Genomic DNA, 60,948 nt, shown 5'->3' on the forward strand with positions numbered 1-60,948 from the left:
ACCCCACCCTTACAACCCGCCTCTCTGTCTGGAGAGGGACTCTTAGGAGGTCAGTGGGCAGGTTTGGGGTTTCTAACCCTTACTAAGCCCTGCTCACCTCAAGCGCCCCGGCCTCGGCATTCAGGGAAAGCAACTGTTCCCACGTAGTTTGCAGACATTGTCTCACTGCCTCTAGAGGTGCCTCTCTGTAAGATAGGTGGGTCTGTTGGTAAGTAAGGAAGCTGAGTCCAGAGAGGACTCTAGGAGCTTGGGCCAGGTGGCCTGGTAGTTGGCAACACAGTCTGGGAAGAGACCCGTGTCTGCTGCAGTCAACTCAGCCTTTGAGTGGACCATTCTCTAAGGAGGCAGTTCTCAGCCAGTGTGTCCTTGGGGACAGGTCTCCTGAGACCTTGCAGATGTGTTCCTCTTGAATCTTCAGATTCCTTGTGTCTCTTTCTTCGCCAAATCACCTGGTAGTCTGTTCTGTTGACAGTGCCATGCCCGACACAGACAGTTAATCCTAAGTGCCCAGGGAAGGTCATCGATCAGTTCTGCAGCCTGGAGAGTCTCAGCCTTTTTGTAATTCCATCACTACCATTACCATCATCACCACCGTCACCTTCACCATCATCATCGTCAACACTATCATCATCACCATCACAACCATCACCTTCACCGTCATCACCACCATTACCATCATCACAACCATCACCTTCACCATCATCAACACTATCATCACCTTCACCATCAACACTATCATCATCATCACCTTCACCATCATCACCTTCACTGTCATCACCACCATTACCATCGTCACCACCATCACCTTCACCATCATCGCCATTACCATCATCTTTATCATCACCGTCCTCACCTTACCTATCATCATAATTGCCATTACTACCTTCACCATCATCACCATCATCTTCACCGTACCGCCATCCTCAGCCCCCACCTCCTGTAACCGTCAAGGGTTTCCTCTTGCCTTGCATTATGTTAAGTGCTCTGTATGCAGAGTTGCATTGAGAACAAGGCCAAAACGGTAATAGTAACAGCCATTCGTTGTTACATGGGTTTGTTTCCAGCCGGAGACAGGACCAGAATCCATACCCAAGTCTAGTGTGACTTAGCAGATGTCACACTGCTGAGTGACTACAGGGCCACAAAGCCATTGTGGGTACACACAGCTGTGGTGAACACTCTTTACCCTCCCCACGAGGCACTCTGCCTGACAATGGCCCCGTCGTCACCCCCAGGCCTCCTCTCACCCCGAAGAATAAGTGGCACCTTTTAAGAGTGTCCCCTGACTACCTGAAGCACTATCAGACTTTCCCGTCGGGGAAGAGAGTCTCCTCACAGGAGCGGCGGAGGAGGGACCTCTACTTTGAGTTCAGAGCCTGAAGCCAGGAGCCTTGGCTTGACCAGGCTGGCTGGCTTGCAATAAAATCTTCAGCCACAACCTTCCCATGTGCCTCTCCTTTGGGTCCTGTCACCATGCATGAAGGTATCCTGAGCGCCTGGGGAGAGCTAAGCCTAAGGGATTCAAACTGAGACGCAGTGTCCAGCTGCTGTGGACCACCTAGCTGCTCCCAAGTTGAGCCAGGTGGGGCCAGGGGGTCTGACAGAGGTCGGGCTCACAAGTCCACCCAGGCGGGTCACTCGGGTATGGAGACCTCACATCTGTTTCCACTAGTATAATTGAGAACACCCACCCTTCTCGAAGTGGGTGTCATGGCTCCCCAAACAATTGCCCTGGGTGTCGATGCTCAGCTGACTTTTTCCTTTTCCCTTGACTCACTCAGTCTAGGACTCCCAGCCTGTGGGATGGTGCTGCTCACATTCTGAGTGGGATTTCCATCCTCACTTAATTGTCTCTGCAAACACCCTGTGGTACTAACTCCCTATGTGTTTCTTAGCCCAATCAAATCGACCCTCACACACGGGAAGGAATTCTCCCTGGAGCCTTGGCGTTGTTTAATTGATCCTTACGATAACTTGTGAGGACGGCATCACCCTCCCTCTTCACTGAAGATGTGGAACTTCCAGGATGCTGAGAAAGTGGCCCAGGCACTCACAGTAAGGAAATGGCACAGACAAGATTTGAACCAGGTCCTTTGGGCTTCCCGGTTCTGGCTTCTCACACACCCATGTGGGGACAGCAGGGATCTTCATGATCCCGAGGGGCCTGGCAGTGGGGTGGGCGGCTCTTCAGGGAAGAAGCCATTTTGAACATCGTGTATTCAGTATGGACTGGCAGGAGCTGGCTGAGTATCTATCCTTGAGCGTATGGCTTCCCTTCCTTCCTCCCTCCCTCCCTTCCTTCCTTTCTTCCTTCCTCCCTCCCTCCCTTCCTTCCTTTCTTCCTTCCTCCCTCCCTCCCTTCCTTCCTTTCTTCCTTCCTTCCCTCCTTCTTCCTTTTTTTTTTTAAGGTTTTTTGAGACAGGGTTTCTCTACGTAGCCCTGAGTGTCCTGAAACTCACTCTGTAGACCAGGTTGGCCTCGAACTCAGAGATCTACCTGCCTTTGCCTATGAAGTGCTGGGACTAAAGGCTTGTGCCACCACCACCCAGGGGGCTTATTTGTTGAAGAGCTTGAGGGGTGAGCTGGGATTAAACTACTCTTAACATCATGGCCACAGGGAGTGGGTGTCAAGGTCACAAGCCCAGGTGACCTTTGAGGGTCAAAGTCTGCTCTCACAACATGACAGCTTCTGACTCCCTGGGGGACTTTGACAGGGCAGAGGGTAGGACGGAACAGCCCCATAGGTGGTGCTAGGGAGGAGATCTTGGCTCAGGTACTACACCATTGGGCTTCCCCAACATTCCAGCCCCTCCTGGATTAGGTCAAGGGGACTTCACCGAGCATTGGGTGCCTCTTGCCTCTGAACAGGTGAGTCAGGACCCACAGATGAGATGCAAATGCACACTATGACAAAATGACCCTTTCCTGTGTCATCAGTGATTATCTACCTCCCTCAGGACCATATAGCTGAGGAAGACCACGTGCCCAGCAGGTAGCCATCTGGCAGCTCCCACAAGTTCCCATGATGAGCTTCTCTCGTGTCCCAGAGTCTCTGGCCAGCTGGACCCCAAAATGTCCCTGGAGTGGCCAAATTCATTGCAGGACTTGGCTGAAGTGCAAAGCAAATAAGCCCTAAATGCTGGTCACACATGGTCCCATCCCCAGAGCCCAAGGGTGGCAAGCAGGGCCAAGATGTCTTCTCCGTGGGAGGAAGACAGAGAAGCCAGGCGCCAGCTGGAATGACAGCTATGTGCACATCTCTGACACTACTCTGGGAGACGATGGGTCAAGGGTAGGTTCCAGAGGAGGGGAGGTCGAATATTTCCCTTCTGAACTTCGTTCCATTTGGCTCGGTCCCCTCCTCTGACACGGGTTGAGGCTTGAGCTCTGTCCTCAAAAGGATTGCCATGCCGGCTTGCCTGGAGTTTTCAGCAAACCTGACGCCTAGAATGAGCAGTTCTCAAAACCAATGCCCTATGTCGGACCCTGCTTTCAAAAAGCAGTGGGTAGGGATGGGCTGAGGAAAACACATGTATTTTTATTTAGTAAACAGTATTCTAGAGGTGAAGGAGGGTCAGACGAATCATACTTCCAATCAGCTCTCACTGTGCCTGGGCGCAGGTGGGTTCCAGGGGTCTCCCTTGAGGCTGCAGAACCGGAAGGCTGCCTCCATATCAACATCCCCAGAAATGGATCCGAAAGGAACTGAAATAAAAAGTTCCAGAGCTAGCTAGCTGAGGTCCCCACCTTGTCCCATCAGGCCCGTTTCTGTGGGTAATGGTCCCAGCCAACTCAAACCTTCGTGTGTGTGTGTGTGTGTGTGTGTGTGTGTGTGTGTGTGTGTGTGTGTGTGTGTGTGTGAATGAGGGTGCATGTGCACATATGTACATGTGTGGAGACCAGAGAGCAACCTCCAGTATGGTCCCTCAGGAGCAGCATACCTTGTTTTTGTTTTTGGACAAAGTCTCTGGCTGGCACCAGGGAGCCCAGTGACCACCCTGTCTCAGGCTCCCTAGCCTTGGTATGACCAGCAGGTACCACCATACTCAGCTTTTACCATGGACGCCAGGGATCAAAATCAAGTCCTCATGATGGCATAATGGCAGGCGGTTTACCAGCTAAGCTATTTCCCCGGTTCCTAAACTTTTTTAGGCTTCTATCAGCATCATCAGAACACAAAAGGTTTCTGGAATTTGGGGGTGCTGGAGCCAGTGGGAAGAAATGGGAGTGATTTAGACACAGGTGCAAGGCAAACAGGATTCCAGCGCCAATGTTGTACAGGGCTGTGGTGGAGGAAGAGGAATTTCCTCTGATAGGACTGATCCCAAGACCTAGGTAGATTCTGCCCTAGCCACGGCCCCTTGGAAGTAGCCACAATGGAGTCAGGAGCCTTCATCTCCAACCTTACAGTTGGAAGAGGCATGGACCGCCTGACCCAGCTGGGCCGACCGGAGTCCCTCTGGGAATTCAGAGCTGAGCTGAGACACCACTTAGGAGTCACTGAAGCTCAATTGAAATCAAACATATTGGGAGGCCGTGACACACGACGACGACGACCCCGTGTGTGACACACGATGGCCCTGTGTGTGACACACGACGACAACCCCGTGTCTCACTACCCAGAGGTTGCTGGTGTGCAATGAAAGGTAATGTGGAATGAGTAGAGAAGTAGAGCTAATGGAGGTAGAGACGGGAAGGGGAGAGACTGAGACGAGAACATGTAGCTGCCTGGGCTCCTGCCGAGTTCCCTGCTAACCCCGCCCTGAACTTTTGTGAGTTGGTTTGTAAACGTCTCAAGAGTCATCATCATCATCATCATCATCATCATCATCAAAATCATCTTGCCTATGAGACCAAGGGGCAGCATTAGGGGCGAGTGTGCAAGACAGGTCAGCGGGTGTCAACTCAGCGCGAGGAAAGCCCTCTTCTCGTGGGACTCCAGTCACGGCCCGGACCATCTCTAGAGAGGATGCCTTTGCTTTGAATTGGAAGGGACCAGAAGACTGGCAAATATGGCCTTGGAAATACAGAGGGCTGTCATCTGGAGGGAGTCCAGAGCAGAGGTCACTGAGGCCCCTTCTGCTCTCAGGTGGAATTAGTCGCTTCTCTTGTGACATTTCTTTTGCCAGCTTTCCCCTTACACTGCTGAACAATGTCCCCTGCCACCCCCAGCCCAGCTCCCAGTGAACCTGGGTAACAGTGGGCAACACACAGGTCAGATCTGAAGCCCAGGGTACTGGGAGATGGGCACAGATGTCCTGGCCATCAGGGGTAATGTCTCTGCGGTCGCACCACACATGGTTTGCAAAGCCTGGGATCCTGCCGTCCCCTGTCTTGGTTCCCCAAGAGGAGCTGATTTCTCAGACGCTTCAGTTTTATGACTTCTGAAAGACTCAACAGAGCCCGGGAAACTCATGACTTCCATGGCAAGACTGAGATGTGCCATCAGCCCAGGGGAGACTCGGGAGCCTTCCCTGCCTCCAACCTTGCTGGACAGCCCCGACCCTCATGGATGTCTTACTTCATGAAATCTGGAGATTTGGCCATTGCGTGTTCGAACTCGGAGAAGGACAGCATGTTGTCATTGTCCAGATCTGACTCGCTCAGGACCTGGTGGAAGGAAGGAGGCTGAGAGGAGCCTGGGGTCCAACAGGAGTTGGGTCTCAAGATGGAGACAGACAGTGTAGAGGAACTAGGGCAGGGTGACTTAGGGCCCCTGCCCCACAGAGAGGAGAAGGTGTGTGCACTAAGGTGGGGTGGAGAAGGCATCATGGGCTGGCCTTCCTTTGGAAGGATTCTCCTCAGCGGCCCCCAGCACCAATTTGGCAGTGAGGACAATAGACCCCATCCGCCGGACATAGGCACGAGCCCCCCATTGTAAGAAGCCTGAGTCAGGTGGGAGGTGCTACCATCCAGCCCTGAGATCCTCGGGGTCTCACAGCCTGAGAGCTCGTGGGCCTGTGCCCCATCTTAGGTTTTAAGGCTGTGTCCATGCCTTGTTACCAGGATATAAAGTGGGCACTGTGCTCCTAATGAATGACATGGGCAGGGGAACATTGTGATGTGTTCATCTGATGCTAAGCTGTTGTAGATCCAGCTGCCCTCAGTGACCCACGCAGATGGGAGGCTCTCAGGTGGGAGGGGAATAGAAGATTCTTATTGGAAGAGCAGACAGCTGAGGTTTAGTTCTCTCCACTGTGTGCCCATGTCTCAGGGCACCACATGCTGCCCATCCCCATGGCAGCTACCCAGGGAGGGGATGGAAATATGTGCCACCTGCTCCAGGCTTGACTCTGGCTCCCTTCCCAAGAAGATGGCCTGATATCCAGGAGCTTTTGGGTGGCCACCTGGACCCTCAGGCCCCGCCCTTCCACTTCCGGATACACACGTGGTGTGTGACGTCCATCAGCAGGTCCTCAGACACATCATCACTGTTCAGCAGTCTTAGCACGATTTTCTGGAGGTCTTCCTCGTCAATGAAGCCATTCTCGTTAAAATCTGCAGAGAGGAGATGGAGGCTGAGTCCCTGGCTCATGGGACTGACTCCCATCTGGGAGGCCACAAAGGGTTCACTTGCTCCAAGTAGATCTAGAATCTGGGACATGGGGGGTGGGTAGCTGGCGGGGCATGCAGCATCCGGGCCAGCTGTAGACAATACTAAGTAAGGCAACAATCATAGCAATAAGCATTGACTGTGCACCTACTGTGTGCTCAGATGAGTCCTCTTTTAAATCATTGAATTCTCGCCATCCACCTTTTTATTGTCTTATTTTTGTCAAGAGGACGCCAAGGTTCAGGTGTGATGTAGCTTGTCTGAAAGGCCAGGAAATGGGAGGGCAAAGTTCAAGCCCACCTAGGCTGACCTGGCCCCACATCAAAGTTCATGCTATGGGATGTCCATTTCAGAACTCAGAAGCCAGACTGTGGTTTGGTGGTCGGGAGCCAGGCAGATTAGAGGAGTGAAAGGTGGGCTGGGTTTGGGACCAAAAGCCTTGGGTATCATCTGATGCTTCCGGTCCTGTACAGTAGCTGCTGGAGTGACCTGCCCAGTGACGTATTAGCAGAAGAGGGCAAGTGACTTACGGGAAGGTCTTTGAGACCATGAGGTAACCATGGGAACAGAAGGCAAAACAACAAGTCAGAGGAGCCTGGATCCCTAGTGTTAGAGCCTTAGAACCATTGTGGACAACTACTTTTGGCTTCTCCACAATATATATATTTAATCCCAGTACACTATTTGAGCCTCGGTTTCCCTGTCTGTAAAATGGGAATAATAGTTGTAACTCTACAGTGTGAAGGTTAAATAGGAAATACGTAGCCATCCCTTGGCATTAGTCTGGAATACAGAAGACTCCTGTTAGCTGTAGCCAGGGCTTAGTTCTCTACCAGGTGCTCATTGTTAAGTACTAAAAATGAAAATCTGAGCCGTTATAACACCCCACCTTGAACAACGCCAGCTAGAGCTAACGGACTATTAGGGAAACTGAGGCCCAGAGTCTGCCAGTACTACAGAGTCAGTCCTTTTATGGCAGAGCCAAGAAATATCTGTCCCCAGAAGCGGACTGGGCATATGGAAGGTACAGTACATCCCCAACTGTGTTTCTCAGTCCGTGACTGGAGCCCTCATCCGAGCTGCTCTTGGGTGCTCTCCCTGCATGACCCCTGAGCACCATAGGAAGGAAGTGAATCAGAGGAGCAGGTGAAAGGGGCGGAGGCATCGGTGGAGGCACTGAGCAGCCGCAGTGACACCACACTGCCGGTAAGAAACTCCGCAGCCTCTCCCCAAGCCCCTGCAGTGTCTCCAGGCATCCTGCTGGCCGAGCTCCCATATGCGGAGACTACAGAAAATGACATGGCTTTGGTCCCAAGCCATCTGAAAACAGAATAATTTGCTAGAGTAAATGTGGTCCTGGGTGGTTCCTGTCCTTTGGGGGATGCAAGGGCAGAGCAGTCTGGGAAAGGGCTAGGGCCAGGGAGTCTGCGCGTGGGCTGGGCCCCAGTCTAGGCTGACCCAGCAGTCTTAGAACTCACAGCCTGTGACTGACCACTCAGGGGTGGGTGTGGGGGCTTGCTCTCACATGTTTCTCAACCCCGTGAGCTTAGAGAACCGGATTGGTTAACGTTTAACCTCCAAGTCCCTCCAAAACAAGCTTCCCACAAAGCAGCCTTCAATAGTTTCCCGAGGCTTGCTCCACGGCCTCACCTAGCCACTGGCACCTCTGTGCTTGGGTCAGGTCTTAGGAAGGTGTGGCAATATCTGCTACTTGCTTTCTGCCTGAGAATCCGTAGCTGGTGCCGACTGGATCAGGAAGGTGTGGCTGAGATGTTGGTCTCTGACAAGGGATTAATCTTCCTGGAGGTATGGAGAGATGTTACATTGATCACACGGAGGCCAGAATGTCCCTCAAGGCAGAAACTGGTGCCCAGGAGGTGGGTTCCAGGCCTCAAGGAGCTCTAGCCCTGCTGAGCTAGAAGCTCATTCTCCAAACAGTTCTTGTTCAAGATGACCCCGGGTTCAGATGAAAATACATGGCTTTCCCGTCTCCGCGGCAGCCATGGGTGGCTGTATGACATCATTCTGGCCCCTGAAACATAAACTCCAGTGTCTTGGTGACGTTCCAAGAAAGCTTGGGAAGAGCTGACTTATTTGTGTGTCTCTGGATGTGAATTTCACCTCTGCTCCTTCTCCCATCCCCCTCCACACCACTTTCCCTGCCTAGAATAAAGACGAGAGAAGTCCGTGGGCACAAAAGCCATTTTGTGACCACGAGGACAGTAGGACAACAGTCTCATACCAAGACTTTACAGCTGAGGAAGCATGAAGAACTCTGGACTCCTTTCTGGAGCTCTGGACTGCCTGACTCCAGACTTTTTTTTTTTTTTTTTTAAAATCAGGGACACTGCTACGCGTAGCTGGATGGAATCCCAAGTGATACAGCAAGCTGGAACAGGAGCCTCCAAACCTACTGCACGTTAGAAATACCCAGGGGGCTTTGCAAAAGCCCGCCAGCCAGAGATACCATTCCAATCAGGTTGTTTTTTGTTTTGCTTTAACTCCCAGGTGATTTGAGGATGCAGTCAGGTTTGGGAAGCCGGGGGCTAAGGCATGGCTTTCTAGATTTTTCAGGAGCAGAGATTGGTGGGGGGTGGAGGGTGGGCCTTGCTAAGGTGTAGATTTGGTTTGGAGGTGTAAGTGGGGCCAGAGGGTCTGCATCTTTGGTACCCTCCCTTGCAGGGCTGATGTGTCTGGTCGCTGAACCTCACTTGGAGTCATCAGGTCAAGAGCATCGAGAGGTCTTCGGACTTCTGCAAGATTCGCTGCCATGAGCATCACCAACACATTCGTCTTCTCTGTCCATCTCTTTGTCCTTCTTTTTAATTCTCCTTTTCCCTTCCTTATGGGCCATCACCTCCAGACTTACAGAGCAGCTTCCGCAGACCAGGCACTAGATTCAAGGATCCTGGAGTTCTGTCTCACACTGAGCTCACAGCTGCCTACGGTCACAAATCTTCAGAACCCAAAGAGAATTCTGCTTTGTCTGGGTATCCTGGATGCACTCTGGGGCACGAGTCCCAGGCATCTATTGGCGCTGATGATTTAATTGAGCTTTTGAGAGTCTTTTGCTTGGGGTCCTTGGGGAAAGGAACTAACTATGTGCTTTAGGGACTTGGAGAGGGGTGGACACTGGGCTGGGATGGAGTGTTGGCCCCATCCACTCAGTCTGACCTCCGTGGGGGACTGAACATTCCCATTTCTAAATCTAAGCAAAGTTGGCCCTGTGTCTGGAAGATGCTTGTGAGCATCTACTCCCCTGATGGGGTTTGGGGATTTTGTTTATTGGGTTCTGGAAACCATGGGAAGTCAGCAGAGCATCCTTCCTTCCTTCCTTCCTTTCTTCCTTTTTTCTTTCCTTCCTTCCTTTCTTCCTTCTTTCCTCCCTCCCTCTCTCCCTCCCTTTCTTCATTCCTTCAATTTTCCCCTTCCTCCCTTCTTCTTTCCTTCCTTCCTTCCTTCCTTCCTTCCTTCCTTCCTTCCTTCCTCCCTCCCTCCCTCTCTCCCTTCCTCCCTCCCTCCTTTCCATCAAGACAAGGCCTCATGTATCTCGGGCTGGCCTTGAACTCACTATGTATGGGAGAAGGACCTTGAACTCACTATGTATGGGAGAAGGACCTTGAACTCACTATGTATGGGAGAAGGACCTTGAACTCACTATGTATGGGAGAATGACCTTGAACTCTTGCTTCTTGCAGCTTTCTCTCCTGAGAGCAGAGATTAGATGACAGGCAAGTGCCACACCACCCAGCCTTTTCTGTCTCCGAGAAGTGCCTTCACTCCCAAGTGCTTAACCTCTGGGGCCATGTTTATTCAAGTGACTCTGTTTTTCTTTTGCCTGTAGGTGACTGGGCAAAGCTGGTCATCCAACCAAGGTATCAGATCATTGGCTTTGTGGAGCCATTTAGTACCTGCTAAGAAACTGCAAGGGAGACGCAGATGCCTGTGGCCAGATGCCCAGAAGAGGCTCTACAGGCCATGCAGGTAGGTACGAGGGTAGTCATCTTTAGTCCATGGCACAGATGAATAAACCTTAGATCTGGGAAAGAAGAGATTTCCTCAGCAGCCATGCAGAGAAACTGCTTGGCTTTTCTGACAATTTCCTAACTGTATCCCAGCCCTTCCCTTCTCTCATGGGGTCCGTACTTCTGTCGGTGGACATACTTCATACTTGTGAACGGAGAAACCTCCCAGAGACAGATGTCTGGAGCTGGGTTTGGTGGTATTTGCCTATAATCCCAGTACTCTGGAGATAGAGGAATCAGGAAGATCAGGAGTTCAAGGTATCCTCAGCTACGCAGTGAGTTTGGGGCTAGCCTGGGCTACGTGAGCACCTGTCTCATGCCTCCCCCCCCCCCTTCCCCGGAATAATCCACACCTCTTGCTGTTTATGCTTCTGTATAACCTTGATGCTGTTTGGTGTGAGTGGAGACTGTAACCTGCTTCCAGCCAACATAATTTGGCAAGTGTGATGGGATGAATGTTACTTTCATGGTCGGGTTATGCCATGGAAGACTCCATTCTAACAGCAGATGGGTTGAGGGTTATTCCCTCCTCATTATCTTTGAAGACAAGTGGCCATGTTGGGAAGGTTTTGTGGCCAGGGGCCGAGGGTGGCCTTCAGAGGCCAAGGGCAGCCTCTAGCTCCTAGCCAGCACGAAGCCAGGGGCCAAAGGTCCATGAATACAAGAACTGCATTCTGCCAGCGACTTGAAGGGTCTCCCCCAGCCAGCCATTCTCCAGATGGGAAGCAGCTTGGCCAGAACTTTGGCTGGAGTTTTGAGACTTTAAGAGAGGGGTTTGTGCCGGGTGGTGGTGGCGCACGCCTTTAATCCCAGCACTTGGTGGCAGAGGCAGGCGGATCTTTGTGAGTTCGAGGCCAGCCTGGTCTACAGAGCGAGATCCAGGAAAGGCTCAAAGCTACACAGAGAAACCCTGTCTCAAAAAACCAAAAAAGAGAGGGGTTCGCTGGGAGTGGCAGTGCTCATTTTCATTCTAGCACTGGGGAGGCAGGGACAGATAGATTTCTGTGAGTTCCAGGTCAGCCAGGACTACATAGTGAGACCCTGCCAAAAAAGAATAGAAAGAAAGCAGAGGAGGAAGAGGAGGAGGAGGAGGAGGAGGAGGAGGAGGCAGAAAGAAGGGAGAGGTGGGAGAGGAGAGGGGAGGAGGGAGGAGGGATCCAATTAAGCCAAGCCTGGACTCTTAACCAGCAGGCACCCTGAAACCATAAAGTGCGGCACCTGAAGCCGCTGAACTTTGGGGGATTTTTTTTTTTTTACCCAACCCAGGCAGACATAGAGCCACTGTCCCTTATCTATTGCTTCACGAGCTAAGTTTCGGTGACTTTCAACTGTGTACCGTTGGCTGAGATGAAAGGGTTGAGCCGGGCCAGTGCTCTGCTAGAGGCGTGTCTTGTCCTAGAGAGTGTGACAAGGACTTCAGTCAGCCCAGCTGCCGCATCTGACAGAACTGTGGCGGTGACTAGCCGAGCTAGGACTCCTGGGATCCAGGACATACTCCCTGGGGACGCTTGGGGCTGCTTGGGAGAAGGAAGGAGGAAGCTGTAGGAGAACACACACACACACACACACACACACACACACACACACACACACACACACACGCGCACACACACACACACACACACGCGCACACACACACACGCGCACACACACACACACCCCAGGCAGGACTGCTGAGCTAACAATATACGGGTGTGTGATTTCATTTTGGATTGGGATTCACTATGAATTTGTGTCTTGTACCAAATTTAAGACACTGTTAGTTCTTCAAATATCTTTCCTACCCTTTGCTTTCGAGACTCCAGTTGGATCACCGGGTTGTATAGTCGACCTTTCTAACTCTGTGTGTCCCAGAGGCCCTGTTCTTTAATTCTCTCAGAAGTTGCTTTCTCTGTTATTCAGATTTTTTCCCCCTGCATCTGTCTTCAGATTTACCCTTCCCTCCCGTTATCTCAATTCTCCTGTTAAGCCCATCAGTGAATTTTGATTTCAGATGGGTTTTTGTGTTTGGTCAGCTGTTTCGGAGTGGAGTATGAACCTAAAGGCTATTGCATGCTAAGTGAGTGGTCCACCATCAAGCTACACTCCAACACTCTCATTTTTTTTTTTTTTAAATTTTGTAAATATAGACTTGCTAATTTTCCCAGGTTAGCCTTGAACTCACTCTGTAGCCCAGGCAGACTTTGATCATGTGATCCTCCCGCCTCAGTCTCTGGAGCAGCTGGAATTGCAGGTCAGCGCCACGAGGCCCAGCCCATTTAACCCCTTCTCCTAGTTGTTTTTCTGATGAGCTTTGATATCCTTTCATTTCTGTGTGTGTATGTGTGAGAGCAGATTTCCTTTTACTTTATTGGAAATAGTGGTTGTGATGGTCAATTCTATGTGGCAGTTTGACTTGGCTGAGGAATGCCCAGATAAAGGCAGAAAAAAAAAAAATCTTTTCCTGGTGTGTCTGTGAGAGAATTTCTGGAAGAGATTAGCATGTGAGTCAGTAAACTGAATAAAGAAGGTCACATTCAGAACAGGCAGGAGACAGTCCCTTCATGGCTGGGGGAGGGCGGCCTCAGGAGGCCTCACTCCTGAGTCAGGAGTGAGTGACAGTTGTGAGGGGGCGGGACTAATTTTCTTCAGTGGTGTAGCCACCGGTAAACTGCAGCTGCCCATGCTTCAGACAACACCCTTCAGCCATTCTCATGCAAGCAACCCCAGTCACATACAATGGATCTCTCTCTCTCTCTCTCTCCCTCTCTTTCACACACACACACACACACACACACACACACACACACACACACACACGAAGGTGGAAGGGGCCTCTTGTTGAAGGGTACAGTAGGAAGGAGTAAAAGAGCGGAAGGAGGTGAAAATGACTGAAATACATTACGTCCAGGTGTGATGTCATCAAAGAACTAAAAAAGTAATCAGGGGCTGGAGAGGAGGCTCATCTGTTTGGAGTGTGTACTGTTCTTGCAGAGGACCTGAGTTTGGGTCTCAGCAACCATGTTGGGAGGCTCACAATCACCTAATCCAGGGGAATCCAACACCCTCTTCTGGCCTACTTGAGCACTGCATTCACGCACTACACACACACACACACACACACACACACACACACACACACACACACATTTTTTTTTAAAAGAATTTAAAAAGCAAGTAAAAATTAAAAACAAGGCCACATTCATAAAAATGAAAAACAAGATCATTTTGGGTGGGCAGCATCCGGTCCAGCAAAAGCCCAATAGAACACAAGACAGAGGATGGAGGAGCTTTTCTTTCTGCTCTGTCCTTGGTCAATGGTGCTCTTCGTCCTTGTACCTTTGGGTTGAATTAAATCATCATCTTTCCTGGATGTCCCACTCACAGCAGATTGTGGGTTCTCTGGTCACCAGAGTCATCCAGTCAATCCTATAGTCCAGTCTCTCTCTTTCTCCCTCCCCTCCCCCTCCCCTCTCCATTCCCGTGTCCCCTCCACATCCCCTCTTTCTCTTCCTCGTTGCTTCTGTTTCTCTGAGGAGCGGACGACAGTGACAGAGGCTGTTTCAGGACTCTTTATCAGTGAATTTCAGTATCTGGGTCATGTCAGAGCCGGTCTCCTTTCTGGAGACGGCAGCAAGATTTAAAAGAATTTTCTTGCATATCAGGTCACTTTTAGATTTCATTTGGGGTATTGTAGATGTTCCGGTGTCAAGACGTTGAGTTCTGTTATAGTTCTCCAAAACAGTGCTGACATTTTTGGTTTAATTTAGACTGCAATCCTGTTGTTCGGGTTCTCCAGATTAGAGAGGGTTCTGGGGTTCTGTTTGCTTACTTTGAGAATCAGATCTGGAGCCTTGCATGTCCTTCAAGCATTCCACCATTGAGCTCTAACACTAGCCCTTGACTTTTTAAGACAAGGTCTCACAAGGTAGCCCACTTTGTCTTCAAATTTATGATCATTCTGCCTCAGCCTCCCGAGGGTGAGGATTACCAGTGTGTGCCACCACACCTAGCAAGTTGAGGTTTTCCTCGGCCTGCATGATTCTGCTCACTGATGTCTGAGGACAGGAGGAGCTGGATGGCCTATTTAAACAGAAGGGGTGGCGCTCATCCATGCCAGTCTGCCTGGGCAAGCAAAGGAGTTACCATGATGTACTCAAAGACGTTCATGGTCTGTTGGAAGGTGTGTCAAGGTTTCTTTGATTTTTTTTTCCCTTTTGGTTGCTTTTGGGAGGTCCGAGTATCCCACCGTGCTATGGGGACAATACAAGGAGAAGGGCAGATAGCAAAGACCTCAGAGATGATCTCTCTCAAGTCCTTCGCTTTCAAGATGATAGAACGACAGATTCGTAGGAAAATGAAATGACTTATTCAAGACTACGCAGTGACCGCACACAGAGCTGGCTCTAGTGCCTCATGTCTCTCAAGTTCCCTCTTCCTGCCAGACAAGCCCTGTCCTTCACACCCGTATGTACTGTCTCTTTCTCTCTGGCCTGCCCTCGGCGACCCCAGTGCCCTTGGGTGGCGTTACGATTTGAACCTGAAATAGCCCTCCCAGGTTCATGGGTTCGAACATTTGTTTCCCAGTTGCTGGAACTCCACAGCTGGAGACCGTGGGACCTTTGGGAGGAAGAACCTAGCTGGGGAGGGAACATATTTCTTAAGGGGCAGGACTGGAGGCTTGCAGTACCACCCAGCATCCTGTGTTGCTTCTGATTTCTGTTCCATCAACATATAAGGAGGTGAGAAGTCTCAGCCACACATTCCCACTCCTATGGCCTGCTTGTCACTCTGCTGTCCCTGCCACAATGGACTATGTGCCTTCAAATAGAGCCCCAATAAATTCTCCTTCCCCTGAGGTGCTCCTTGTCAGGTATGTTGGTCACAGCAACAATAAAGGCCACTTCTATAGATAACGTGGAGGGAAGGGCCTCTGTCTATCAGAGCTCAGATTCTCAACCTGCTTTGTTATTTCACAGTACTTAAGAAATACGATATATACTCATCAAGACCTAATAAATCCCGGTTACACTACCCCATCAATGAGCTAATGTTGTTGGATTTCAGATGTGACAGGTTCTCTTTGGCCCTCTCCTCCTTCTCACTCAGCACCACCGCAACCAAGGTACCCACCATAGATGCGAAAGGCATATTCAATCTTCAGGCTGGGGCAGGCCTGCTCACTGAACACCGACGCCATGCCCAGCACATCTTCAAAGGAGAACACGTTGTTGTGTGAGAATACTTTGCAGATGCGGTCTCTGAAAGGGTTGACCTGTGATGGGGGCGAGGGAGACAAGGTCTATCAGGGTTAGGGTGTTGCCTCCCTGAATCTCTTCCACCTGCCGTCAGCACTGCGTCCTGGGCTGAGACAAAAAGAACAAGGTAGGGTGAAGCAGGACTCTGGGGGTGATGGAGGGACCCAGGACAAGGGACCCTGCTTGACATCACTCTGCTCACCCACATCTCCTCCTGCGCACACATTCCAATGGCTTGTGGGTGTGTGCGTACGTGCATGCGTGTGTTTTTGTGCATTGTCTTATTGAGGTTTTTATGGCTATTAAGTTTCCCTCCATTTTACATTTAAAACTTGGAAAAATTAAAAAATGGATAAAGAAAAAAAACAAAAGTCAGATATCTATAATCGACTCCTCAGAGTTAACAACCATTAACATATTGATGTAGCAGTCAGCAGACCTCGGTTTAATGCTGTGTCATGAGTTAGGGAACAACTGCCATATGGATACATTCATTAACTAGCTGTCAGAGTTAAAGACTTGTATAAAGTAGAGAGATAATAATTATGTCTACCATGTAGGACTGCCATGAAGACTAAGCAGGAGAATTGCCCAGTGTCTGATAAATAACTCGGCCAATGAGAGTGTCTGATAAATAACTCGGCCAATGAGAGCTGGTAGTTGTTATTTAACCACCTAAGATATCACAATCAACAGAGCAGTTTTCAAATTAGGTGCCCAGGCTGGAAATGAAGCTCAGCAGCAGAGCCTTTACTTAGCATGAGTGATGCCCTGGCTTCAGTCCCCACCCCACCCCACCCCTTCCCAAACACACACACACACACACACACACACACACACACACACACACACACACACACACACACACAATCAAATCAGAGTCCCAAATTACCAAGGGCCATGCAATTTTAGCAACTCTGGTTCCCTCAAACTGGCCCTGGCCTTGGCGCGTGAGCTCCCTCCAAAGGCTGACGTTCCTCCAAGTGGGCTTGTGACATCCCAGCCACCATTTGCCAGTTCAGATTCAGCTTGCTATTTCAACTTGCGACTTTCCCTCCAGGCCCCAGGAATGGGCAGGGGGTAAGGGGGCTTTTGGGGCAGAGCTCATCAGAGTTTGCTATAGTTCAGATTATAATGGTCTCCCCGAAGCCTGTATGTTGTAGGCTTCATCCCCAGGAAGTAGCAGAAGCTGTAAAAGGTAGGTCTCAGTGAAAGGTCGTAGGACATTGGTGAGATGTGTCCTCAAAGAGGATCATGGGACTCCAGCTCTTATTACTTTTGTTTCCCAGGGACCACGAGGTAGGCACCTTCCTTCTCTACACCCTCCTGCCATGATGCCTTGCCTCACAACAGGCCCCAAAGCGATGGGGACAGTTGACCAAGGGCTGAAACTGTAAAGCTGTAATCTCTTTCTAACATGATCTCCTCCAGTGTTTTATTATAGTAACAGCTGATTAGCATAGAGCTCAGTAGGGATCCGCACGCAAGGACGCTTGGCAATCTTTACAAGTAGCAAGTTCAGCTTTGATGCACCCTCGGCTCACTCTCTGGGGCTCCGATCCATTCCCACCTCCTAGGAGGCCTTTCCCCAGCTGCTCGGTGTCCCCATCCAGCAGACCTTATCACACTCCAGCTCTCTCCTGTACTTCAAAACAAACCCTAATAACTCATACCTCCCTCAAATCCCTGTTCTTATATGTACCCTGTCTAAGCCGCCTGACCCTGCAAACCCGCAGAGCAGCTGTGAGTGTACAGTAGAGCCCCAGCTCCCAAAGTTCTAATCAGCTGAAGTGGCTCTCTGGTTTTTTTCTAGCTCCCTTTGCTATGACAAGGCATCTCTTCAGAGGCGCATGTTTCATGCAGAGGGGTTTGGCTCAGCCTCTCTGCTTCAGCTCTGCCAATGACCTGGAGTGGGCCTGCTGCTAAGGATCTACGCCAATGGTTCTCAGTCTGTGGGTTGGGAACTCTTAGTCAGTCACCTAAGACCATCGGAAAACACAGACATTTACGTTACTACGATTCAAAATTACAGTTACGAAGTAGCAACAAAATAATTTTGTGGTTGTGGGGGGTCAGCACAACCCGAGGAACTGCATTAAAGGGTCTCAGCAGTAGGAAGGCTGAGAACCACTGTTCCATACAGACCCACACTCTCTAGAGCCGCCCGGCCCGGACCAGCCAACGCTTAGCTCTCTCGCTTCAGTTCTCCAGTTTTGACATTTGGGATATATTTTTTTCCCTTTCATTCTCCTAGAACTCAGCCACACACTGAAACGCGCGCTTTTATTTTGTCCAACATTGTATTTGAGATGAGACATCGTGTGTCACTCCAGGTGGCTCTGCAGCTCTCAAATTCTACTCAGCATACAGGTCACTTGGGGTCGTTCTTAAAAACGTGAATTCATGTTGGACAATTGAAGAGCTTCGTCCATGCAGGATGAAGAACCAGCTACACAACATTATGCTTGGAGTTCCCGGTTTTGTCCTGTGCACTGGAATATTGAAGGGGGTAGAGCTCATGCTAAGTGTTCTAAAAATTCAAGCTCAATATGGTGGTGCACCCTACTAATCCTAGCCCTTGGGAAGCTGAGGGAGGAGAATTTGGGAGGCAGAGGCTAGCCTTGGCTACATAAGGGGGTACCAGGCTAGCCAGGGATATATAGCAAGACCTTGTCTCAAAAACCAGAACAAAACAAAGAACAGTGTTGTGAAAACTGTGAAGAGCGTGATTGTCACATTATGGTGTGTGCATGGTATACGCTATATAAATGTCACACAAGCTTTCACCCTCAGAGGTCTTCTGTCAGGGGGTCTAGAGTGGAGGCCAGTGTTCTAGGTGAATTGCATCCCCTCCAAAATTCCCGTGTCAAAGCAGTAAACCACCCCACCTCAGAATATGACTTCATTTGGAAATAGAGTTGTAGGCATAAGGTCTACTTCCCTAGGCTGAAGTGACATCACACAGAGGAGGGATCCTCATAACATACGATGTTGTCCTTATAGAAAGGGAAACTGGACGTGGATATGTGTTCTCAGAGACCGCCACATGGAGATGGAGGCAGACATCACGAAGACGCTTCTACAAGCCAAAGAACGTCAAAGGTCGCCAACAACCCTGCAGAAGGGAGGGAGAGCCTGGAACTGACCCTTCGCCCCAGTCTTCAGAAGGGGCCAACCCTGTCTACACCCCCAGTCTTCAGAAGGGGCCAACCCTGTCTACACCCCGGTCTTGGGCTTCTAGCCTTGGCAGTTATGAGACAGTGTTTCTATTGTGCGAGTCACAGAGTGTGTGGTACTGAGTAAATAAACACACCAAGCAACACGCTTTGCAAGCTCCTCAGGTCACGGGGGTCCGTTTTATACATTACACATGCATCATAAGCGCATACATACATAGATAGTGTATTATGGAGAAATATATACATATATCATATGCATGTCCCAGAAGGGGCCATGACGCAAGGGAGTCCAGGCTGACCCACTCAAAAAACCAAGCTGGCTTCAGGCTGGAGCGCCCCTTCTTTTAACATGCCCAGAAATACCTAGTTTCCCTATCTCTAATTGACGCTGATAGCTTGAACTCCTATGTCCCAAGTACCTAGCTAAGTGGCTTTATCAATTATGTGACCAAATTTTAACTACATTAACTCTGCTCACAAATGGATATATGGCTTAACAAGACTCCTGCAAGGAAACCACAGTTGGAGATAATGTTTGTAACGCAGATAAAAGCGAACAGCAAGAAAGTGCCAGCGCGGAGGTCTTTTCCTGTTTGAAATGCAGCTTTGCTCCATACCGAGAAGGCTTGAGAATCCAGACAGACAAAACAACGTGTCCTTGCTTCGATTCTCTGAGCCTGTGCTCAGTCAGGCACAAGGCAGGTCAGCGAGAGCTCTCCACCACCGCACATTTCCAGCTAGGGAATGACGTGGTGTCTTCCTTTCCCTGGGGCCTCTACTGCAGGCCTTGGCTGGGAGTGAGGGGCTTGGTGCTGGTGGTGGTGTTAGGGCTTGAGATGGGGGGTGGGTACTGGAAGATCAAGTCGCTCTCCCTTTGACCCATCACACACACACACACACACACACACACACACACACACACACACACACACACACACACATACACACACACACGGGCAGGGGTGGCAGTGTGCCATCCTCTAGGCAAAACAGTCGCCATCTTTGTTAGGCCAGCTGTGCCTGTTTTCAAGCGACCATCGTGATAGGGCCTGTTGGCTACTGATGTTTCCTCAGAGGAGGAGGAGTTTGCAAAAGCATGAACCCTCTTTTGAGACTCCAGCCACTTTTCCCAGCCCTTTGAAATTCTGTCTTAACTGCAAATGACCTGGGGGTCTTGGGGTGTTCGAAAAGAAAAGCTGGGGGAGGTTAATGAAAGGGACCCCCATCTGTGTGACTAGAGGGAAGCCATGTTGGGGACTTTCTGGTATGGCAGGGTCACTCACGGTTCTGTAAGCATCCCCTCACCCGTACTCTGAAGTCCACTAAACTCATTGGTTCCTTAGGTGGACTTTTTGTCGTTGGGACCTTATAAGGCTAGTGCATATGTTTATATATCTTCCCAGAGCAGGAATTCTCGGAATATACACACCCTTCTTAGACCAGAACCCCAGAAGTTGGGAGTTGATGACATTAAGAATAATGGCACATACAATACAACCTTGGAAAATGCAGAGAATTTCTGAAGACAAGGAGAAATGGTTCTCACGCCGCCAAGGCTTTGCAAAGTAGTTAAAGTACAGATGTTTCTAACTCGGATTAAATGCTTAGGTTTTGATTTAATAATGAACTACACGAAGAGCCATATGTCTCTGATCCGCTAAAGAGGAAGGTGTTACAGAATAAATCATGAAGACGTCATTTCTAGTTGTACGTGGCGGTACAGGCCTATGATTCCAGCACTTGGGAGGTTGAGGCAGGAGGACCATGAGTTCGAGGCTGACCCGGACTATACAGCAAAACGTAGTCTTAAAAGACAAAAAGCAGGGGTGTGGAGCTGGCTCAGTAAAGTGCTTCCCACGCAATTCCAAGAACCTGAGTCTAGATCCCACGTAAGAAGTCAGGCGTGGCAGAGCACATTTGTAATCTAGGGAGCCGGAGAGAGGAAGGTCCCTGGAGCTCACTAGCCAGCCAGCCTAGCTGAACTGGTGAGCTCCAAGTTCAATAAGAGACCGTGTCTCAAAAAAGTTAGAGTGGAGAGTCATTGAGGAGGTCTCCTGACATTGACCTCTGACCTACACGCGCGTGCACACACACACACACACACACACACACACACACACGAACATGTACACATATATACCCACTCCCATACACACACACACAAACGTGTTCACACATATACCCACCCCCCATACACACACACAAACATGTACACACATATATACCCCCCCATGAACATGTACACATATATACCCGCCCCCATACACACACACCCAAACAAACATGTACACACATATACCCGCCCCCTGCCACCCCACATGAACATGTTGTGCACACATATACCCCACCCCCCCCCCCACACACACACACACTGCACCACTACTTATGGGTGAAATTGAGTGTAATCACTGATGGAAAGTCTGTCTATGATGGGAAAAAAAAAAGAAGGTGAGTTGATGTTAATTTCCCTGGAGATTTTTCTTCAGGGTGCTGTGACCAGGACAATAAGTCCAGACATTCAGAAACTGTAGCAGGAATCATTGATTTGATTAGGTTTACTTTTTAGAGTTTTATAGCAACACATAGACAAGGATCTGTGATCAGAGACGAGTGACTGGGCATCTTTCCAACCACAGGGAGGCTTGCTGGCTGTCTTGAGACAGCGCTCTCGAAGGAGCTGTACACCCGGAGATGAGTTACATATTTTTTCCTGCACAAACAAGTGTTCCACACTTGCCGGCCTGTTAGGATGACAAGTGGCGGTTGACATTTTCCACCCATTATTTTGCTAATAATATTTCATACTCTCTGTAATGTATACGCGGTTATTGCTCAGCGGGAGGAAATGCAACTTCATTTGACTCCTCGAGAGAACTCAGGTGACTCATTGTAACAGGAATGCTTTTCTATTGTCGCTGGTATTTTGGAGAGACTGTTTTGAAGGGCCTTTTGTTGTTGTTGCTGTTGCTAAAACTGTGGTATCACCTCTAAAAAGTGTTTACGTGGACATGCCTGTAAGTATCAGAAACGTTTTTTTTTTTTTTCCCTAACCTGTTTGAAATTTGCCCAAATAATGTAGGCGGATATTGAGCCTGCTTGTTCAAAAAATATCAAAAGGTAAAGCTTTTCAATCAGCTTGTAAAACCACTGGCTGACACAAAGGAAGAGGCATGATTCCTTGCTCAGCTCGATAAAAAGCCTTTAATTGATAGATGGGGATGAAAACCGAGGGCTGTGATTTAATACATGCATCCCATGATACATTTCTCCTCTTTGAATCAGTTATGACAGCTATTAAAAATAAAACAAACTAGCTGTACCCCATAAATATGCACATTATGTGTCAATTAAAAAATAAAGCAACCAAACTAGACCCGGCTCTCTACACAGCGCTATTTCAAAATATCACAATAAGATTTTAAAGAATAAGCTGGTGGTTGTGTGTGTGTGTGTGTGTGTGTGTGTGTGTGTGTGTGTGTGTGTGTAAGACGACTCAGTGTATAAAAGTACTTGCTGCTAAGCCTCATGACCTGGATTTGATTCCCAGGACCCACATGTGGAAGGAGAGAAGTACAAATTGCCTTTTGATCTCCACATGCATACTATAGTGTGCACACCCTCACACATACGCATACAGGGCAAATAAATGTTTTTTAAATTATTTTTAATGTGTGAGAGTCTTGCATGTATGTATGTGTACCATATGTGTGCATTGCCCTCAGAGGCCAGAAGAGGGCACTGGATCACCCATAACCTGAGTTACAGACTGTTGTTAGTTGCCATGTGGGTGCTGGAAACCGAACTCAGGTCCTCTGCAAAAGCAGTCAGTGCTCTTAACTGCTGAGCCATCTCTCCAGCCTCAAAACTACTTACTTTTAATACAATCGTTTTCTCAACCAAGTGCTTGGGAACACTTGGGGGCTGGCCCCGGCAACTGTCTCTGTGAAGGTGAGAATTGCCCGCAGAGGAAGAAACTGAGAGAGAGCGCAGTGATAAAACCATCAGGCAGGCGAGGAGGAGGAACCAGAGCATGGAGCAAAAGACACTGCTCTCTAGAGGACAGCAAGGCAGATGTTAAGCCAAAGCCAAGGTAGGATTATATCAGAGCAGCCTGTAAGAGTCAGGTGCTGCCAATCCAGTCACCCCCGAAGCCTGATATAGGAAAGAGACACTCAAGGCCCCTCCTTTTGGCTATCAGACTGTTGATGCAATGGACCCCCATGACATTGGGATTTCCCCAAGAGTCCCATGCCGAGAGACAGTAAAGGCTGAAGGTGGATGCCAGCCAGAGGAGGAAGCTATCTCCACGTTAAGATTTTTGGTTCTGACAACTTGTCAGACCACATTTAAGGAGCGACTGGAGTCCAGACAAAATGGTCAATGACGGGCAGGAACACACCTTTACTAGGACTACTCAGTTTGGCGTATATACCTCTTGCTATGAACCTGAACCCCATGTCAGGACCCAGAAGATAGAATAGCTGGTGCTGGATGCCTCTGTCGCTCTTCTCAATGTGACCACATTGAATAAATCTCCCTTTTCTGCTGTTACCCTGCCTCTTTAACAGGCCTCCTGAGGACGTGGGGTGGAGCCTAGCTCATTAAGACGGTCAGGGCCCAGGCTCTGACCCTACCAGCTCCAGGACCACCAGCAGAGTGTCCCACACCTGCTTCTATCCCAACCAAAGGCAGCTTCCTTGTCTCCCAGGCTCCCCGCCTTTCTATCTCCCAGAGGGATGGCCAGACACTGTGATGAGGTATCACTTAGAATCTACACAGCTCCAGATGGAGTCTGGTGGAAATGGCCCTGCGGAGAGGTTTCTAAGTACCTGGGGGATGCAGCTGGCTCTCTACCGTGGGCTGAATGACAGAAGGCTGGGGACCCTCCAGCCCAAGTCCTCTGGGCAGACAGAAGAACAGTCAGAGAGGCGTGGCAGAAGGGATTCCTTTTCACCATCCCAGGCCCCCATGCCTTCACCACCCCAGGTCTTCACACCTTCACCACCCCAGGTCCCTGCTCCTTCACCACCCTAGGTCTTGTTTAGTTTACCATGTTCCAGATTTAAAAAAAAAAAAAAAAAAAAAAAAATGCTATTAACGCTAACAATCTGAGATCTGAACCCATAAATTTTGGGATGCGTCCAGAGAGTTATCATCTGCGTTCAATTTCACACTCATTTAAGAACCCTCAATCCTCTAAGGGAGGAAGGAAGTGACAATTGACGGAGCAGTACTTCCATTTCGGGAAGAGCGTGTACCCGAGCTTGAAGGCGTTCTGAGCAACGGGAATATAAACATGTCAGTGCAGAAATTTATACAGGTAACTCAGCAGCGACATCTCCCTTTTTCCATGGTGAGACCGACAAAGATGGAAATAAACCCCAATGCTGGCAGATTTTTTTTGAAACGGAAACTACAGTTTGTTGATTAAAAAGATTGCGGTCCCTGGCCCCCCTCCCCCAATTAAACGTGTTGTTGTTGTTGTTGTTGCTATTGTGTTGTGTTGTGTTGTTTTCTAAAAGATTCTCTCAAAGCTGCTGAATGAGAGATTTGATTTTACGATGAAAGTCAGAGGGAAAATATTTGGACTTAGCTTAAAAATATCTCCTTGCCATTTCTCTAGCTAATGCCTAGTCAGAAAGAGGTTTTTTACAGTTGCTGGAAAAAATGCTCGTAAAAATATGTCAGTGACTCAATAATGACATCATGGATACACTTGGCCTTTTTTTTTTTTTTTCTTCAAGACAGGGTTTCTCTGTGTAGCCCTGTCTGTCCTGGATCTTGCTCTGTAGACCAGGCTGGCCTGGAACTCAGAGATCTGCCTGCCTCTGCCTCCTGAGTGCTGGGATTAAAGGCGTGCGCTACCAACTGCCTGGATTTTTAAGACTTCGTGTTTTTAAAAAGACCTCAAATAATACTATTTCCCTTAAATTTTCTCATTGCTATTTAAATCTTAATGTCTGGTGGCTATCTTTAAAACACTCTTTCTTTAAATTTTGTTTTCTTTTTCTTTTATTTTGTGTGTGTATGTGTGGTGCATGTACGTGTTCGTGTGGGTGTATACACGCGTGCACACACATACACATGTGGAGGTCAGAGGTCAACAGTGGGCATTTTCTCTTCTTAAAACACATTTGAGATTTATTTTTATTTTGAATTGTGTGTGGGGTGTGTGTGTGTGTGTGTGTGTGTGTGTGTGTGTGTGTGTGTGTGTACACATGAGTGCAGGAGCCTTCGGGGCCAGTGGTATCAGATCCCCCCTGGAACTGGGGTTATAGGCAGTTATAAGCTGCCCAACATGGATGCTGGGGATGGATCTCGTGGTCTCTGCAGGAGCAAGTACACTCTCTTAACCAAAGAGCCCTCTCTTCAGCCCTCTTATCAGGCATTTCCTTTCACCTTGTTGTTAAGAGATTTATGTGTTATTTATTTGTTTGATGTGTTTGTGCCTCACACATGTGCTTCCCCGTCGATGGGGTGCCCCACATGTGTGCAGAAGCCTGGGGAGGCAATGGGTCCCCTGGGACTGAAGCTATGGGTGGTTGTGAGCTACAGGGTGGGTGCAGGGAACCAAACCTGGGTCCCCGGCAAGAGCAACCAGCACACTTAGCTGCTGAGCCGTCTCCAGCCTCCTCCTCCTCCTTAGTTTCTGAGACAGAGTGTCTCCCTGAGCCTGGAGCTCACTAATTGGGTAGGCAGGGTAGCCAGTGAACCCTAGGCATCTGCTGTCTCTGCACAGCCCACCCCAACCGGGGTTACAGAGGTGCCCCTGACACTGTGCCCTGCTTTGACCTGGGTCCTGGGATGCGAACCCAGGTCCTAATGCTTTTGGGGTGAGTACTTTTAGCAACCGAGCCATCTCCCCTGCTCCTAGTTTTGAATATTATTTTCTTTTTGATCACTGTTGTCAACTCTTATTAGAATGATATGATTAGGCTGCATGATGGTTCAGCAGGTAAAGGTGCGGCTGAGCCAGACGACCTGAGTTCAGTCCTGAGACAGGGGATGTGATTTCAGTCTCTGGGACCCACGTGGGTGGAAGAAAAGCACTGACTTCCAAAGGTGTCCTCTAAGCTCCATTGATAATCTGCGGCCTGTGCATGTGCGTGCACATTCGCACGAGTGTTCGAGCACCCACCCACCCACACACACACACACACACACACACCAAATATTAAAAGTAAAACAAAAGTATTATTAATGTATAAGTATTTTTTTCTCATAGCATTAAAGGTTGAACCTAGGGTCTCATGAAAGTACCTTTACCCCGAGGGCATATCCCAGCCCTCTTTTTTTTCACTTTGAAAACTTTTATTTTGAGACATGTTTTCAATAAGTGGTCCAGGTTGGTCTTGAACTCACTGTAGCCCAGGCAGGCCTTAACTTATGATCCCCCTGCTTTCGTCTTCAGGTAACTGTGATTATGCACCTACACTCCCATTTTACATTTGAAACATGTAAAAGGATCTGTTGAGGAAAGGGGGGGCTGACAGGAGGGGCACAGAGCATCACCCCTCAATTTTGAATAGAGGCCTCAGTTTACCTGGAAAAGAGGAAGCTCTGCTTATAAGGTCCTACCTGGTCACAGACATTTGAGTGGATGGATCTCAGGTCCTGGAAGAAGGATGAAGCTAAATCTCGTCTCAGTGTCTTTAAAGCTTTTTTTTTTTTTCTCATATGTATCTTAGTCACAGATTGAAAGGTTCAATAATAAGATTCCAGTTCTTCCCAAGTTGATCCATAATGTCACTGCAGTTCTAGCTGAAGTCTTCCAAGTTGCTATTTTCGTGAAAACTGACAAGCCGATTCTCTATGTAGAGATTCGAAAAAGAGTTCAGAACAGCAAAGGCAATTCTACGAGCTAGGAAGACAGGGACCAGAGCCCTGGGGACTGAGACCATGTGAGATTGATGTGATGTAAGAACAAATGAACCGGGGCCAGAATAGAGACTCCAATACCAGATGTGCGCAATCGACGGTGCAGAAGGCTCTATAATGCATCCAGAAGGAGAGTCGGCAAGCCCTGGTGCTGGGCTGGTGGACAGGGACATGGGGGAATGATGGATCTTATTCCCTACCTCACACGAAACTCTAAAGCAGTCCCGGATTGAGCCATGGTCTCATAGAGAGGACTAGTAGTCAAACTTCAGAAACATTTTTTTTTTTAACCCCGAGCAAAGATTGTTTAACAATAGACAAAAGCACTAACCATAGGGGCACCGCCATAAATTTGAGCATACTAAAATTGAAAAATTATATTGTTCAAGAGACATCATTACGAGAATAAAAGGGCAAGCGACAACAATCAATACCCGCTCCGAGAGATGAATGGATAAACAAGCCGCGACAGAGCTAGGAGATGGAACGCGACTCGAAGAAAGGGAAAGCCATTGATGAACGCCACAATGCCGAAGATCCTTCAATGGATTTTGCTGAGTGAAGGAAATCAGACTAAAAAGGCCACATATTGAGGCTGGCACAATGCCTGTTAACTCTGGCGCTCAGGAGGCGGAAGCAGGAGGATTAAGTGTTCAACCAGGCTAGTCTGAGCCTACTAAGTGAAACCCTATCTCCAAAACAAACAAACAAACAAACAAACAAACAAGGGGTGAGGAAGGAAGAAGGGAGGGAGAGAGGTTACGTATTGTTAGGAATCTATTCCGGAACATGCAGAGCTATAGGGATGGGAAAACAGGAGAGTGGTAGCGACTGGATGGTGAAGGAGATGCTAACTTTAAGGAGCTTCACAAGGAAAGTTTCAGGGTGAAGGATCTGCTCCAGATGGGGTCATGGAGGATGGAGGGGTTGGATTCAGCCTCTATGCATTTTTGTCTGTCGGTGTGTGGGTGTGTGCCTACGCGTGCAGGCTGGAGGCGCTGGAGGCGTCGGATTCCCCTGCCGTCGCAGGTAAGCTGCCTAAGGTAGGTGCTGGGTCTACTGAACTCAGGGCCTCTCTCTGCAAGAGCAGTGCTGGTTTCCAACTACTGGGCCTTCTCTCCCCCGCCCCGTCTATGCATTTTTTTTTCCCCCAAAGCCTGGGCCATCCACCACAGGAGTGAGCTCTCACTGGGTGCAAATTAAAAGCAGTTGACAGCAGGATAGCAGTGAGCTCGGGAGGGAAGCCAGGCCTCCAACAGATGAAACCATTGCAGTGTGGCCAAAACCTCACTGAAAGGGTGGAGAGAGGAACACTGATCAAGCAACTTTTGAAAAGAGGGTTTCGGTTGGGTTCTGGAGGAGCAAAGAGAATAAGAGATCCACGCTGTACTCCGGGGTCCAGGGAAGTTTGTTTCTCACGGGGCTGTGTGAGTCAGTCATTCACCAGAGTTCAAAAGATAAATCACAGGTAGGTGAGTTACAATGCAGATAAGTTACAAATAAGCAAGGGAGTGGAGTGGGGGGGGGGGGTTCGATAGTCAGGACATCAGCATGAACCCCATGGCATCTTACTATATGTAAATAGAGAATTACAACAGCTAAGTACTGATGGGTGACATCAGGGTGTGTGTGTGTGTGTGTGTGTGTGTGTGTGTGTGTGTGCGCGCGCGTGCGCGCGCGCATGCATTTGCAGGTGCACACTGCTCACACATGCATGTGCCTGTCTGAGAAAGTCAGAGGACAAGCTCAGCTCTTGCTCCCGCATACTCTCAACCTTGTTTGTTTGAGCCAGGGTCTCTCACAGGCCTGGAACACGCCAAGCAGGTGTGGCCTTTCGGCTGGGAGCTCCAGGGAGCTGCCCATCTCTGCTTCCTCAGCCCTGGGATGACAAGTTAATATGGAATGCTTCACCAATTTGTGTGTCACCCTTTGCCCAGGGGCCATATGCTAATCTTCTCTGTGTTTTTCCAATTTTAGTATATGTGCTGCCCAAGTGAGTGCCTGGCTTTTCTTTTAATATGGGCTCTGGGCATTGAACTCAGCTTCCTGTAAAGCAGGCACTTGGCTGACTGAACTAACTCCAAAGCTCCAAATTTCTTGGTTTTGATAGGCGTGCCACGGTTCTGTGAAACACTGACATCAGGGAGGGCTGGATAGAAGGAAAAGAGACCCTGCCTTCTAAATTCCAGGAGCAAATTGCTGCAGGAAGCAAGCCACATTTGGAAATAAAACTCAAGAAAGGATGAATAACTTCAGCATTGGGTACTTACAATAGAAAATTTGCAATATTAAGCATTGGGGGGAAAAAAGATAGTCATGTAAAAAAGTCAAACATTAAGAGCCACATCGGTAGAAAGAAAATCATGTAATGGAAACAGGGTCTAACTCGTCTCAAATGATAGAGCAGACATGAACAGTAAAACAACTGCAGTCACATTAGCTATGTTCTAGAAGGTAGAGGAAGCTGGGCTCAGAGGTACATACTGTTAAATTCAGCAGCTACTTGGGAGGCAAAAGCAGGAGTCTGAGCCTGGGAGCTTGTGGCCAGCCTGGGCAACAGAGTGAGTCCCTATCTCAAAGTGAGCAATCAAACATTAGGGGAGAAATGACTTATAAACTGTAATCACACACACTCAAGGCACTCCACAGATAGATGCTCATCAAGACACAGAAAAACCAAATGCTAAAAACTAGTAATAAGATCTAAAAACAAAACAAAACAAAACAAAAAAACAAACAGCGATAAGAAAGACCTAGACAGGAAAAAGATAAAATGACACCAGATTCCTTGTCTGAGCAGATCAGATGACAATAAAATAATTGTTTAATTTTCTGGGGGAAGGGCGAGATTCTTATCCTGCTATATTCTATACCTAGCAAAGATGTCCTCCAGACATGAAGGCACAGAGTTGTTTCTTCCCAACAAACAAAGCTGAGAGAACTTGGTAGCAACAGACCAGAGCTAGAAAAAGCATTCCAGGAAGTAATACAGAATAAACAGAAAGAAAATACCAGAAAGAAGCTTGGATCTATACAATGGAGTAAAGGACACCAGAAATGAGATGTATGTGAGTGAATAGAAAATTCTTTTGAAAAGAAACAATCCACAATTGCAGTTGAAAATGCCAACATTTCTCTGCCAATAATTGATAGAACAAGTAGATCATCCCCAAAGTCATGAAGAATGTAAAAGACTGTCAACCAACTGGATGTAATGGATGCTTTCTAGAAAGCTCTACCTCTCACAGCAAATAGACATTTTTTTTTTTTCAAGTGCATTTGGAACATTGACCAAAATAGACTGGATTCTGGGTTAAAAAGCAAGTCACTGAATTTAAGAGGACATAAATCATACAAACTATGTTCTTTGACCATAACTAAATTAAATTAGAAATCAATAACAGAGAAAACATCTTGGAAACCCTCAAAAAAATGAGAAAATACTTTGAGCTAAATGAATATCCAAAGTTGTGGGGTTTTAGTGAAAATGGTGCATGCAGAGAAATTAGCATTGATAGTGAAAAATAAAAAGGGTAACTGAGGTAAGCATTTGGAAGGTCCTTTGCCCGTTGGTTGGGGGGTGGGGTGGGGTGGGGTGGTAGTCTACCAGCCAGTGGATGGTGGAACCCATCACCATGCTGCTTCTGAGCTATCTGCTTCCTGGAATATAGCTGTCCCAGAGGAATGGAAGAGCTTGTTACGAGCAGCGGTGGCATGGGGACCACAGGCTGATGGAGCTCTGTGCTCCCCGAGAGCAGAGGAGCTAGGTGACCCTTCTGTGTGAGGTTCCCCTTCCGTCAACCTCTGCCTGGGAGGAATTCCTACTTGCTGAGCTGAACCTGGAACAGTCGTTCAGCACCAAAGCTGTTCTACCAGAAGGTGGCGGTGTTAGGTCAGAACCACACAGTCAGTTCATAAACCCAGCACAAAGTGAGCGCCTGCTGTATGCAGATGGGTGGCAAATAGACCCTACCACTCCATTTGACAGTGAGAAAGCAGGGCTCACAGGAAGAGCTGGGCCCTGGCTCTGTGCCGCTGCCCTGAGGAGCCTCTCGCCTGCTGCTTTGTACAGAGCTAAATCCTTCAGTGATTTAATTAAGCCCCGAGAAACTTTCTCAAAATCATGTTCCTATGGACAAGGTATGTAGGCCCAAGGCATTACCCAGAAATCCAGGCCCTTGTCAGCTGTCAAGGGCTCCAGAGACAGGCCAGGGATAGTGAAAACGCCACTTTGTCTATGGGTGTGAGCAACGCTCATAATCTGAACTCAAGACCTTGTAGCAAGTGCATTAAGTGTGAATCACTCACGGAACTAGATCCTGGGGGTCCCAGCATGACAGGGAAGCTACCTCTGCCTTTTCTATGAGGCTCCTGGCACTTACAGAAGTCTCTCCAGAAACTCAAAATGTGGGAGAAAGGTCTAAACCAAACACCACACACACACCCTTATCTTCAAGGGACATGCAAAGTTAAGATAGAACTGAAGCCTTGCATACCTCTGTGATAACTCTAAGTTACTCAGATAACTGAGAAGGCTACTGAGTCTTCCGCAGGAGGGTAGCATACACAGTGTGGACACACTGGACATAGGGAGGCTTCATGCCTCCAGCTGTAAAGCGAGATTCCATCAGGCTACTCAGAAATGGCACACTCTGAAAAGAACCGTTTATTGCTGGGGGTTGGAGAAGACGGTTCAAGGGTTAAGAGCATGTGCTGCTTCTGCAGAGGGTCTGAGTTTGGTTCTCTGCCTCTGTAACTGCCAGGAACTCCACTGACGGGGAAATCCAACAACTCCGGCCTCCGGGGACAACTGTACCCATGTGCACATATCCACACACAGGCACAAAATTTAAAAAAAAAAAGTGAAAACAAAGACAAAAAAGAACTATTTCTTTCCAGACCACGGAAGTACCACCCTTGGTAGGCCCCAGTTGGCCGTGGATAACTGAAACTGTGGAAAGGGAAATGGCGGCAGAGCTGGGACCAGTGCATACAGCAATGCATGATGGCATGAGCTAGGACAGAGCCATGTGTCCTGGGAGGGAGAACAGACAGACAAACAGCCTGGAAGGGGAAAGCAGGAAGAAACAGGGTAGAACAGGATGGAGGCCGGTTCAGGGAGGAGGTGCATGCAGTCAGGTCCCCGGAGACCCTATGGCAAAGAGAAGAGGACACAGAGTGAGGCCAAGGACGCTCTCCTGCTTCAGGCCCCTCGAGGTGGCCTCTTCTCCCAGATGCCCAGCTTCCACAGCTTGTAGTGAAACTACAAAGAACAGAAGAGCTGAACGTGGACCCGGAAGCCCCCTAGAGGCCCTGAGTGTTCTGCATGACCTCGCTTGCCCATTTCAGAGGCTGGGAATGGGAACATGGAGCTTCACCCTGTTCGTGAACATGGAGGGTGGGAACAGAGCTTCCAGGAGGGTGGGGGTGGGAACTCGGAGGATGAAGCTGACGCAGGTGGACACCCTTCTTCTACGTCCAGGCCCCCGGGCCTCATTCCCACTAGTCTCTGCCACAGAAGTTCACCCTTCTTAAAGGTCCTGTGAGAGCTGTCTCTCAGTAACAGATGGGCTGGCAGGGACATGCTGGGGCTACGTCCTACCGGCAGCTGGAGGCAGATCACTGGTGGATACAAGAGCGAGGCAGTAAAAACATTAAATATTATTAAACAACCATGGACTCACGAGGCTGGAGCCTGGCTCAGGGCCACCAGACCAGTCTCTTCCTAGATTCCAGGCCCATGGAAAGGTCACGCTTCCCTGAGGAACCTTCCAGAAGATCCGTCCTTCCCTAAGGTGGAGGTCAAGAACCCTCAGTCTGCAGAGGCTGTCCACAGGAGTTGGGCCTTACGTTGTGGAAGGCTTGGGACACAGTGAACCAAGCAGAGGTTCTAGAAGCAGGCAGTCTCTAAAATGCTTATATATATAAACTTTGCCCACAGGTTTTTGTGCAGTTTCAATGAGACCATCTTTGCATCTGGTACTGACAGTAGCATCATAAGCCCGGCCCACATTGCCTGCCTCCTGTCAGGATCAAGGCCACCCTGTCACAATCAGAACTATGTGGTGTGAGCTCCAATCAGGCCTGTGACTTGAGCCAAGCATGCCAGGGTGCAGCTCATGGATTTCATACCTGCCTGTGCATGGCTTCATTCTGCAGAGGACCACAGAGGCATGCACTTGCTGCAGACGGGTCCGAGCCTAAAGGAAGCTTTAATGGAAATCCCAATTCCTTACCACAGTGGCCCTTCCCAGTCAGCCTTCATCAGTTGGCACACATTTCTGATTCCTAAGTTCAGGGATTCTCCATGTGGCCAATGATCAGACAACACAGAAGGCCCCAGTGGCCATCACAATACCAGGAAATAGCAGGTGAGATCTAGGATACCCTTGGGCTGACTACGCTGGGGGTTCCTGTCCCTACCAGGGCAGAGCCTTCCCCCCAACAAGGAAGGACAGAGCTGGGGACAGGGGAAAGTGACTCTGGGCAGAGAGCAGAAACCCAGCCTAAAAACCCTACCCAGCCCCCTTTTACAATCAGGTCTTACAGAGACATTGGCCCTGTCACACGGGTACCCTGCTCCCCATGGCTTCTTTCCTAGCTTGCGATTAACTCCACCTCTGATAGACTGGGTCTCCTTCAGACATCCCCTGTGACCATTCCTTCCTTCTTTCCAATGCGTGCCACATTCAGTTAAGAAATACATAAATGTATTTCTGTTGGCTGTCTTCTGACGAAGACACGTTTGCCAGAACACCCCATAAAGTGCCGGGATTGTGGGAAGGCCTCTCTAGTCCAGTGTGATAGCTTTGCCATTTCATCTAATTACGAAGAAGACCGTAGGAAAACAATTGCTATTGACATTCTGAAGCCACTGGTCCTGGGAGGGTGGGTCCTGTGGGTGGGACGACCCTCTGCTTGGAGGACTGGCCTGGGGAGAACAGCTACTGCCTAAGAGGAAGGAGGGGGAGGGGATGGGAAGGGCAGAAGGAGGAAAGAGAGGGAGCGCGGTTTGGATGGACGCAAGCCTTTGAGATGGGATACTTCTCTGCAGCCACCCACCCTCTCCTCAGCCCTCTGCAGTTACTACAGGGCTTGTCTGGGGCAACGTTTGCAAATTTCTGTTGAGAGGCCAAGAGTTTGTTTGGGTCAATGTGAAGTGGAGGCTGAAAGGACAGAAGGAGGAACAGGAGCCCCTGGTCTCTGTCCCTTATGCCCTCCCCCAACCCCAGGAAGAAGCACAGGAGGCAAGGAGGAGGGAGGGCCATGTGTCCCCCCCCCCCCCGCCAAGTGAGGAATTAATTGGAGAGCTGCTGTGTACCCCACAAAGTGAGGAACTGGTGGGAAGGTGGTTCACAGCCATGTCTCTCCAGTTCTCACTCAGAGCAGGTGGCCCCTGGTGCCCCAGTCGTGTGACTCTGGGGGCGAGGTCGCCTAGCGTGGCTGCACGGTGAGGTGAAGGGGGACAGTTTCCATGGTACAGCAGGAGAGCTTAATGACTGTTTCTAAGGCTTTCTGGAGAAAACACAACAGAGCTCAGGACGGCCAATATAAAAATCATTTACGATACACTGCACCTGTAGCTCACAGGCAGTTCATTCAAATCAGGAGACAAAGTACGGAGGAAGCCGGCTGCCCAAGGCCGGCCTGGGCATAGGACTCTGAGGAAGTTTCCAGTACAGGCCTTTTGCAGCCCAGGGAGTTAGTTGTTGGTCTGGGTTAGTCTGCCCCCACCCCCCACCCCCCAGTCAGAGCGTCTAGATGGCAGCAATATTGCTTTTCGGCTGTCTGGGGTCACCTGGCCCAGGGCACCCTGGAAGCCCTGTCAGCTCTGTAAGATATAAGTCCCTGCATCCCAATAAACGCCTCTTGTTGGTAGAGCTAAGCAAAAGACACGTGATCTGTTTTGACCTCATTGTGAATCAACGGATGACAATGGAGTGGGGTAGCCAAGGCGGCTCATACCTATAATCCTAACCCCTGGGGGAGATGGGGCAGGAGGACGGGAGGTTAGCCTGGCCTGCAGAGTGAACCTTGTCTCAAACAAAACACAACTCAAATCAAAACCACGGAATTACACCCTAGTCCTCGGTGGAAAATACCCCCTCCAGATGCCTTGTTGATTTGTGTGTTTTTGTTTTTTTGTTTTTGTTTTTGGTGTTTGGAGACAGAGTCTCGTGAAACCTCGCTGGTCTTGAGCCTAGGTATGTCGCCTCAGATGGTCTTGATATCTTCCTGATCTTGCCTGCACCTCCCTTTAAATGCCAGCGTCACAGATGTTTGCCACCACACCTGTCCTTGCTCTGCCCTTCCTCCTGCTCCGTGGCTCTCTAAACACCGTGAAGTATGAACCTAACAAAGGACTTTTTCAGTCCAATATTCGAAGGCCCCGACTTTCTGTCCCCTTTCTCCTCATCCTGGGGACATTACCACACTCCCACCAGGCCGTTTTGACCACTAGTGTCTTAGTTTTCTATGGCTCTGATAAAACGCCATGACCGGAAGCGACTGTGGGGCGGGGGGGTGGGGGTGGGGTGTTGGGGGGGGAGGGTTAGTTGTCGTTATACAGTGGGTTGTCCATCATCCAGGAAATCAGAAACCTGCAGGCAGGAGCTGATGCAGAGGCCGTGAGGGAGTGCTACTCACTGGCTTGCTCCCCATGGCTTACTCTGTTTGCTTTTGGATACACGCCAGGACCACCTGCCCAGGGCGTGGTCCTACCAAATCAATCACTAATCCGTAAAATGTTCCACGGGCCAACCTCTCAAAGGCGTGTTCCCAAGTGAGAGTTTCCCTTCTCAGATAATTCTAGCTTGGGTCAAGTTAACAGAAAACTAGTCTGCACACTAAGGGCCTAGCCAGCCATGAGGTATCACTACCCGGGTATTTATTGGCACCCACTGTTGACTCAGACCTCTAGGCACCTTGCCCTTTCCACACTCCTGCTGGCCCAAGAAGACAAGGAAAGGAAGAAACTCTGGAAAGTATCTGACCCATACTTTCCCAGCATGTTCTGGAAGGTACGTGGAGGTGTCGAGCTGAGCTCACCAAAACAAGTGTTGGCACCAGCTCCTGGGGGACCAGGCAAGAAGTGGCAAGTGTCCGGTGGGTGCCAGCGTTGAGTACGGTGGGCAGTTAAACTAATCGATCTCATGCAGACATGCGGTTCCAGCGTCTTTTCTCTGGGACAGTGGCACAGGCTTGCTCACAGCAAGAGATGTTGAAGCCGCGGACCCCAGCCCGGTTCTGGGGTCCCTGTTAACACAGCCACATCTGAGAATGTTCTTGTTCATGACGTCATCACGAGGAATGGAGAAAGTGGGTCAGAGAACAAATACACAGCTCTAGGTTAAAAGTCCATGCGCATGTCCATGTCCCTTTGCGATGATGGCCGCTTAAAGAGAAGTCTCCAGCCACGCACCGCAGAGCTCCCTCTCTCTCTTCACATTGATTCAAGCTGGGGATATTTAAACATCCCAGTTCTTCATTTTGTGTTTTTCCCTCCCCCCACAAGGCATAAATGTTTTCCCATGTTGTTTCATAGTCAATGCAATTTTCATTTTAATAGCTACTTCGTTCTGGTTCCTAGAGTGGACAGCCCTTGTCTATTCACTGCCTCCAAGGAGAAACTGGATGTCTAGACTCAGAAAATAATTTCAAAAAATGAAGAAAATAATACACGAGGATGTTTACTGTGGTGTTATTTATAGTAGCAGAAAAATAACTAACCCCTTGAAAGAGCGTTACTGCTCAGCCATGAGGGGAGGGTTTGTTTGGTCAATTAGAACCCAATGCAATTATGCAGCCATCAGACCACAATCACGCGGGCTATTCAGCAACATGAAAAAAGCATTTATGCCTAATGGGGAGAAAAAACACAAAATAAAATTGCATCCAGGTACATCTACCATGTTGTAAAATAAAGCCTGACCAGGGAAAAAGATGGCAAGAGAAAAATAGAAAAAGAAAACTTACGTTGTGGTTAATGGGTGCCAAGGAATTGATTTTTTTTTTTTTTTAAATTGTGTTTTACTGACACACTACCCTTAACAATAAATAAGAAAAAACAAACCGGAAAACAACAAGTACACTGGGGAACCTGTTACCTTTCCCACGGGTTGCTTATCAGCTTCGTTTGCTCATAAGCAGAGGCTGGGCTCCGGCAGGGTTGGACTCCTCACCTCCAGACCCAGTAAGGGGCAGCTGGCCCCTTCTGTGGTAACCATCTTGGCGGGAGCAAAGATATTCATTCTGAAGAGAGACACTTGGTGCCCTCCCTTTGGCTATTGGACTATTGGAAGAATGGAACCCAAGAAATCAGAATTTCCCCCAGAGGCCTCATGCTGGTGGGGGAGGGGCAGTCCAAAGCCTGGTCCTGTACAGAGAGGAGCTTGTCTTTTAGACAGATGTTTTACAGTTTTGGCAACCATCTTGCAGGAGAGAGCGGGAGCTGGAACAAGGTCCACACCTTGCCCAGGCTGCCTGGTTAGCCACACCTCTCGCTCTGTTTAAGCCTAAATCATAGGAGTTCCTGGACCCGTTCGTCCCACTTCCTAATGTGGCTGCCTTGAATAAATCTCCTGTCCCCATTTTCCACCATGATTTGTGTCTTTCATTGGTGTATTGAGGTGGGGTGGGGAAGCCTGGGTGGTGAGAGCGGCTAGGACTGACGCCTTTGACCCTGAGCATTCTAGTAGCGTTGTCAGGGTGGCAGCCGGAACTGGAGTCCTGCTGAGGGGACAGCTTGGTGAGAAGGGAAGGTCATTGGAACATGACCCATTTCTGTCATTTGTATCAGAGCATCTGTGCTCTACCTTTCCAGAGACATTCCAAATGGCGAAAGGCAGGGGACCCGTTAGCAGTTGATGTTTTCTATAGGGATCCAGGGGCCTTACTGAGCCTTGTGCTGGTCCCCTCCTCGTGGTCTCCACCCAGGAAAACTCAAGTCTCTCTCCATTTCCCCATGGCTCCCTGGTACCCAGGGGTCTTCTGAAGGAAGAGGGCACTCAAGGGAAGAGTATGGACCACATCACCTGCTGTCCTGAGCCTGGGCAACTCTTCCCGTCCCAGAGGCCAGGGAAGAAGAGGTCAGGGCAGATGGCAGGGCAGGGCTCTGCTTTGTAGACAGGAAGCCAGTCCACGCCCCAAAGCTGCTAGTCAGCTGTTCCCCTAGCTACCCCCTGTAGGTCGAAGTTCACGGGAGGTAGAGGACAGGACAAAGACTTTGTGGGGACAGCAGTTGGGGACAATGTGAAGCAGAAGCCTTTAGCCACCTCCAGAAAGAAGTTATTTATAACCTAACAGGGAAGGGTTTTTTTTTTGTTTTTTTGTTTTGTTTTGTTTTGTTTTTGCCACCTGAGGAGCTGTGTTATAGTCACAGACTCTTTATTCAGTTCTCTTGACACTAGATAGGGCATCTACTTCTGGCACTTGGCCTCAGGCAGAATGAGGAAAAGGGTGACCTCTCTCCCAGAACCTAGCAGGACTAAGGGTGCAGGACTCCCAGAGATCAAAGGACGTTCAACACCTTCGCTGTCATCACCAACCGCCAGGAGCCTGGTCCCCTGCAGGACATCAGCCAGCTCCTGTGGTTATGGTCCCAAGTCCTTCTTCTGATGGAATACCATGATTTTCCTGTCACCTTCCCACTAGTAGGGGTTTGAGTCCCTCCTCGACTTTTGGGGGACACATACCTTCTCTCTGGTTCTTTTGCGTGAGATGGGAGACTCCCCCAGTGGGTCTGCCATTCACAGAACGCAATCATGCCCTTCCTCTCCCGCCTGCCACTGCTCTAGGCCCACTGAGCCCCGAGTTCCACTCACGTCCCTGGAGCACCTCTCAGCAGTCAGCGTAAAACCCTCTGAGGTGGGCAGAGGTGCTACCATCTGGTCTGTTTTTCAGACACAGCAAAATGAGGTGTGACACAGGCTGCCAGTTAAAGGTCAGGATGCTAACGGAGGTGCCAGTCCTCAAAAGAGGTGCTCAGAAGAGGGCTCTGGTCCTTCTGAAAGGGCCTGAGGCCAGAGCCAAAAGTGGGAGAAACTCCCAGATCATAGCTGAACCTGTCCCTCTACACCTGGGGGATGTCCCCACCTCCATCTTATGTAGGGTGATGTGACCAACAGCTCAAGGCAGGTGGTATGCCCTTCCCTCCTAGCGTCATGCCCAGGCCCCTGGGAAGCCCTTCAAAGCTGCAGGGTGTCTAGTCCCCATGGAGGCGGCAGCAGGCAGAGGGTCAAAAACCCTGGGAACAGAGCCCTGGCGGGCCCAGCCAGCACCTCGTTAGGAAGCCTGAAGGGGAAGGGGGGTGCGTGAGGAACAATGTTGTTTATTTTTTTCTATTTTTAAACCAGTCGAAGGTCTCTGGGGGCACAAATGAAGTTATCAGCAAAGACATAAGGGGAATAGAGCCTCCAGCCAGCGGGTTGAGAAGGCCCTAGGGACTGGCACTCTTGAAAAGCTGAGGAGAGCTTATTTATCTTGTTTTCTGAGGGCAGGACAGGGCCTGGGGTGCTGGACAAGCAAGCTTCCAGGCCCACGGGCCCCCTCTCTAGGCCCTCAGCTCCTTGTTTCCCTCAGTACTGCTGGGAATGCGGGTCCAAGTCTTGGAGTCAAGAGTTCAACTGTGTGTCATCTGCACCGGGGAAGGAGGGGTCTGCTTTGCTCTCGGTTCATAGACAGTACACACACACAGGCAACATCACACCAAAGCATGCAGACACACATACAGAGGCACGTGTGTGTGCATCCAAGTGCACATGCACACCTACACACACGGGGTAACACACACGGGCAATATATACAAACATGCACATACAGGTAACACACACAAACTCACACACTCACTCACACATACACACACACACACACACACACACACACACACACACACACACACACACACACTACCTGTTTGTGCCTGATCACAGACTACCCCTGCCACCTCATACCCTTGGAACAACCCTTCCTCCACGTGACCTCCTGTTCCATCAGCCTTCCCACGTGGTACTTATCCCAACCTAACTCCAGAACCTCTCACAGGGAGCAGCAAGCACGACGATGTAGATGCAGTGTGACAGGATCCTTACATGAACCGAAAGAGAGGATGCATCACTCCCATCTTAAAGGCAAGGGCAACGAGAAGTCCGGTGCTTTGCCCAGAAGCTTTTTTTTCAGTAACACCAAATGCCTCTAAGGGCTTCACAGCAGGAGAATCAGTTCCGCCCTTGGGAACTGAGGAATCATGAATCATTAGAGAATCAGTTAAGGGCCCGGTTTCGGGAAACATCCAGGGAGCGCTAAGTGGTAAGAGGCAAGGATGGTTAGACCCTGGGCGTATATCCTGCTTGGAATTCTGGTCTTTGCTGGATTCTAGCTGGGTGACTGTGGGCAGGTCACTTAGTGACGCCATGCCCTAATCCCCTACTCTCTGGAGACAGTAACGGCAGGTAATTTCCCAGGTGGATGAGATACTCCATTAAAATGTAACATGAGAGGAGACAGAAACATGTGCAGATGAAAACATATGTTTCCCTACTCCTACTCCAAGATGGACGAAAGATGGATCGAGCAGCTGCACCAGGTGGGTTGTGGGAAATTCTGTCCATTACCCCCTCTTGGGTCCACTCACTGGCTGTGGGGTACAAAACTCCACCAGAGGGAATGAAGGAAAAGTGGCCCTTGACATTTTTGTGGGCTCCCCGTCTCTGGCTGAGGAAAATCAGACGAGAAAAGCCGAAACCAGAACCCAGACCTTTCTTTCACCTTCTCCAGCTTTCCTGGTAGGAGGTGGGAGGGGATCCACTTGAAAGTTGAGGAACTGGAGACCTGGAGAAAACCAGTGATGTGCCCAAGATGGCTAGGTGCCAGTGGCAGGCCAAGCCTGGACGTCAGGCCGTATCCCTGGGCCGCTGCTCAGCCCAGAACAGAGATGGCCTCGCACAGTACTGAGCTCTCTCTGAAACAAACCCCTTAGTTCTTTGGCTGAATGTCTAAATAAGGATTTTTGCCAATTCCAAGCCCTGCTAACTGATGAAGTTGTCAGAAAAAAGATCTAATGATGCTTGAAAAGGCCGGGAGTGAACCAGATGCCAAATTGCCTTCCCAGCTCTGACTTGACATCAGGGAGCCTGGACCCTCCCACTGGGGCTGGGCGGGGCCTTGGGGAGCAAGAGTTGGGACTGACTTCAGTCCTGCTTGGGACTGATGAGCTGTTAACCCCTTTGATCAACTCTGCTGCTGCTGAGGAGGGTACCACTTCTTCCTCCGAGTTACCTTGTAGATGGAATGAGGTGATGTGTGAGTTACGCCCTGCTGGGGACAGCTCAAGTTTCAGCTAGGGGCTGGGCTGGAGCAGCCAGCTGGCCTGAGCTCTGCCTAGTAGACCGATGCCTTACAGCCCTTGAGGGAGGAAAGAAATGGAGATTGCCGGTTCCATTTGGCGAGGCAATGGGTCTCTGATCAACCCCTAGCATTTATTTATCTCTGAGATCCAGCTGCTTGTCTTGGATGAGTGAAAAGCTCCCAGTGACCTCAGGGTGGGAGCCTGGGAGTTCAGCAGGCTCTTTGTTCTCTCTCTCTCTCTCTTTTATTCTCAGTGGAACATCTGTCCCACTCAGGAGTCTGGGTACTAGGGGTGGAGCCCAGTCTGGGGACTTGGGAATCAGACAATTCCCAGGCCTGTCCCAGGAGCCAGAGAGACTGGGTGCTTAGAGAAGGGAGGGCGGACTACCATCATACGGAGAAGAAGCCCCAACAACACAGACACACGCAAGTGTGACCTTCTGCCCGAGGATGCTTCCTATAGACAATCATCAGCCACTCAGGCCAATAATAACTCGTTCCCATCCAGTTTCCTGCTCCTGACATGCGTGTGCGCACACACTCACTCTGGTGCCGTTTTCCCTAGAAGATGGAGAAGAGCAAACGGAATTCTTGTGCTCAAGTGTATTTGGGGCTTTCGACCACTCAGTTTCCTTGTGTGGAGGATAATATCCAAGTGCCTCAAAGAGTGTGAGACTCAAACCAGGCAGCCTGTGAAACAGCTCACAGCCATGTGACCTGGGGCAGCGGACAGGCATATGGAGCTAGGCACTGGGATTGTTGCACCCATCCAATCTGTTGCGGTTTTAAATTTATTTTTTTTTTTAAAGCATGCCAGGAAAAATAGCCAAGGATGAGGGGGGCTCAGGACAGTGGCCTAAATACAGTCTAAGGATTATTACCGGGCCCAGCTGTCCCCCTGCTGCTGCTGAGGTCACTGGATGACAATAACACTCCCTGGGCTGTCCCGGGTGTTAGGGGAGTTCTGTCAGCTCTTCATCTGGGGACCCTCTGATAATGGGTTTCCTCAGGACGTGGAGGCGTCCTGAAGATAGAGCGTGGGCACAGCCTAGGAGGGGCGTGGGGGTGGGGGCGGCTGTCATCCTGTGTGTCCCTTCTCATCTGCCGACTTTGGCTTCTTCCTTTGTGAAGGCCCCTCTGCCTTAGGATGTGCATGGGCAGTGTGGCAGCCATGCAGTGACTGTGAGCAAGCCGATGGTCCAATGTTCAAGGAGACCCTTGGCGTCCTGGTGCTGGCTCCCTCCCACCCACCTTTCCTCAGAGGACTGAAGGAATCGCTCATCCCTGTGCCCTCTCCCATGGAAAAGGAGCCCAGGGAGCCAAAGATCCCCTTCCAGCTCAGGACTCAGCAGGATGAAATGAGACTGCTACTTACAGTAACAGTTTGCACGACTAGGCCAGGGATTCTAGCCTGTCTCAGGGTAGACATCCAGCCGAGCAGGGTGCATCAGGGAAGTCTATGTGCAGGTTCTCTGAGTACTTAGCCATTGCCTTGGCCTAGTCCCAGGACATAGTAAGACATATTAAGAAGCTGCCCTGAGACCTGCCTGGCCCCCAGAAAGCCTTTCCTTTGGCCCTAAGAAGTATGAAAGGACACAGATGGAGAATATCTAAGGTATGCCTGGCTAGATCTATCTGTGAGAGGCCACACCCACAGGGGGAGCTGCATAAGACTATCAGGGCACCAAGTTTGGGCACTACGATCTGGAAAGTGAGCCCTGCAAAGCGGAGGTGGCTGATGACACCCTTGCTCTTTGCCCAGAGCACCCCACTGAGAGAGAGAGAGAGGCTCTGTAAGGTTGGAGATTGCACACAGTGCATGGCCAGCTGTTGGCGGTAATATCCTGCTTGTAGTGGGTGAGAAGGGTGTGTGAGAGTCCCCCCCACACACACCAGGCATTCTCCACAAAGGGGAAAAAAAGTCTGTCATGGTTCCTCCTGTCTGACAATGAAAGCCAAGAAAGCAGTAACACTCCCTAGGAGTCCTTGGGCAGAGCCCTCCTGGAGGTGACGGAGGATCCCAGCGGCCTCCTGGGTGTCTGGTTTGAGGAGGAGTATGAGGACCACGCAGGCATGGGGCTCTGAGGGCGCCGACCTAGTGGGGCATGTGGCAGGTGTGGGGTCGGGAGGAGGAGCCGAAAGGGGGTGAGACGGCATCCACGTGGGGGAGATGCTGGGTTGACAGTAGGGCTGCCGCGTGGGACGTTTTACTTTGCCCGGGAGCCGTGAACACTCGCACCTCGCTTCACGCCCTCCGGCACTCACTGCCATGGAAGTTAAAGGGCTTTCTCTCTTGGCGCTGCAAACAAGCACAGAACACAGGAGAGCAGCAGTGACAGGCGCACCCGCGGGGAACAGATGCACAAGTTTTGAGTGACCAGGAGAGAAAGAGAGAGACAAGAAATCAGGACCTGGGCCCACCGTCGGAGAGGTGACAGCAGCCTGCCAGGCTCTGGGTCCGCACGCCCCGGCTGTGCTGGAAAACAGGCAACGACGTGGACGGCTGGTGGCAAGGGTCTCAGAGCATCTCAGAATTCTGGAACCTTCCGCACGGCGAGCTGAGGGACGTGCCCTGTCTCCAGCCTTACCAAAGGTAGGGAAGCTTGTCTCTTGTGAGAGCCAATTAGCGCCTTTTTGGGGGGGTGGGAGGGGGCACCAGACACCACTGCGGGCTGGGGATTGAACAAATAGGTGGATGTTAGACTCATCCGGCCTGTTTCTCAACTTGGCGCTAGGATGCTGGCTCACAGAACACTCCAGTGTTTCTAGGGAATCCTCAAAACATGGCCCCTTCAGCTCACTCGCCGCCGTTGGCACTCCAGTTGACAGACACCACCCACGGGCTCAAGCTTTGAAACAGTCTTTTGGCAACCATCTGCAGTCTTAATTACGAGCAAACGATGACCAGATATCCACGGAAGGCCTCTGGCGTGAAAGGCAAGGGCTCACAGCAGCAAATGGCAAAAAAAAAAAAAAAAAAAAAAAAAAGTGCCTCAAAGGGAAGATCAGAGTAGATAAGTGCATTCAGGGAAAACACAAAAACCAAAAACCAAGAGGGTATTACTCAAGAAAGGGATAAGCAGAGAACACAATAACTCCTGGAGACCAAATGCTTAAGGGGGAGAGTGAAAAACTCATTGTGGTTGAAAGACAAACGTTGAAGAATCGCGAGCCCAGAAAGGAGAGATGGGGGCTGGAGAGGAGGCACGGTCAGGAAGTGTCTGCGGTGCACGCATGAGGACTTCCGGTGTGAGTCTCAGAGTCCCCGTCAAAAAGCTTGGAATCCCAGCTCTGGGGAGGTGGGGACAGGCAGATTCCTGGCGCTTGCAGGACAAGCAGCCTAGACCTAGGGATGAGCCCCAGACCAATGAAGAGCTCTGTCACAAACGACACGGAGAGAGCTCAGAGACGGCTCAGTGGGCAAGCGTCTTTTGTTCGGCAAGCATGTCGGCCTGAGTTTGAACCCCCAGCTCTCGTTTTAAAAAGCTAGGCATGGCTGCCTGGGCATGTAATCCCAACACCACAAGGCCAACAAAATGAGGGTGACATGTTTTCAGAAAGAAAGTGAGCATGAAGGAAGAAACAAATTAAAAAAAAAAAAAAAGCAGGCCACACACACACACACACACACACACACACACACACACACACACACAATCAGGAAACAGAAAGGCTTTGGATTTCTCATTAACAAGAGTGAAAGCTAAAATGTCATCAAGTGATACTTCCCAAATCCTGAAGAAAAATGGTTTCCCGTCTATAATCCAGTTCCATCTAAATGCTCAGTCCCGTGTGAAGGGGAAGTAAGGACATTTTCAGATGTGTAAAGGGTCACAAAAACACTTAGCTCCCGGTAACTCTTCATCAGGAAGCTAATAAAGGATGTCTCCCACCAAAGCAAGGGGAGCAAAGGGAGAAGCCCCCGATCCCAGGGAGATGTGGGACCTGAAAGGATCGGGAAGGGCTGGTATCTAGGATGCTGACATGTTCTGTGTTCAAAGGGCAGCCCTCTCCCAACGAAAGCCATTGTAAGGCGCCGAGAACAACTTCCCTAAGAAAATGAAACGTACAGAAAATCCTCCCTTTTGAATGCTCTTGGAGATTTAGACAATTGGTAGAGTCTTGATGATGAGTTAATGATATGTACAAAGAAAACCAAGCAAAAACAATTATTATAACCAGAAAAAAAATGTGCAGAAAAGAAAACTCTCCACATTTTATTTCTCAGCTCAGCTCCGAATAGGGTAAACGGCCATCGTGACAGTCACCCCTGCTAATGGTTTGGGTACGGTTGTCCCTCTTCTCTGCTCACCGAAGGAGTTTAATCCCTGAAGCTTTATGTTAATGGTATTGAGGAGGTCCGACACCAATCCTAGGGCAGTGCCCAGAAGTGAGGCTTTGGGGAAGTGATTAGCTCAGATAAAATCATTCCGGTGGGGCCCTGGTGAGGGAATTCTAGAGGCTTTAAAAGGAGAGGGAGAGAGACCACACAGACAGAGACATCCATGTGCTCCTGCTGTGGGGTGTCACAGCCAAGGGGAGGTCCGTCTTTGCAGCCTGCAGCTTCCAGAATTGAACTAAATAAACTTCTTGAACTCTCAGTGAAGTAGCCTGCTGCAAGTATTTTATTAAAGATAACAAACAACAACAACAACAAAAAAAAAACCTGACTATGCGACACCAAAAAATGTTCCTTTACTTAAAACGATCTGATCACTATCCTGGGAAGTCACAGGAAGAGGGATGACGCATGGGATCTCATGGGGGAGGGCAGAGAACTAAGCACCTACCCCCAGGAGAGTCGAAGGTTGAGATTTCCGAAGAGTCATCCAATATTCTCTTTAGAGATCCGGGCTGTGGGGAGCAGGGAGAGGCTGCAGATGGTGTAAGCCTTTTCCCCGCCCCTTCCCCTTAAGACCACTCTATCGCCTCTCAGGTTTTGCTACCATCATCCCAGGTGGACCCAAAGACACTAGGGCAGGAAACCAGAAACCCGAGTCACGCCATGCCACACTCACGGTGTTTACAGAAAGCAAGATCATTATTTACAGGAAGAGAAACATTGAGCTAATTGACTTTTAAAGACATCAAATACAGCAGACAAACAGAGCATAAAACCCCACGTGGAAAAGGGGCACAGCGTCCCAACCAGTAGGCGTCTTTGTCCACAGGCTTTTCCGGTTATCTCTGCTACCGGGAACCTTCTCGTGCCCCTGCTCTCTAAGCCACCAACCAGCCTGCTTTTTCCATGATGAAATCCCAATTAAGAACACAAAACTTCATGTTTCTCAGACCATCCAAGTCCCCTAACCGAGTGATACCAATCCCTAAAGTTCTCTGTCCCCGCCCCCCCCCACCCCCGCCCCTCCCCACCCACCTCCCCCACCTCCCACCTTCTCCAAGCCTGTCCCGGGGAAAGATTCTGGGTAGTGTGAGTCACAAGGCTCCCATCCCTGGGCTGCAAGGTTCTTCGGCTTGCCCAAGATTGGGAAGGTGCAGAAGGCGACAAACGGGAGTCTGGGTGTAAGTCCAGCCCGAGGCCAGGGACATGGTGGTTGACCATCTATGACGAAGGGCGAAAGAGAAAGACACATAGCGAGGCAGTGACAGCAGCAGCAGCAGCAGCAACAAAAAAACAAAGTTCTTGCTTCTGGGATGTGTGTGTGTGTGTGTGTGTGTGTATGTGTGTGTGTGTGTGTGTGTGTGTGTGTGTGTGTGTGTGTGTGTGTTTAATCAATTGATTTTTGCTACATTGCTGTTGTTGTTTTGAGCCAGGGTCTCATGTAATCCAGGCTGGCCATGAGCTCCTGATCCCCCTGCTTCTAGCTCCCAAGGGCTGGGATTAGGGCATACACTATCAGGGCTGGCTAACATGAACATACTTTAAAAGTGAATTGGTGGTGATTATGGGTGACATATTTTTTTTTTTTACATGTCCTTACTTGGAGAAAATTGGAGGTTGGTGTCTCTAGTCCCTGCTGAAAATAAACTTCAGTTTTGGAAGAAAATGTCTGGGATATGCTGCGGAGGATGATCCCGTAGAGAGTAAGAACCACCCCAGAGACAGAACTACAGACTCCGAGGAGGCATCTAGTCCAGGCTCCCTTTGGTACCAAGTATATGCCAGAATACCCCCTGCCAAGGGCCTCCTGGCATGCCCTGCTTGGCTCCTTTTGGTGGTGGGGAGCTCATTCCCTGTGCAGTCTTGACTATTAGAAGGTATTTCCTTGTACTGTTGAAAATGTACAAAGTCCATGGGCAGCTCTACTCTTGCCCACACTTTCTTATTCTTTGACCTCTCCATACTTGTGTTTCAAACCCTGCTGGGTCCCCACCCACCTCTGCACCTGAGGGCCACGACTGCCTTCTTTGAAGGAATCATGCAGCATTTGTTGAATGACTACAGAACTCCTCACTCAGTAACCAGCTTCTCCTCCTAGGTCCCTGGGCCTCATCTCGGAAGCAGTCTTACCCTCAGAGCCCATCCTGTTCCAGACAGAGAGAAGATGTGCCCTCACTGCATAATGACAGCTCAGATCACTATTCCGCCAAGATCCAAATGACATATGAGGAAGTCTGAGTGTTGTGATTTGTCAGCCCAACACCGCCTCCCACAAACCATGGACAAATTTTAATTCAAACCTCAGAGTGACTGGGGAGGCCTTTCCTTGTGTACCTCTGGGCCTGGTCAGGCTGCCCTGGGGAAGGGCGGGGCTTCTTCCTAACAGAGGAAGTCTCAAGCCACTGTCCCTAAGGAATTGAGAGATGGGGGGGGGGGGGGTAGTGCTAAGAGCTGCAGACTTCTGGGAGCCAAGGGGCTCCAAGTCACCTCACCACTCCTCCCAATTTACATAGGAGGAATCTGAAGACTCACCCCAAGAGCAGAATGTGCTGATGCACATGCACACACCTGTCTGTCTGTCCCGGGAATATGGAGTGTAGGCTTCAGCCTCCGTGAAGTAGAGAAAGCCAGAGGGAGACGGGCGTGTTCCTCCCACAGGTGTGTCCCGCCTTTGATAGTGTGAAATGACGTAGTCATCTACAAGCTTCGTACTCAAGGACTGCATGCATTCCAAAACCCAAACGGAAACAAACTAACAAACCAAACCAACCAACCAAACAAACAAAACTCACACTGTTTCAGGAAAGGTGAGGGTTTTGTGAGGGACTTCATTCAAAGCTATCATTGGTTGCACATGGCTCAGCAGACTGCAGGCTGGATATGCCTGAGGGGGTTCCGGGCTTGGGGAGGTTGGCAACATTGCTGGATGGATGGATGGGTGGATGGATGGATGGGTGGGGTAGGTGGGTGGGTGGGTGGATGGATGGATGGATGAATGGGTGGGTGGATGGGTGGATGGATGGGTGGGTGGGTGGATGGGTGGATGGGTGGGTGGATGGATGGATGGATGGATGGATGGATGGATGGATGGATGGGTGGGTGGGTGGATGGGTGGATGGGTGGATGGGTGGGTGGGTGGATGGATGGATGGATGGATGGATGGATGGATGGATGGGGTAGGTGGGTGGGTGGATGGATGGATGGATGGATGGATGGATGGATGGATGGATGGGTGGGTGGATGGGTGGATGGGTGGGTGGGTGGATGGGTGGATGGATGGATGGATGGATGGGTGGGTGGATGGGTGGATGGGTTGGTGGGTGGGTGGATGAATGAATGGATGGGTGGATGGATGGATGGATGGGTGGATGGGTGGATGGGTGGATGGATGGATAGATGGATAGGTGGATGGGTGGATGGATGGATGGGTGGGTGGATGGGTGGATGGATGGACGGATGAGGAATTAATGGAAGAGCTGGAATCAGAGTAGTATTCTCATTAAGCACATGGGAATGGACAAAGGCAGGCTAGGGGACAGTCTCCAGGCTCCCCGCATCTATCCTCCTGGCTTCTCACAAGAGAACCTAAGGAAACTCTCAGTCCCTCTATAAGAGACCTAGTCTCCTGACATGGCATGAGCAAAAGACAGAAAGGGCAGAAGAAGGCTGGGTAGAGGTCTGAAGGATCCCTTGGTTTCCTCAAGGCCCCTGGTGGTCCTGTGTGGGATCCCCCCACCTTTCTACTAACCCCAGTTGGGGTATAAAGGACACAGAAGGAAAAAGATGGTACAAGGGTCTCTGGGGTCAGGGAGGGGTGGAGTAAACGGTGAACCCCAAAGAGTGGATCACAAGATGAGGCTCAGAGGGACCTACAGGCCTGGAACGGGAGGCCTGTGAATGGGGCCTGTGAGAGCTCCGAGCTGGGCCACCACCTTCCAACGGGGAGACCTGGGGCGACCCTCACGGCCCTGGCTGGGTGGTTCTCACCTGAGAGAGGGCAATGGTGAGTACACCTGTCTGACCAGGTCTGGTGGGGGGTGGAGGGAAGATAGATATGTGTGAGAAGTACTTGAAGGCCCCTCTGCCTGGAAATGCCAGAGCCCCTGGGAATGACGGTGTCAGCTGAGACTCTTTAACACTCAACATGGAAGGCCCCCTCTGCCCTTACCGTACCTTCAGCCCCTCCCCATCCTGGACTCACCCTCAGAGCAGGAAGGGAGCTGACCTGCTCCATGGTCAGTGTGGCCTCCTTATAGTGCTTGCCTGAGGGGCAGAGCTTCAGGAAGGTGTCGTGGATACTGAGGAGAAAGAAGAGAGGCATGGTGGCCACGTGGGAACGAAAGGGGGCCGTGGAGTCCCCTGCTCATCTGTGTAGGAATGTCTTAGTGAAAAAAAGGGGGACTAAGTGTGGACTGACCCAAAACAGGAAACATCCCCCATCCTCCCACGTTCCGTGTGGGAGTATAACCATGAACGGGGAGCGAGGAGAGGAGAGGGGCTGTGCTATGCTCTGTCACACAGACCACACTCCACGGTGTTCATTCTCAACTATCAGAGCTGGCAGGAACTTCTGTCACGGCTCCGTCCAGTCCGGCAGGTAGAGGTGGAGACATCCAGGTCCCCTCCTGGACATCCAGATGCCCTCATCCTCAGCATGTAGAAAAGAGGTCACTTGGTGAACACAGGAGCCAGGTTCAAAAATCCATGTACTGGCAGCTGGTAAACCTGACAGCCAAGCTGGACAGCTGGCTGCAGATGGTCCCCGCAGACTGACAACCGGAACAGTCTACCTCTCTCCTTTATCATGACCCTCTCCATCTGTAGGCAGCCGGGGAACTTTGCAAATGACAGGCAGGGCCTGGTGCGGCTGTATGGCCACTGAGCAGACAGTCATAAGGAACCCTGCCCCAGGCCAAGAGAAGATGCTCTCTCCACCTCTGTTCCTGTCTCCCCATCCTGGACTGCAGGCTCAGTCCACTAGCAGGCTCTTGGGACCACAAGGCCAGTGAGTGTGGCAGCCCGTGGAGGAGAAGGTAAGCAGCAGGCTGGGCAGAGCTGTGTGGTCTTGGGCAATTTACTTAATGCTTCTGAGTCTTGGCTTCATCGTTTGAATAAAGAGCCATCAATACCTCTCTCGAGGCTGCAAGTTCAATGTGAGTGAAAGGAAGTGCGTGCGTGCGTGCGTGTGTGCGTGCGTGTTAAGGTGTAAATACGGTTTAAAATACGTCTTTTAGAACCAGATAGACCTAACTCCCCATTTCCTCTCTGGGTTCTCCTCCGGTGCATCTGGCACACGCTTCCTGCTGGCTGTCGTATGGGTAACTCCGGCTAAATTAAGATGGAAGGAGCCCTCTCACCTCACTCAGACTTTCTTTCCAGCCTCGTTTTTAGTTGTTATTATTATTATTGCATCTTTATTGTGTGTGTGCGCGGGTGCCTGTGCATACACACCCGCGCGTGCGCGCGCATGCGCACACACACACACACACACACACACACACACACACACACACACACACACACATGCACACACACACTCGCACACACCACTGCATGCATGTGGAGGTCAGCAGACAACTTTCGGAAGCTAGTTTTCCCTTCTCCCAGGTGTGTCCAGTTATCGAACTCAGGTCTCCAGGCTTGGTAGGAAGTACTTCTTGCTAAGTCACCTCCCCAGCCCTTCAGCCTCTTTTTTGACCCCCTTAATCCTTCAAACTCAGCCTTCTCTCCTCCACTCCTTTTCTAGTCTGCTTTTTCTCTTGCATCAAACCCCTAATCTCAGCCGAGTGCCAGGAGCTAGCAACCTAATTCACATTCTGGAGTAAATAACTCACAGTCCCTCCATTGACATCCCCAGATAAACTCAGATGAATTTGAGTCAGTGGGGATTCAGGGACACGTGACTTAGTAAGGAATTCAGGGGTGCTTCTATGGCCAGAGAATCGGGGGTAGAGGAGGAGGCCGTGGCAGTGCCCAACAACAGAGAGCGTAGAGCCATCTTTGGCTCCCTTTTTAGCTACTCATCCCGTCACAGCTCCCTGACTAGGAAAGCATCCTGTACGTCTCAGCCATGGACAAGTGGAGGAAAAAAAAATAAACCCAAATTCTGTTTGTCCACCCTGCTGCCTAGTTCTGCACTCTGAGAGACTGGTCTCCACCCATTGCCACCGGCTCCCTGGCCTTCAACCTTCCAAAGGGCTTGGGCCCAGGGGAAGCCCCAGCAGGAAGTTGGAGGCCATGAGAGAACAGTTAGGGTCCCTCTCCTCTGACCTCACAACCTCGGCGCTGCTCTTAGCCAAGTTTGTCCTTCAACTGCGACAGCTCCGACCAGCACCTGGACGCCTCAAGCCCTGGGCAGGGATGGTTGGTGCTTAGACATCTCCCACAGCCTCTGCAGAGTTTCTCCGTCCTCCATCACCTCCCAGGAGTGGAGCTGAGGATGCTGTCTTTGTCCTCCTGGGATGCTGGCTAATGAGGCAGACGAACCCATGTGAATCCCTTCCCTTCCCTACTGAATGTGTGACCAGAGGCCAGAGACATGGGTTCTATTCCTGCTCGTCCAGTGGGAGGCAGGCCCTTTCCAGGCAGGCTCTGTGCTGATTTGGGAAGGCCTGGCAGATGGGAGGTGGACCGGGGCTTGGAGATGCACGGAGAGGGCCACGACACTGCCAATCTAGTAAGGGACCCTTGAACTGTCCCCAGAGGCTCTGTGTTAAGTATAAGAGGGAGCCAAAAAAAGCAGGGTGTGGAGGAGGTTAGGAGAGAATTCTAAAAGGTGTTGGGATGGGAGAAGGGTCATCTCAGGTCAACAGGAAGAAAGAAAAGCTGTTCCTGTTGGAGGTTCCCTGCTGATCTCTAAGGGGTAAGGGTGGTCACGGGCACATTATGTCACTGTCATTGTCAGAATTGCTGCAAACCTAGTTCCTGTCTTCCTTCTTTCTTTCCTTCCTTCTTCCTTCCTTCCTTCCTTCCTTCCTTCCTTCCTCCCTCCCTCCCTTCCTTCCTTCTTTCTTTCTTTCTTTTTTCAAACAGGTCTCACTCTGTAGCCCTGGTTAACCTGGAACTCACTTCATAGATCAAGTTGGCCTTGAACTCATAGAGAACTGCCTGCCTCTGCCTCCAGAGTGTTGGAATTAAGGATGTGCACCATCATGTCCAGACCAAAGACAGACTTTCACTAGGTGTGTGTTGGTGTGTGTATGTGTGTGCTAAGAATACATGTACTTGTGCCTACTGAGTCCAGATGTGGCTGTCCACTGCCTTATTCTATCACCATTCATCTTATTTCGGGGGGCAGGATCTCTCACTGAACCCAGATCTCACCAATTCAGTTAGTCGGTTGGCCAGGGAGCTGCAGGAATTCTGTCTCTCTCTTTCCACCTCCAAGTCAAAAGCAGTGCTCAGCATTTTCACATGCATCCTAGGGACTGAATTCCAGGTCTCATGCTTGTGTGGCGAGCATGTTACCAACTGGGCCATCATCCCAGCTCTTTACTAGGTTTAAGCCCTCCTGGAAGCACGTGGTTGTAGTGTGTACCTAGAGGGACTGTTCCTCTGTCCACACCATAGGAAAGACCCAGCAAGGCAGGGACCACTCCTCTACAGAAGAGAAAACAGGAGGTAGATGACTTGCCCAAAGTCATGTGGGTGTGGATGTTAAAGTGTGAGTCGCAGACACCAGGGCTCTTGCCCAGAAGCACAGAGAGGGGAGGCTGGGAAGGCCCTGCGGTTGTCATGACCTCTCTTCTGACCACATACTGTATTCTGGGCATACTCAGACATGTCACCTCCTAGCGTCTTCCCAATAGTGCTGTGGGAGAGGTGTAAGTGACCACTTTTGTGGATGGGTAAACTGAGGCTTGAGGAGTTTACCTACTATGTCCAGGGTCATGCCACTGGGAAGAAACAGGAGTAGATGACTGAACCCTGAAATGGATTATTTCAGTTGTGCTATTTCCCCTTGAAGGGTCCACTCTACCCCCCACTCCCAGGTGAAAGACCCTGTGTACCTAATCTCCATTGAACGGAGCCCTGCCCAGACTCCATGCCTTCCCAGATGGCCACAAGGACCAGCTGTCCACAGATGAATCACGGCTGCATCTCGGCTGCCACAGAATGTTCTCCTCCTCCAAATATGGATCAGCCAGCTCGAAATGGAGCTCTGAATTAATCACTAATGGACTCAAAAGTCAAAGCCATTTGAGAAACTCACACGTTCAGCCTGCCAACAGCCAGGCAGCCTGGGTGGGGCTCGCTTCCACGCTTGGCTCCCAGAGGAGAGAAAGGCTCAGAATCTACTTTGCTGGGAGGTACCTCTCCAAGTGACCTTGGACCTACCTCTCCCCTCCCCTCCCCTCAGCTCCCATCCCCGCCTTTCTCACAGCCTCAGTTTCTCATGAGAAATGAGTGTCATGGTGACTCCCCTGCTTGGATCCCCCTAGTCAGGCATCTGTGACTCTGAAAGTCTGTACCCCTCTCTGCCATCCTACCATAGCTGCCTCTGAGACTTTTTAGTTCAGTGGGTCTCAAACAGGGCTCTGTTAAACCCTATAGGGAATCTGTAAATGGGTCTGTACTCTACTAGGCCCTGGGGTTCTTATTCAAACCCAGAACAATGTGCAGCTTCTACAAGCTTCTGGGTGCCCCTCCCAGACCTGCAAGACCGAGATCAGAGATTTAATGTAAGCCCCTGGTCTCTGACTGGGCTCAGGGGCCCAAACATGCAGATTTTTACTTCCAAGCTGTGTGCCCCTGGGACAATCACTGTGTTTCTCTGGGTCAATTTCCTGCTTTGCAGAGGGGAAGTAATAGCATGGTAGCCAACAGCTGTGTGTGCTCAGCCCCGAGCTGGGTGTGCATGGCTCACACAATGACATGTCATCTCCTTGGCCTATAATGGCTTTGTGAGGTTGGGGGCCGAATCCCCTGACATTGTTTCACAGTATGGAAACTGAGGCCCAGTCACATAGCTGGAAAGCGGCAGAGCTGAGCCTCAAACCCCGGCTCCCGGGAAGAAAACTTGTAACATTCCATGTGCTGGGGCTTCAGCTGCTCCAGGGAGCTCCAGGGGCTAAGAGGTAGAACACGGGCTGGAGACTGGAAAGTCTGGGGAGTCTCCGAGATGCTAAGGAGAAAGAATAGCTTCCTAAGGGGCTTGGTAGAGCATTTGCCTGGCATGTGTGATACCCTATGATCAGTCCTCAACATGAAAGGAAGGAAGGAAGGAAGGAAGGAAGGAAGGAAGGAAGGAAGGAAGGAAGGAAGGAAGGAAGGAAGGAAGGAAGGGCCAGGCTGAGCAGGGTCTAGGAACAAATGCTTCAGTAGATCCAACCTTAACCCAGAGATTCCAGAGTGTCACAGATTCAACCAAAGGGCTCAGCCTGGGCCAGGCTGACCCGGATCCAGTCACAGTACATTTGGATCTGGTGACTTGGCCTTCATGTGCGTACTCATGTGGATAAGAAGGTGAGACGTCTTACACAGACGTGCTCACTGCCTTCCCACCTGGTATTGATGTCTTCGTGGTTTTTATCAGTGGATCACCACCGTTCCACTGGGCCGTCACTGAGGCCACTTAAGAAGAACTGTTCAAAAGTGACTGGGGCTTGGTCTGGTCCAACTTGACCTTAGCAGCTCATGATGACCCTTTCTCCCCAGCACACTGTGAGCCGAGAACTTCCTGAGCCCACACCATGCATCCATATCGAAGCTGTTTCTTTCCTTTACCCATGATGTACCCCTAACTCAGACATGCTCAAGTCCCTGAGGTTGTCTCTGAGGAGCTGGGCTGTTTTCAGTTTGTTCTTCTGCATCTGTGTGTGGAAACATCCCTCACTTCAGAAACCGGTAGCGTCTCGTCTCTCTCAGTCTAGTTTGCCAAAGCAATACACTGCAATAGGCTAAAAACATAAGCACTACAAAGCCTACAGTCAGGATGACTTATATTCTGTACCCCCACACTTATCTACCCTGTTCTCCAGAGGCATTTTACAAACAGCTTACTGTTTCTCTTGTTTTTTTCCTTAATATTTATATAACACTTCTAAGTACTGCACTAATGTTACTACTGCCGTCAGTACCGTTTGATTATGGATATTATCTTGCGACAGGCCCCTATTAAGAAGAGGATTTATTTCCCTATGTAAGTCCCTTTCCCGATGTCCCAATTTAAAACAATTTGCCTGAATCGATATTCTGTATTTACTGTATTACTATTATATTTTATGTATTATTCAAGCATCGCTCACAGCCAATTTCCCTTGTGTAGCGTGATTACATTTCCTTTCTTACAACGCCTTTTGCTTTTCTTTTGTTTTTCCTGGAGTTAACTGTTGCTTTGCTTTCTTTTTCTCAGATTGTAGCGTACCTATCTTGAGCTCATCCGCCAAACTTCCGAGAGCGCTGTAAAGAACTGATGGCTTTCCAGGCCTGTGCCCATCGTCCTGCTCAAGCTTTTCTCCTTGTCTCCATCCTTGTAGTTAATTTTTCCATCCTTTATGGTAAAATCCTTTCTTCCATGGGTCCTGTATCTTTCTTTGAGTTTGACGACTAATTTTAGTGTAGCAAATCCTCAAAATGCTGTCTCAAATTTTTTTTTAATTGCATGTAAAAAAAAAAATATTGTTGCCCCGCTTACATTTCTGATCGATAGTTTATCCAGGAACTTCGTTCCAGATTGAAAATTTTCCCCTAAGAATTTTGAAGGACTTGGGTCTTCCAATGCAAGCCCCAAGCTGTTCTGATTCCATACCCGCTATTATGGAAGTTTTCTTTTCCTGCCCATTATCTCAACGTTCTGAAATGTCATGAGGGCAGGATGCTGCATGTAGGCTCTTTTGTTCACTCTTGACATGTAGAGGTCCTTGGCCTTCAAGTCAGACTTCCAGCAAGGCTTTGAAGGTTGAGTGGAAGATCCTCTTGCTCTTCACTGCTTCTGGTGGCTCCAGCCTGGCTACAGCTCTTATCCAGATGGTGGGCTCGTCCTCCATTGCAGCAGGGCAGGACTCCCAAGTGGATCACAGAGCCAGAAGTAGACTGGCCTGACACCCTCAGTTTCCCTTCCTGCTCTCACCTGACTCTGCACCATGGCTTTCCGAGCTCCCTCGGTCTTTCTGGGATTCTATTCCCTTACTCCAGGCCCTGCGGATCAGCTTCTTTCAGCTGAGTCTGTTTGGGGGGCTATCTACTTGGTGCTTCTCATATTTCTGTTGGCCTTCCTCGTCTATGTGTTTTCTTTTTGTGCTTACAGGTTTACTCCTTCTTCTAAAACAAGCCGTCACTCTCCCTTTGGTAGAGGGAATGGACTTGGGTGATACTCCGTTTTCCATAGTAACTGGAAGTTCCATGTCCTTTGCTTTCCTAATTTAATCTTATCGTCTTGAACATTATACTTCTAAGATTCTCCGTGAAAGTCCCAGCACTCAAGACAACATCCCACTGGAGAGTGAATCAGCACCGGTGTTTCCTGGGCCGTCCGTCGTGATGCAGGTAGGAATACCAAGTCAAAGTCTCTCTTTCAGTTTGACCCACAGCAGTTGAGCACCTTGATCAGTTGAGGCCCTTGTCCATGTCTTCAACTGCTCCTCAGGCTGTGATACCCTTGAGCTGGGGTGTCACCTTTATGGAAGGAGCAGGACTCTCTGCAGCAGCATCCCGCCATCTTGGAGTTCCTTGTCCCCTAGTGCTTGTGCGTCTTGAAGGTGTGCGCAATGTGGAGATAGATGTAGAGTAGGAGTCGAGCACCACATTCTCCACTGTATCTTCATTAGGCAGGCTGTCCCCTATCCAACACTGACCCACGCCTCTGCTCCAGGGCCCCAAAGGTAGAAACGTCCTTGCAAGAGCTACCCAGTGAGGCATGGGTGCCTTGTGCTCTGGAATGAAGCCATCAGCCAGGGTGAGCGAGGAAGAGCTTCCAGAGAAGTTTGCGGGGCAGGTTTGAGCAGATGCCGAGCTTTCCCTAGCAACATCTGGACAGTTAAAGCTGCACGCTTTCCAGGGGAAGTATTATCAGACTTGGAGGGGGAGGGGGTCACACAGGCTGTGTCCCGAGCTAGGTTTGGCCACCTGTCCTTCATAAGCCAATTAAAAGAGCCAAATTAATATCGGAAAGCAGAAAAAGATTTATTCAATATGGCCACATTGGGAAGAGGGACAGAGGGAGCCAGAGATTCTCCAAGCCATCTTCAGCAAAGAGAGCCAAGGATGTGCACATAAAAACATCTAAGCAGTACAGGTCAAGGTGTGGTCCCATCCACAACTGATCCATCATTATCTGAGCTTTAGTCTCATTCTGGAAGGTGAATTGACAAGTGGATAGAACTGTGTGAAACCTCTTTCGGGGGCACAAGTTCCCCCTATGGCTGGCGCCTTTTCCTTCTCCCGGCATGAGAGTCCTGGGGAAATTCCCATTTCTTTGGGATCCATTGTTTGAATAATCTGATAGATTGAGAGATACAGTGTCTCATTTCTGCCAGGGCTGTTACATAAGGACACGGTATTAGTTACTTTTCTGGTTGCTCTGATAGAATACCTAACAGAAATAACCTATGGGGCTTTATTTGGTTCATGGTTGAAAGGGATACAGCCCTTCATGGTGGAGAAAAGTATGGTGGCTGTGGCTGGAAGCTGGGATGCCGGGTCTGTAGCTCTGGGGACTTAGGGGCTGGGGCTGGCCTGTTAAATCCTAGTGGAACAAGAAGCAAAGGGTTCGGGAGCAGAAGTTTCCATAACCCTCAGGATCGGCTTCTACAGCCCTACATTTGTCAGCCAGGCCCCGCATCCTAAAGGTTCCATAACCTCCCAAAATAGTGCCACCAGCGGGAGATGAAGTGTTCAAACACACCAGCCTGCTGGCACATTTACATTCAAACCATAATAGCTGCCTTTGATGGGGATGGGAGCAGGCTGGAAAGAGGATGTGAGCAGGGGCCACCTGAAGACCTGGGTGGTCAGGTCAGATGGGAAGGGACCCTGAAGGATGGCTTGCTTCCAAAGGACCTCACTCGCAGGAGGCCAACAAAGAACAAAGGAAAACAGGGGGAAGAATCTTCAAGAAGGAAAACAAGGGTGCCCTCCATATTCCCTCTCCCCAAGTCCTCACCACCATCATCACAACCACCCCACAGGCTAGGTCTCCATAGCGGGGTCTGGTATTGAATTACAGTTCATCAAAGCAAGGGAAAGATCCAGAGCCATTGAGGAAGGATGGGTGGGTGGTTCTACGTGCTTCCTGGAAAACTGTCAGAGGACAACTTCAAAAAAAAAAAAAAAAAAAGACAAAGACAAGGGTACAGAACAAAGGGGGGGAGGGGATGATTCGGGCACAGGAAGCAATGATGTGAATGGCTGAGAGATTCGCAAAGGTCTGTGCGTGGACAGTTCTCTCGGGAGTCTGGATGATAAACTGACAGTGAGCAGGAGCTGAGTCAGGAGGAAGGGCCCACAGGAGAGAACGGAGACATTGGCATCACACTTAGAACTTGGGTCCTATTTGAATTTTCTAGCCACATTTAAACGCTGTTTCATTTCCTCTTGTTTTAGTTTTTATGCATACATCGCTTCTTAGAAAATATCAATGGGGATTAGGTGAGTAGTAGGATACAGCTCATCTGGAGTTTTGCCATTTTTTTTTCTCTATGCAAAAAAGTGAGTTCACAGAGTGACTCAGTCGTGACGTGCATGTATCAAGCCCTAGCTTTGATTCCCAGTATAGAAAAAAAAAGTAAACAAATAGTATTTTTAAAAGGAAAAGTAACACAGCCTCAAGATTGTCCCTGATATCCATAGCTCTTTGTCACTTGGTTACCCTATTGTGCCTGGAAAGTCTAATGTTTGTGGCCTTCAGACTGGGTGTGGTGCTTAGGGAGGGTCAGTCCAAGAAGAGCCAGTGAGGTTAAGGGGTGTGTATGTGTGTGTCCCGGACAGTGTCTAAACAGTCTCCTCATTCCCATCTTCATTGACTTCCCCCGAGAGTGTCCTGGAAAGCTCATTTGCACACCACACAGGTTTGCACACCGCACAGGCTTACACACCACACAAGGTTTTTGAGCACCTGGCTCTAACCAAACATATCCACCCTGGTCCTGCCACTTATGCCTTATGAAGCCATTTGTCATATCTCCATTCTGGAGGATGAGGTCTTTGGCCAAGAGCTTTCCCACAGGGCAGGGTCCTGCTTGAGAACACATTGCTTCTTTCATTGTATCTGGCACAGAGAGGGCCCTGGAAGGAGTCTTGGGGGTGGAGGGCAAGAGGAGGAGGGGACAGGTAGTAGACTGAGTGTCCATGGTGCTTCCAAGTTCATCGAACCAGCGAATAGTCCGACTAGCTCACCCTATACTGTCTAAGCCTTTCATCATTTTCCTCACTACCCAAGGAATCCCAGCAGCTATGAAGAATCTCTGCCTTTGGTGGTAGTAACAACATTGCAGCCCAGATTTGGTATGTGTGTCTTTCTACTCCAGGGGAATCTCACAACTTCCTGTACATCCCGGATGCTGCCTCATGGCTGTGTGGTTCTGAGCAGGAGGTCACACCCTTGGGCCAGAGGGAAGCCGTAGCAGGAAAAGAATGCCCCCCCTCCCACCTCAAGAGAAGGGGAAGGAAGACCCTGGCCTCTCTACTCACCACAGAATCTCATTTCTCGTCAGGAAGGTCAGAGCCTGCAACAAATCAGAGAGATGACCTGCCACTCAATCCGGTCCCACCCTGGCCCCTGGAAGAGCATGGAGCCTCAGGAGAGGGAGGCATTCACTCACTGTACTGTTGAAGAAATGAAGGCACTGTAGGCCACAGGAGCAAGCCCATGGTGGTAGGCAAGGGCAAAGTGGTACCATACCCTCCTTGCCATGTCATGGGAAAAAGGCAAAGTAGCCCAGACTGGGAGAGCCAATCAGAACCAAGCAAAGCCCTGGGCTCCAGGACAAGGGGATGGAGGTGAGGAGGTCAAAAGTGCTGGTCCGAATCACAGGCTACAAGTTCAGCAGAGGCAAGGAACATCATTGCCAGCCCGGGACGCTCCAGAGCTTTAGGCAAGAGTTCTCCTCTTTGTCCCACCTTCCCGGGGAAGCCCCTAGTCCTGTCCCAAATCTGTGACCTGACAACCCACCTGGTACTCTTCCAGATCCTCCCACTGCATCTGGTGCCTCAGACACTGCCCCATGCCAACCCAGCCTCCTTGCGCCAGCAGCAGAACTTCTGCCCCAAGGGATCAGCAGCTGGTGTGGCCCGTTGATTCAGTTACCATGGTGACCAACATTCCGCCTTCTGCCCCTTGAGTTGGCAAACAGGTTCTTTTGGTGCCCTGGCTAAGAAACATCACCTCCAAAACAACACACGGAAAGGCAGGCCAAGAAGCAGTCTTAAGACTGTTGACTCAGGGAGTCACGAT

At 49.9% G+C, this 60,948-nt stretch overlaps 2 protein-coding genes and 1 non-coding gene across 3 annotated transcripts in view; 1 reads left to right on the forward strand and 2 right to left on the reverse strand.

The window, feature by feature from the left end:
• Positions 1-1,380, forward strand: part of Fam166c (family with sequence similarity 166 member C) — a 16,297-nt gene extending 14,917 nt beyond the window's left edge. The window contains exon 4 of the mRNA XM_052745660.1: positions 1,236-1,380. Coding sequence (XP_052601620.1) covers positions 1,236-1,380 — 145 coding nt within the window. The remainder of the gene's footprint in view (positions 1-1,235) is intronic.
• Positions 1,381-3,674: 2,294 nt separating this feature from the next.
• Positions 3,675-60,720, reverse strand: Cib4 (calcium and integrin binding family member 4). Its single transcript, XM_052745661.1, has 7 exons — positions 60,667-60,720; positions 60,186-60,220; positions 49,759-49,855; positions 15,691-15,832; positions 6,389-6,498; positions 5,522-5,610; positions 3,675-3,705 (listed from the first exon to the last, which is right to left on the reverse strand). The coding sequence occupies exons 1-7, from the start codon at positions 60,718-60,720 to the stop codon at positions 3,675-3,677; spliced, it is 558 nt and encodes a 185-aa protein (XP_052601621.1).
• LOC128116128 (U6 spliceosomal RNA) lies at positions 28,764-28,873 on the reverse strand. Its single transcript, XR_008220387.1, has one exon. It is a non-coding gene; the product is annotated as a U6 spliceosomal RNA (small nuclear RNA).
• Positions 60,721-60,948: the final 228 nt, after the last annotated feature.

This window comes from Peromyscus californicus, unplaced genomic scaffold (assembly GCF_007827085.1).
Source record: "Peromyscus californicus insignis strain IS unplaced genomic scaffold, ASM782708v3 Scaffold_1__1_contigs__length_55948999, whole genome shotgun sequence".
Lineage (NCBI taxonomy): Eukaryota > Metazoa > Chordata > Mammalia > Rodentia > Cricetidae > Peromyscus > Peromyscus californicus.

Bases quoted from the DNA above. Each gene is read 5' to 3' on its own strand.
- Cib4 (XM_052745661.1), bottom strand. From the start codon at position 60,720: ATGGGGCAGTGTCTGAGGCACCAGATGCAGTGGGAGGATCTGGAAGAG. The intron at 60,221-60,666 runs GTGGGTTGTCAG...GATTTGTTGCAG, and splicing joins AGGATCTGGAAGAGTACCAG to GCTCTGACCTTCCTGACGAG. The intron at 15,833-49,758 runs GTGAGTCCAGGA...CCCCCATCACAG, and splicing joins GCTCCCTTCCTGCTCTGAGG to GTCAACCCTTTCAGAGACCG.